This window comes from Sardina pilchardus, chromosome 8, assembly GCF_963854185.1.
Source record: "Sardina pilchardus chromosome 8, fSarPil1.1, whole genome shotgun sequence".
In the NCBI taxonomy this organism is placed as follows: Eukaryota; Metazoa; Chordata; class Actinopteri; order Clupeiformes; family Clupeidae; genus Sardina; species Sardina pilchardus.
The window spans coordinates 30,767,418-30,828,241 of NC_085001.1; the positions used below are offsets into that span (position 1 = coordinate 30,767,418).

General features: G+C 42.0%; 1 protein-coding gene across 2 annotated transcripts; it reads left to right on the plus strand.

The window, feature by feature from the left end:
- Positions 1-40,631: 40,631 nt before the first annotated feature.
- lipg (lipase, endothelial) lies at positions 40,632-44,902 on the plus strand. 2 transcript variants are annotated; one of them, XM_062543558.1, is made up of 10 exons: positions 40,632-40,849; positions 41,555-41,736; positions 41,867-42,046; positions 42,149-42,260; positions 42,372-42,593; positions 42,924-43,166; positions 43,283-43,403; positions 43,511-43,735; positions 43,955-44,059; positions 44,305-44,902. In XM_062543558.1, exons 1-10 carry the CDS (start codon positions 40,759-40,761, stop codon positions 44,318-44,320), a joined length of 1,497 nt encoding a protein of 498 aa, XP_062399542.1. In that variant the 5' UTR covers positions 40,632-40,758; the 3' UTR covers positions 44,321-44,902. The 2 variants fall into 2 exon arrangements, with proteins under 2 accessions (XP_062399542.1, XP_062399543.1); XM_062543559.1 differs by having other exon boundaries at positions 44,308-44,902.
- Positions 44,903-60,824: the final 15,922 nt, after the last annotated feature.

Sequence of the window (60,824 nt, forward strand, 5' to 3'; positions counted from 1 at the left end):
TAAATGTTACCATGGTCACCATGACACCCATAGAACTTCATGCATTGTTGGATTATGACACATAACTGCATCATAATGATTGTAGAACTAATTGCTAGAACTAGCTGCTTAGGAAATGTTTTTTGGTCAACATTGTTTAAAAAATAAATAAAATAATAATAATAATAATAATGATAATCTTTATTTATAGAGCACTTTTCTAAACATAGTTTCAAAGTGCTTTACATATAAATAATAAACAGAACAAAAAATAACATAAAAATAAAATTACTTCACACAATAGCCTACAAATAAGACCATCAACATTGGCAAGATTTTTTTTTTTTAAATAATAATTAAGGTGCTGTGTCCACCAAACGCGTTTTTTGCGCCGACGGCGAAAATTTTCAATGTAAAGTCTATGTAGCTCAGCGCTCACAGCGCTGAGCGCCCTCGGCGGAAAAAAACTGTCGGCGCCGACCTTTTTTGTCGCAGCGCTCAGAGCGCTCAAAGTTGAAATCTGTTCAACTTTTAGAACAGCGCCGGGCTCGTCAATGGCACTTCTCGTTATAAACCGTCTCTGGTTTTGGTAACTTAGCAACAATAAACACTTATCGAAGCGCCGAGAGGAGGAGGTTGTGGGTGCTCTGGCTGTAAAAAACGCGTTTGGTGGACACAGCACCTAAATACTAAATAATAATAGCTAGATGTACCGCAAAGCGGTACAAAATATGACCGCCGCTCGGTCCTGCACATTCTCTCCGCAAAAAATAAATCACGCTTGTCAATTTGTTTCCATCTACTCCATCGTCTACTGCAACTTTTATGTATGTAAATGAGTGTGTGCATGTGTGCGCTTGCTTTTGTGTATGTGTGCTTGTCTTTGTGTTTTCACTTGTGAGTGTCTCTGGTAGGGGTAATGGTGCGTGTGTGTGTGTGTGTGTGTGTGTGTGTGTGTGTGTGTGTGTGTGTCTGCTTGCCTGCATTTGTTTGTGTGTTTTATGTGTCTGTGTATGCTCACTTGTGAGTGGGTGTATGTGGGTAATGGGGTGTGTTTTTGTGAATATATGTTTATGTGTGTGCACGTCTACTGTATGTTTATGTGTGTGTGCGTGCATGTGTATGAGTGTTTGCGTACCTGTGTGTATGTACAGTATGTACTGTATGTTTCGCATGAAAAATCAGTGTGTGCTGCACGCATATAGGCTATCTATGGTCATCTGTCCCATAAAAAAAACTAATTGATGTTGATCTTGTTCATAATTGTTGGTAAATCATGCATGGAGGCACTCTGTCATGGTTTACCTTTTAACCACAGAGCACTTAAACTCACGCCTGTACACAACAGTGCAATTTTCAGTGGACTGCACTTTAAGGTAGAGATGGCCATGATGTGCCATCTCAACAACCGTCATCTGTGTCAGACTAGCAGCCTACGCTACTTCCATTTGCCGTAGGCCCTAACTCTGTGTAATAGCGCAATGCCCGAAATCAGCATTAGGGTGCGCATGTAGTTCAGAAAATAAAAGCAGGAAATTACTCATGCCAGTCATGGTGTTAAGCTCTTCATTGATAGTCTCAAACCATGCCAATATTTTTGTTGCAACAAAAATAGCTTTGTGTTTATCATATGCATATTGTATATACACTAAAAAGAATATGTGCAGTCATTCTCAGGTGTGCTTTGCAGTGATGGCTTGGGATTGGTGACTAGACTGTAACATTATTTCACCTTTTTTTCAACTTATCCACAAGTCATATCAAAAAGTAGGCCTACTGTAAAACATAATCCTGTTTATCGTAAACAATCAACTCTTTTTTCTCATCTACAGTTTGGATTTTTGTTTTCTGCCTTACTTGTTCTTGTTCTGTGAGCTGTCACATTGATTGTGTGCCTAAATGTGTCATGAGCTCAGTTATATCATTAAAGCTGCCGTCGGCAGCATTTTTTTAGTCATATTAGCTTGAACTGTCATGGGATTCCGGAAGTAGACTATTAAATAGGCTGTTTAGGAAAAATCGCGAATTCTCTAGCTCCCTCTCAAGCCTGTAATCGTGCTCGGAAAAATCGAGCGCTCCCGGTTTAGTTTAAGCAATCACATTAGGGGGGAGGAATCGCTACCTGTCAGTCACAGCTTGTGCACGCTGCTATCCAACCGCTGCTACTCTGCTGCTCACGTAAACAACCTTGTCTACAGAGGGGGAGGGGTTTGGGGGGCAGTTTGGAGCTTGGAGAGTTTGGGGGAGGGATCTGAAAGTTGTATCAGTTTGAATTTTCCGACTTTAGGAATATTGAAGGCTTGCCGACGGCAGCTTTACAGTTTTTTTCAATCGCTAACAAGCGTTTGTCCATTCATTTGACACATTTTCAAAACTCTAAACACAGTAATTCACCTACAAAACACAATTGGCCAAATATATAATTTTCCTCTCAAAAGCACATTCCATGTTGTTACAGCACATTTTGTTACATATACACTAACTCGTCATTTCTCTGCACATACTAACTTTACCAAAACACTGGAAACCTGACTCAAAATGAAGTTATTTTGTCAAAGAATGAAGCTTGTTTTCACTTCACAAGATACATGCAGTCAATCAGAGTACACTAGGTTTCAAAATACTGGCTACTGTTGACATTACAAAAACTGCATAGACTTTTATGTCTCAGTTTTACAGGTATTTGCGTGCAAAACATGCAATCCAGCATTTTTACACTAAATTTCTTGGTTGGGAACTGTATGTCCAGATGTAATGTTCACATTCAAATGCATTCCAGTAAAAAGCAAATCTTTTTTTTTCTCTCTTTTTTTTTTACTGTTCACTAGGCCTACAGGAGGTGCAGTATACTGTAAATACTGTTTACAGTAGACTATGATAGAACAGAATTGTTTTTACAGCATTGCAGTGAACAAAATATCCATGAAACACAAGAGCATTCTGAACAAAAAACAACAGCAAAAAGCCCAGATAAAAAGGGGGTGAACGAAAAAAAAGCACAATATTACTTATATCTCTGCACCTGCTCCTCTCAGTGCTGCACCTCTCACTGCATCTCTCACTGGGCCTGCTCTTCTCCCTGGGCCCCTTACTCTTCCTCTTCCTCGTCCAGACATTACAGTATTTGGCTTTTTCTGTTTCTGCTTCCAAAAACATCACCTCCTCTTTTTACTGTGTAAGTGTCAATGTAATAGAGAGAAATAACCCCTGCCACTGAGTCTAAGATAGACTGGAATCAGCTGTGGTTGGCCCAATTTACCCAACATAAATCATCTGTGTGTCAATTATTTGATTATTTGTTTATTTTCAGCTGAGATATATTGCTTTTGAATTGATAACATTGCAGAAGCAGAGGTTTTTATACTGTATCTAAGGTTTGGAATATTGTTTTAACTATGTTGTGTGTTAACATTCGAAAATAATACAAAAACAATCTATTATTTTGTTGGGAGGTATAGTTTGTCTGTTAAGAAAATGTAAGCATTGTGAAAATGTATTCACTGACTGCATACTGTGTGAAAACAACATGAAATGTGTGAATGGTATGGCCACAAAAGACCGATGCTGTGCTAACTGTGTTTAGAGTTTTGAAAATGTGTCAACTGAATGGACAAACGCTTGTTAGCGATTGAAAAAAACTGTAATGTTGCAATAAGAGCAATTCTTATCATGAGGAGTGTGGTAAGAAAAATGCTGACATAAAGCTGACATAAAGCTGGCCTAAAAGCTGGCCGATGCCCATCTTTATGCAAATGAGTCCATTGAACGCGAGGTGTCTGTCCAATAAACGCACAAGGTTGTAGGTTGTGCCTGTGAAACTTGGTTCCGTTTACAAGACAGATTCATGTTTTTAACGATCTCTTCCACGACCAGCTAGTAGTCCATAAAACAAACGAAACGTGGATTTGGATAAATAGCCTACATTGACTCATGTTTTTAACGATCTCTTCCACGACCAGCTAGTCCAGCTAGGTGTTTCTGGTGATGATTTGAGATTGCATTGAATAGTTTAAATAAAACAAGATTTCAAAATGGCTTGCATAGGCTATTAATATTTTTGTATGCTGTTAAATACATGCCTAAAATGGTGGTCCATTTGTGAGAGTTAAAACAAACTGCTTATGAGCTGCAAACTGACCATTCAAATGAAACGGCCACTCACGATGAACGAGGGGAAGACGTGCGATACCTTGCGTGTGTCGGGTCGGATATGTGTGACCATAACGTTAGTCTGGGGCACTTCTTCTCCCTGGGAGGTGAGGAGGCGAGCAGTGACATCACGTCATCACCGAGTCCGAATAGGTCCACTGGCAGCTCACCAGGTAGCCTACAGTAAGTGTGCGGGTGAGGAGTGGGAGGAATCCCTGTTATGAGCAGCTCCACGCACCAAACAGACCGTCTCGGTGGTGATTCCTGCGAGCTGGGGAGGATGAGGTTCACCGACTTGGACTTGCCACCAGGGTTTGGAAGTGCAGCGTCTGGAGTTCCATCTCAGTGCTGTGGGGGCGGAAGCATGGCGGGCAGAGGGCAGGCAGAGGGTGGGCATGGCGTACCTGGGCGTGTTCGGAGGTAAACTGTGCAACATTTTTCAGTTAATCAATTTGTTTCATACTGTTATATGATTAAATGAGTCATTACAGGTCAAACTATTTTTTTTTCGCCCGCCCTAATGGTCTGTAGCGGTAGAACCACGCTTGTCCTAGGGCACGCACCCATGGTCCAGGAAGTCTCATGCAAAGTCTCGATCATGCTCATGAAAAGGCAGACTGACCGATTGCAGACCACGCTAAAGCTGTAGGGGAAGCTCTGCAGAGAAATATGCAAGCATAAAACGAGCGAAAACGAAAAGTGAAACCGGTGATGAAATGGCCAATGCACAGTTTCCCTTTAAGATCAGGGATGGCAGGGATGGCATCCCCATTGGTTAATGAGTGAACTAAAAAAAAGAGTGAACTCAACTGAAAGTTGTATATCAATTCTGATCTGAAAATGAATGAATATCGGGCTTCCGACTGACGTAAGGCTGAGAACACAAGTGTAGTGCAACTCTCCGTCTCAATCTATCTTTAAAAGTATTCCCCTTCTCGAAATCTTTATTCAAAATAGTATTCGAAGACGTAATGAGTGGGGGTAAATCGCAGAAAAGCCTAAAGAGCTCGAAAAAACAGACCATGGACAGAACAACGACGAAAAGAGACCAGTTTAGCACACCGAATGATGATGGCTCCCCAACCAGGCCCAAAGACGCCACCGAATCAGGGGACCATGCAGCTTCTTCTTCAGTTGGCCTCTATCGGGAAAGACCTCCAGGACTTCAAAAAAGACATACACATGGCTATTTCTGAATTAAAAGGGGATTTGAAGTCGGACCTGAAAGAAGGGCTAACGAGCTTCGAAGAGGAGATAAACCAAAGAAAATGTATGAATATCATTCCCTCCTTTGAGTGGTAGGGACACTTTTGAGAAGCTGGTCAAGACAGAAGATAAATCATCAAAGTATTTTTTTAGGCAATAGCCTTGCGCTTACTGTGGTTACATGACGGCAATGGCGAGTCAGGTATAAATCAAACATTCTGCGTTAGTTCTGGCAGGCCACGTAGTGAAGCCCACTGTCAGCTGTCTAGTCAGTTTCTAGATGGCTATGCCAAACCCAGCCCACATCAGCTGTTCCGCTCAGCTGATCGTTCCATTCGCTCGCAAATAGTCTCTCTCATAAGGGCGCCTTATTTAAGCTGTGTCAGTCTGCATTGCTTTCTCTGATCGCTGCTTTGCAACCCACCTCCTCCCCAGCTCCACCTCAAAGTGGTTTAACTTAAAATAATGACACACTGTTGTCATTGTTGCTTGCTCTGTTCGGGGGGAATAGAATTACTCTCCCAGTTGAAACTAGTCCCAAGAGGATGCTGCTGTTCCCTGTCTAGGCTTTCCATAGAGCTCATGGAAAGACAGGGAACTTCCTCTGAACAGAGTCAAACTGCCAAATACAAAATATAATTGGTTTTAAAGATATTTCTCTCTTGTGTATTTTTTACTTAAGTAAGCGGTCTGTTTGTGAGTGTGTGATGGGACACACGAAGCAGAAGTCACTGTTTCAGATCACACACGTGAACTAGAGTTCTCAACGGGCCTGAAAATTACAACCCGACCCGACCAGGCCCGTGGCTTTCAAAGCCCGAGCCCGATGTAACCCGACACATAAATTTGAATTATCTACCCGAACCCGGCCCGCGGCCCGACGCCGGCGGTCGAGTTTTATGTTATCTATGGAGACGGGTGGTGGTTAAGTGCACAATTATGTGCAGTGGCCTACCTAACCCACGTAAAACCTATGAAACGATATTTTCCAAAATAGAAACATGTTATAAATGGGAAAACTTACTGTTCTTGCTATAAAAAAGGCAGAATCATCCACAGAGCATGATATTTCAATAACCGCTTCATACACGCTTCATGATGAGTTGTTAGCTATTCACGAGGATGTATAGCCCAGCAACAATAGGCCACTGCTATTTTATTTTGTTCAAGGAGACAGCTTCTTAGAACTTGCACAGGAACTCATAAATGTTTGTGCAACACATGACAGAGCTGCCGCAAGCTCTGTCCTTCCATCTCCCAACACAGTAGCGTCACGTCTGCCCCCGCTCCATGATTGCATGCACCTTGCATGCAGCAGCCAGACTTCCTTTACGATAGATAGATAGATTGATCCCCATAGAGAAATTCATGATGTTTTGCGGTAAACAGCAGCGATGATTAATAAATGGGGTTTTTTTTGGGAAAATATTTAGCCCGAGGACCGACCCGACCCGAGTCATATGCTTATTATTTTCGACCCGAACCCGGCCCGAACCCGCGGGTCCCGTCGGGTTTGTCGGGCCGACCCGGCCCGTTGAGAACTCTAACGTGAACATCAACTGAAGCGCTCAACTAATGGTTAACGCTAGCCACCAACAGCTTTCCATAACATCTCCCCTTTTTTTAAATAAAAGTTTCTTTTAAACTTTACTTGTACTTAAGTAAACATTTCAACATTACAGAATGGAACTCCTGTATTAAACTTAACCAATAGCGGAGCGAGTGGGGGGGCAGGGGGGGCGGTCGCTCCGGGCCCACGGGTGCAGGCAGAGGGCCCACCTTTGGCCAAATCTATCTTGCTGAATTGTTGTATTTAACGATGCTTATTTGTACTGATTGCTGGATGCTACTAAAGATGCCGCTGGTCCGTAGAGTGCCCTCACAATGGGAGCCCGTCTGTCATGCCCTTATACACTGCATAGCCCACAACAGGCATTTCCCCTCCAACACTGGCGTGTTTTAAAAGCGAAACTGATGCGCGACAGGTGTGAGTTTTCTGAGGTAGCCTAGGCTACAGGTTGCATTTACCGTATTACAGAAAATCAAGTGAATTAGCAAGATCTATATACCTATTTAGAGTCTGGAGCATACGCGTGACAACAGCTGTCATTTCGCATCGTAGTAGGCTGCGCCGATGAACATAACGGTTAAAAAAAGTTCTGATAGCCTGGAAAGCCTCTCTATATCCGCACACGGAACATGTCAATGTCAATGTTGTTGTAAACACACAAAATAGGTAGGCTACAACTTCAATAGAGACAAGAAGATAGGCTAGGTTAGCAGGAGATTGCCTAGGCCTACCTGTAACTCCTCAAATTATGCCCATTTTATTTAGGCTAATTAGGCTCTGCATATGTGCGTTTTATTGTGAGACATGCGTTTCATTTGGAACGGAGCGGCATGCCATCAAAAGCAGAACATTTTTGGTTTGTTTTGGGGTCTAATTAACTCTTATACTGTTGATTATATTGATTAATGTTTGGACTGATGGCCAATGCAATAAGGGGGTATTTGATGGTTCACTAATTATGTTTCATGTAGTTGAAACACTGTCGGGATTTCCACCGCTGTTTACGCACAAGGCAGTCAATTCATTCAATGTGCGCTGTTGGTTAAGTTATTGTGCAGCCAATAAATACAAATCCCGGCCATAACTTGAGATACAGTACGGTATGGCTACCTCTGTCACCAACACTTAGTGTCAGCGGAGTTCCTGCCTCGGTGTATTGCCTAATCTTGTAAAAAAAAATAAGCCTAAACGGGCAAGCGTAGTGAAATTAAATTGTGAGAGTTTTGACCGGTAGTTTAGCCTACACAAACAATCTTGAATCGACATGAAAGAAAAAATGCCCCAGCCAATAAGCACAACATGGAATGGCTTAAATAAAAACATGATGTTGGGATAAACACCGAGTAGCTGGCAGGCGTACCTGCAGGTGTACGGCCGTACGCATTGTGCATAGGCCTATCACCAGGCTCAACAACGAGAGAAAGTGTCCCATGTGCGTGTGTGTGTATTCATACAAAATTGGCCTACCATAACTTCTCAATGCAGCACAGTATACTATTAACTGCATGACATAGGCTACAATTTTCTGCAAAGTTAGTGAACACGTTAGGCTATCAAAGTCAGAAGTAGCCTAGGTCTACCTATGCACATAATTTGTTTGAGCAGCAGAGACAATAGGTTACGCACGCACGCAGGCTCGCAAGACTAGGCCTATTTGTTGTTGCTTTTTACGCGGCGATAGGCCTATTTGCTGTTTTATCGCCATATACTGTTAAGCTAATTTACTAACTCAAGACTCATCATGGATGTTAACAACGAAAACCGAAAGGATGGAGGCAGCAAAGCTATAGAGGCGTTATTTCAGATGGGCAAGAACAAGGTAGGGAATGGGTGTGCTCGTCAGAACGTTCATTACCTGTTTAAAGCTACGTTAGTATAGTAGTTTAGTACTCTAAAGCTGCTTTTTAACGGACCATGCACGAACCTAACCGTGGAAAGGACAAATATTGTCAGCGCTTTGAAAGTCTTGTTGCGCGCGCGCGCGCACGCACGCACGCACGCGGGCGGGCGGGGGCCCACTATAGGTCTTCGCCCCGTCTAGAGTGAACCATTAGCTCCGCCCCTGAACTTAACCTAAATGTTCCCCATTCCACTGATGGGCTACTATGCCCGGCCATCAAAGCAACCATTAACATGTCACTGGTGAATACATTTTGTTTGTCTCTTTTTTTTTTTTTTTTGGAATGTCTGTGTGTGTGTGTGAGTGTAATGTCACAAATTGAGTCTCTGTGGCGGCCTGATGAGTCTGCCACTCTTTGTGTGGCCCACAGGCTGCACAGGCGCCCGTGCTGGGCTGAGACTTGCATGGCCGATAGGTTCCACCCTGTCCTCCAGAGCTGCTTTCGGCAGGTGAGTCAGCGGCAGTGGCATGTTCCGGCTGCACACCGATCTCAGGTGGGGTGGGCTCCACTGGCTGCAAGTCAACCCGGTTGCAGCGATATGTGGATTTGTCCACTTCCACAATGTATGAACGTGGTGCCACGCCGCCATATCCCAGTCCTGTCGCCTGGAAGGGGCTTCATCCTGACCCCCTGTCCTATCCGCAACTCTGGCAGGTCTCTTGCAGATCTGTCATAGTAGTGTTTAGCCACTTGTCTTTTGCACTGTATTTTCTCAGGTACGCCAGCCACAACGAATGGCTCAAGGAGCGAGTCAGACACTGGCAGAGGTGTCTTAAGTCGGCGTGCCATGAGCCGCTGCGCTGGACGGCTAAGCAGGATTGCTCTCCACGGGTCATCACCTGCTCGCCTAGCACGCTTACAGATCTTTTTTGCAATCTTCACTGCCTATTCGGCCTTGCCGTTCGCCTTTGGGTGATGCGGGGAAGAAGTGATGTGCTCAAAACCCCAGTCTCGGGCAAACTGATGGAAAAGGCCACAATCAAACTGTGAGCCACAGTCTGTGATTACGCGGTCAGGTTGTCCATACCTGGCAAATTGGGCCTTGCATCTTCTGATGGTAGTTTCAGCAAACAGGTCAGGAAGGTGTTCTATTTCCCAGAAGTCTGAGTAGTGGTCCACGATGAGTAAGAAATCTTTCCCTGCGAAGTTAAACAGATCCATGCTTACAATCTGCCAGGGGCGCTTTGGGAGGGGATGTGACATCATTGTCTCTTTTTTGCTGGTCATGTGCGTACTCATTGCATATGTGTCGTGGCTCTGCTCAGCGTGTCACTGAGATACATCTCCGGACCTGGTTTGTACACCACACTCAGGCAGTAGCCCTGAAGGGTTAGCAGCATACTTTGAAGTCGCTTTGGGGCACTGAGGAGCGGCTTGTTAAAGATGGCAATGGTTTGTGGTCAGTTTCTACTGTCACATCACATCTTTTGTAGAGGTAGTAATGAAAACGCTGACAGGCAAAGACTATGCTCAGGCACTCCTTTTCAATTTGTGCATAATTGTGCTCTGCTGGTGTTAGTGCCCGGGAAGCGAATGCCACCGGCTGTCCATCTTGCAAGAGACAGCATCCTAAACCATTTTGGCTTGCATCACTTTGCACTGTGACTGGCTTACTGACATCATAATATTTCAGGACTGGTGCTGCTGACACTAAGCGCCTGATTTCTGCAACTGCGGCATCATGTTTCGGAAGCCAGTGCCATGGTACTTCCTTGTCTAGAAGCCTGCGCAAAGGTTCACACACCTCAGACAGCTGCGGCATGAACTTGGAAAGGTACGTGATGAGCCCAATGAACCTTTGGACGCCTTTGGCATCCACTGGCACAGGCATGGCCTGAACTGCCCTGACCTTCTCAGGGTCTGGTCTGAGGCCCTCTGCTGACAGCACATGTCCATCGAAATGCACCTTCTTCACCTTAAATTGCAGCTTCTTCAAACTGAGCCTGAGACGCACTTCTCTGCAGCGCTCCATAAGTGCAAGTAGCTTAGTGTCATGGTCCCTGACAGCCTCGTCTTCTGAGTCGCCACAGCCAACAATCAAGATGTCGTCTGCAATCGGCTCCACTCCACTCAGGCCAGCGAGGAACTCATGCTGTTTCCTTTGATAGACTTCCGGAGCCACTGAAACTCCGAAAGGTAGCTTAAGCCAGCGTTTGCGTCCCCATGGTGTCCAGAATGTTGTTAAAAAGCGGCTTTCGTTGTCAAGCTTAGAGGACGTCGTCTAGCGTAGGCATGAGTGTGATCTCTTGAGTGCTTTATTCAGTGGTTTTGGATCAATGCAAATTCGAATTTTATCAGGTTTCTTAATGATTACCATATTACTAATCCAATCGGTGGGCTCTGACACAGAGGTTAAGTGACCCTTGTGCTCATGTCTCCAGTTCTGCTTTTACAGTTGTTTTGAGAGCTATTGGGACATTGCGTGGTGGGCACTGAACTGGTGTGACTGACTCATTTAAGTCAAAGTGGACTTCACCAGGTAATGACTCAATGGGTGAGGTGAAGACATCTTCATATCTGCTGGTGAGCTGCTGGCTCGTGAGAGATCCTGGAACAATGCATTCCACCTTATGGAGCTCCTCAGGTATGGTGCATCAGACCCAGGCGTTCACATGTTGAGCCTGACAGCAATGGATACTGGTTTCCCTCCACAATCTCAAAGTCTAATGGGTAAGTCTGTCCTTTTATTGAGCAACAGGTTCTGAACAGTCCTAGCGAATTCATGGCCTCACCTGAGTAAAGCTTCAGCCTAGTATGGCTAGGTGCTAGTCTCCCTTTTGGAGCCACTCTCATCTTCTCTTTGAGGCTCATGACATTAGCCTGGTGTGGCTAGGTGCTAGTCTCCCTTTCGGAGCCACTCTTATCTTCTCTTTGAGGCTCATGACATTACAAGTAGCTCCAGAGTCCAACTGGCATTTCAGTCTAACACTGTTCATTCTCAGATTCACACTTCTTTCCTTGCTGCGTATTTGTTGTAGCAGCTGCAGTCATACAGAAACGCTTCTTCCTCACTGCTCTGCAATGTGTCTGCTACAGTGTCCACTACATTTAAGCGAGGCTGTCCAGACTGTTTTTTTAGACACACACTGGCAAAATGGTTAAGTGTTCCACAATGGCGACAGGCCTTTCCAAATGCAGGAAATGCGTCTCTCCCTGCCTTATGCTGGTGACCACAATATTTGCAGCTCACTCCTGTCTCTTTAGCCCTTGGCTTGGTGAACGTGTGCGAGTTGCGCGCAGGCTGCCTAGTGTCTGTAGCATTGATTGTGTCCTCAGGTTTCTGGACTAATGCTCTCATACGTGCGTCTGTAAGCTCAGCAGCCCAGCACATATCAATAGCTGAGACCAGGGTAAGGTTTTCTCTTAAAAGCCTGCGGCGCGTGCCTTCATCTGCCAAGGACTAGCCTGTCCCTATAAGTGCCTCCTTTAATGGACCATAATTGCAGGTAGCAGCCTTTTCTCTCAGCCTAGTCACATATGCATCAATCAGTTCTCCCTCCTCTTGTTTTAGACTTCCAAAAACAAAACGCTCAAATATAAAAAAAAAATTGCAGGTTTAAACTCTTCCAAGGCTTTCAGAATTGCTGCAACATCTTCCTCTTCGCCCTCATTTAACTGCAAGTTGTGTATAGATATTCCTACATTCACTGCCCATTACCCTTCTCAGTGTCGCTGCTTTTACCTCCGCTGTTTTTTCACCGAGTCCAGATGCCAACAACATGTAGTCTTGAAAATCCTCCTTGAACGTGTCCCAGTTAGCGACAACGTCCCCGGAGAGCTTCATCTTAGCCGGAGGTGGAATCGCGTTCAGGTTAGCAGCCATTTTCGCTCCGTTTATCTGTTAACGTCGAACTAGAAAAAACGTGCGTCGAGTTAGGCTATCTCACTAACTTTCCCAAGCTTCTGACACCATGTTTGTGAGTGTGTAATGGGACCATGGAGGTATTATAAGAACTGGAGAAAGTGAACAAGTCCCGCCCCCATTCATTTCAATGGGAATGCTAGGCTAGTGAAAATTACCAAAATTTAACGATTTTTTCAGGCTTCAACATGGCGTTTCAAGGGGCTTGTTTCCAGTGCCGTTTTACTTAGCCAATTAAGTGCCAGGTTATTGTTTGACGTAAGGTACAGAAGGAGAGCTCGTGCCCACACTAAGCTCGTGCATGAGCTGAGAGTGGAACAGCCACCAATCAGCATGAGGAAAACGCAGGGAAAACGGCACCGGACATGATGTATTTCTGGAAAATGGCAACGAGGAAGTGCCTTGCTAATCGGCGAAGCTAATCAGTCAAATCCTGACCCCCTGAATGGGACACATGAAGCAGAAGTCACTGTTTCAGATCAGCACAGGATTTTAATGGCGTGCTGCACATGTGAACATCAACTGAAGTGCTACTAAATGGAACGCGATGTAATTAAGCTGTTCAGATCTTTTCCAGGCGTCTTGGAGACGTATTTGTCTCTATTTGTGCTGACTGGGACGGTTACCCGAGCGACTAGGTGGCGCAATTATATTCCATAACACGGTCCTGATAGAACTAACAAAACATACAGACTTACAGAATATTTTTTATTAACTTCCATGGTACTTTATTAAAAATAACTGTTTTTGAAAACAAACTAAATGGAAATGAAACATTCAAACAAGACTGAGCATGCAAATTGAGATCGAGAATGAGATCCAGGAGAAGTTGTCTGTCTTTAACATCTCACCTTATATTTCAGGAAAAATGTTTTAAGTCAACTACATACTTTCCCACATACTTCTCACTTGTGTACAAAGGGCCTTGAGAAACAAACAGACTTTGGATTGTTCATGGGAATACGGGATATTTAAGGTACACTAAACTTATTTAAAGTTCAATACAGACAGCAGCAGCTATAATTGAACATTTTGGGGTGGAGTTATGGAGTTAATTTCAAGCCCAGGCTTCATTTTACTTTTGCCAGAGGCACTCAGGATTTTCATCACTGCTCAGTGGGTGGTGGAATGTTGATTTGGTGTGATCTTCCGACCTAATAGGGAGTGTTACACAATGTTAGATGTTAATATATAAATATATGTATTTGATATACTTGATATATATATATATATATATATATATATATATATATATATTTATCTCCCTCAACAATGGAATTCTCTTCTCTGATTGGCTGATGGGGTGGCCATTAACTTCGTATAACCTGCTACCTTTGAAGTAGTTCCCGTATCACACTTGAATATTAATTCGCCAAACTCGTTACGAAGTTTAAATGAACTGTCACGTTGCATCCAAGCTGAAATACAGACGTGCAGAACCATAGTAACATTGTAGCATATGACGGAGGTGGATTGTAGCTAGTTGGATGCCATGTAGGCTATAAAAGTAGCGATCTTTCAAAGTTAAAGTTAATCAGAATCCTGGGATATGACCGCTTGACAACGGGAGAGATAGAACTAACGACTGGCTTTTGGCCGTAGCAACCGGCCATTTAGAACTAACGACTGGCTTTTGGCCATAGCAACCATCCATTTAGAACTAGTAACGGCAGTTTTGTCCTGCAAGTAGAAAGTTGATATGTGGCGGAAAGTAGTCCCACAGTCAAGACAGTTTTTGCGATGTTTACGGACGCAACGGTGGAATAAAACTATGTTCTAAATATACAGGTTATGAATACAAACGGGAGATAAGCGGGATAACGGCCTTCGAGGTCGACCGGTTCGATGGAAATAATGGCACGGCGGAGGTAACTCCGTCTCCGTGCTTCGCACGTCGCCGGAGTTCTAGACCTCCACCTAGCCATTATTTCCATCGAACCGGTCACCTCGTCGGCCGTTATCCCTTACATAATATGTACTGTATATTGGTTATATACATACAGTATACCACTTCTGAATATTTTGTTGGGACAGACAAAATGAAGATCATTATGTGACAATAACAAATGTAAAACATAGTTTCCTTCCCCAGAGGGCAGAGGCCTCTTTCTCCTTAACTCTCTCCTCTTATGATATACCAGTACCTACTGTATATAGACATTTATATGATGGTTTATATACAACAAAATTCTATAAATACGTACAGTATGCAAGAAAACAACAGTCAAACAAAGTTGACTGTTTCCCAGAGCTTCCCAAAGCCCTCTTAACTTGATATCACTTGCTCATACACTTTTGTTAGCAGCACACACCTGTGCTTCTCTGACTAAGCATACTAATCTCAAACATGCTCTAACCTACATGCATGACAATAATCTATTCTAGAAACAAGGATTTAGTGTTTTAAGATATGTGTTGGGTGGTCTCTCTTAATGAAGCAGTTAAGATATGTTTGGGGAGAAATCATTAAATGATAATGATCTTTAAAAGGGTGTACTTTTCCAGCGACCCGAGTTCGATTCTCGCCCCGTGGTCCTTTCCGGATCCCACCCCTATTCTCTCTCCCATTCACTTCCTGTCACTCTCCACTGTCTCTTTCATGATGAAAGGCAAAAAAAGCCCCCCAAAAATATACTTTCAAAAAGAAAGGTGTACTTTTGAAGTCATTGCATAACTCTGAGACGCCTTTACTGGGAAACACACCCCTGAAGAGGGCATGGGTATTTCAGCAATAAGCCCAGAGAGGCCGTCATATGCATTGATTTTAGAACAGCTAAGGGGCGTATAGGCACGACGCGCAAGCGAGTGGTTTATGCTTTTATAAAACAGTCTCTATATATCTGGTAAGATCACATGAAACAAAGGCACCACAACGAGAAATGTGATGATTTATTCATAGATAACCATTCTTCCACCAAGAAATATATTTCCTCTTTCTGAGGGACACAGCTATTCACACATTTGTGTAAGTTGCGGTAGCGCATTGCTATAGAACAAAATGAAGTATGATTTTCCACAGGTGTTCCAGTTTAGATGGTGTGCATGTTAACTGATGATATTTGCATAATCAGTGAATATTCAACAAGGCCCTGCGTACTTCTAAAAAGCATTCTGCTCTGCCTCCGCCCCTGGAGTAGCCTAGGGTTCACATTTCCACAAATGCAAGTGTTTGCAAGCGAGAGAAAATAATAGATATTGCTGAAAACTAGGGCTGGGCACGTCAATGCGTTAAAATCATGTTAACTCATCAATCAATAAACACCGATAATTATTTTATCGCGCATTAACACAGTTTTTATTATTTCTTTTATAGCCTAGGCCGTCTGTTGCTCACAGCCTGCCGACTGCTGCCGCGCTTACAGGAACCGGGAGAGGAAAACAATATTGGCAGATTTAAACAAAGGTGGAGCAGGGTAGACCAACGGAACTTTTACATGGCCATTTTTATTTTAAAGTTCTTACAGACGGCACAATCGACCGAAGCAAAGTTATTTGTAATCACTGCAAACTGGAATTTCTTATCACCGGAGTAGGGTGACCAGACATCCCGAAAAAATCGGAACGGTCATGATGACAAACAGTTGTCCCGAATCCCGAATCCCGAATCCTGCCCTAATAGCAATGTCTCATTTCCTGCTTCGTCGTTATGTGACATTAGCCTATTGTCCCGTAAATTATGGTCTACTAGCAGAGTCTTGAGTAGCCTAGTTATTGTCTGATACATTAAAAACTATTCATCCAAGGCTGCTCATTGCCTGTATGTTTAGGGGGGAAATGCATGATGCCTGAAGAAGACCCTGGTGGGTTGAAACGTTGCATGTGGTTTTAAATAAACCTTGTCGGTTTTGGAGTCTCCAGTGTGCGGACATCTTCTTTCTTTTATCACTGGTACAATTATTGTGTCCTGCACCTGGCCCCAGTGAGGTGGGATGTGCATGCACCTACTTAACCTACAGTATGCTCATGTCATGGGCCATCACACTTAACATGGACATCATGATATCAGTATAGTAGGCTGTAGCCTAGCTTACTACCAAGATAGAGGTATAGTAAGAAGATTGTATGTTTACCGTAGTAAAGTGGTAATGATGCTTGACGCAAGGAACATTTTGCCTACGCAAGACTCATGTTCGAAACCCAGCAAAACCTTTGTTGTTTTACTTGGACCACTAACTGTTTCTAAAGCATTTTGTGTGGATAATGCTTAAGCAGACATGCATAGGCTATATGAACCGGTGATGTCTGCATGTTTTCGGCAAGATCTTTATTCATAATTCTGTCACTCACAGGGCTTCGTGACCAGTCATGACCACCCGCCTTTGTTCACGCTAAACCTTGTCAATCAACTGCCCATGTGACCTTCTGATCATTTGTTGATGAAGCCTTTCCTCTTGACACAATCAGGAGGGGGCGAGGCCTTAAATGCAGACAGACAGCATGAGAGGCTCATCGGCAATCGCCTTAAGCAGTGAGCCAATGCTGGGTCTCCAAGCTCGTAGTTTTTAAACTGTTGTTAACCAATAAATATACCGGGGCAATTGCTCTGTCGCTAGTTTGGAGTTTAACACGGTTTTAAACTCGGTGGTGACGCAAGAAGTCACGTGACGACTTAAGCTCCATTGCTGTGTCATATGCACCTGTGGTTTAACTTGCTGCTGCGTTTTACCTTCATCTCAATTGCTGTGTCTTCAAGGAAATTCAAATCACCCACTAGAGGGCGCATTTAATGCGTGTTAGTCTAATCTCGGAAAGGACATGGTTTTGCGGTAGACTAAACCATAGTTTGCAGGATAGCAAGATAGGTGACAGCTTACGCTTCATAAACCGACACATACACACACTGTTGGCTAGTTTGGACTTATTACACAGTAGGCTACAATAAAGGCTACAAGATAGCAGTTGCTTAAGTTGGCAAATGCCTAACTACAAATGTACAAAGAACGAGTAGGCCTATTCGTAAAATAGCCTAACGCACGGTAGATCGTACCATCAACCCTCGATTATGGTCTTTATTTAGGCTACTTAGGCTGCGCGAAGCATTTATTTGAGGCAGACTTCCAGGCAAGAACTTTTGTTACGTGCGTTTTATTGTGAGACCAGAGAGACATGCGTTTTGTTAGCGGCACCGGCAGGCTATTAAAAGCAGTAGTTTTCAGTTTAGTTTGGGGTTTAATTTACTTTTGGACTGTTTGGTGATGTTGCTAAATGTAGAGACTGATGGGCACTGAAATATTATTATATTTGAAGGTTCACTATTACGTTTCATTCGTTGAAAGGGATTTCCACCCGCTGTTTGCGGGAGGCGTTTTCATTCATTCAATGACTGAATAGAATATGTAAGGGATAATCAAAGACGCGCCGTGCGTTTATAGGAAAATAATGCACGTTCGAAGTGGTAATAAGGACCCGACGCCGCAGGCGGAGGGGACTTTACACTTCGATATAAGTGCATCATTTTCCCAGAAACGCACAGGGCGCGTCGTTGATTATCCCTTACATAGAATAGAATAGAATAGAATAGGTACTTGTTTCATCCCGTGAGAGAACCAACCAACCAGCGGCGCTCGGGGAGCAGTATGATTTGAAAACGTCTGCCCCTATCCGACACACTAACATGCATTTCACAGGCATTAAAGACAGTTGTGACATTATGTAGCCTACACCGCACAGATGCATTTTGCCTGGCCATGGTGTAGTCCTGTTTAGGCTGACATACGTAGCCTAGTCCCACATGGATTCGTAAAGGCTGGAATGCGCACGGAGCCATGGAATGTGGGTTTAGTGCCCAGCATAATTTGTCCATAGTTGGGCTGAAGTGTGGCGATTGAAAAGGCTTATTTTTGCTCCTCCGTGTAATGTTCTATTTAATTCGTGACAATTGATTGATTGACTGATTTAATGTTATAAATAGCATAGCCTACTGGATAAGATTTCAGATTCAGATTTCCACAAGAGTAGCCTAGACTATTTCATGATATATTTCAACATTATTTGCGTTTTATTAAAATGTACTTTACATTTCCAAAGTGTTTTGGCACTTAGAGCGCATTTAGCCACAAGAGTCATAAAAAATATCCCGTCAAAATCCTGAAATGCGTTAAAGGGATAATCCGGAGTGAAATGCACTTTAGATCAATTTTTCGGACTATTGGGAGTACATACGTTGAGTTGACACCAAAATCATGTCATTCGGATGTATTTTGAGAAAGTTCGAGTTCACCGTTTTTAGCCGAAACTCGTTAGCCTGGAAGTGACCGGGGCAGGTCCTTTCGCCACTACAAAACGCTATTTTTATACCTCTTCTACTGTTCCAAACAACACTACACTTACGTGGTAGTGAGTAGAGGGTCCCTAAAGCCAAACCGAAGTATCCCCACGTCTTTATGTGGTCGGATAGAGAGTCCAGAATGAATTTAATCGAGTCAGTACCTTCCGGAAATGTCGCTGCGGCAGCTGCGCAACGCTTCAACAACACTTTACTAACATTTCCGGAAAGGTACTGACTCGATTAAATTCATTCTGGACTCTCTATCCGACCACATAAAGACGTGGGGATACTTCGGTTTGGCTTTAGGGACCCTCTACTCACTACCATGTAAGTGTAGTGTTGTTTGGAACAGTAGAAGAGGTATAAAAATAGCGTTTTGTAGTGGCGAAAGGACCTGCCCCGGTCACTTACAGGCTAACGAGTTTTGGCTAAAAACGGTGAACTCGAACTTTCTCAAAACACATCCGAATGACATGATTTTGGTGTCAACTCAACGTATGTACTCCCAATAGTCCGAAAAATTGATCTAAAGTGCATTTCACTCCGGATTATCCCTTTAAGACTGTTGAATTACGACTGCATCTGCTGGGGTAAAACTCAAAACAGCGTACTTCCGGCTTCCAGGCAGTTTAACCCCAGTAACTAGGAATCAGCTGATCCTGTCTCATTTCTGACACAGCAATCACGTTAAACTTCGTGCGCAGCTGCGTGTTAAACTCCAAAACCTCCGTTTTAAGGAGCACGGTTTTAAATCGTAGCACAGCTAGCACAATGCTAACTGACAGAGCAATTGGCCCACCATGTTTTCAGTCTTTAAACCTGCCTCTGTCTGCTTGTGTGACCTACGCAGTCATATGACAAAAGGTCTTGACTCTAGGGTGCTCGACTACGCCACCTGGGGACTCTCACACCAAGATTTACTTAAGCTCGACCTCCAACACCTTAATTTAGACAAGAGGGTTCCCACACACAGATACTGAAGTAATGACAGAGACGTGGTATTTCAATATAAAAATAAACAATATTTATTAACAAGAGTTCAGTAAAAAGCAGTATGGAGTTTTATTTCTCAGTATACGTAGGGATACGCATATTGGGCCTATTAGGCCAGCAAGAGGGAGGTAGTGGCTGCCACCAGAGATATGAAAATACGAACAATCAATGGTTCCAATGAATCAGCTGTTAGGGAGAGGTTACCTGTCCTGGAAGAGGAGTGAGACCGACACACCACCCGTGTTGCTGATGCTGTTGCCTATTCACACAAACATACACACGCACATACTCAAAGGCACAGGTACTACAAAGAGTGATCACTGCAAATAGTGAGGTGCACGTTACCACTACAAATACTGTGTGAAATGCGCGAAGAGGAGGACTCAGAATCAGCGACCTGCCCCACGGAACAGCTTCAACACTCTTTCTCTGGAAGGGAGAAGGAGAGACTTGTGTTGCAGTTAAGCCTAACTGGTTGGATCAAGAATAAGCAAAACTAGATGTTAGCATTAACACCGTACATTACCACAGCAGACTACTGGGGCAGCCAATACCACACCTATTACTGACACACAGAGAAGAGGGCAGATAATATAATCATGAGCCACGCCTATGTTTAGGCCAAATCAAATTTAATGAGCAAGCAAAATAACAAAATAAAGAAAACAAAATGAGGCAAGGGCTACGCATACATTAAATTCACCGGAGGCAAAGCAGCAGTGACAATCTTTCTGAAGATACAAGCAAACACAGTTAAAATCCATTGTTTACATTCTAAACAAGTATCAATGAGGGCATCAGATGCAATAGCTAAGACTTCCTTTTACCTCTCCGAATACAACACTCAACCTAAATGGGAATGGGACTCCCTGGTTACATCCCCGTACGCAAACCTACATGAAATCACACACAAGCATAGTTCACATGCATAGGATTTACAATGTGACATGGTCATATTATAGTAGATTGAATTACTATAAACATACATACACAATACGTTACATTACATTATATATATATTATTACCTTACGAGTCTTCCAAGAGACAGTGAGAGCGTTCGCACAGCGTTCGCACGGCGTCTTTCAGCCAAGACCTATGTTAAAAACATTACAATGAATGTGCGCAAAGACTCTTACAAAAGCACCATGCAAGATCAGCATTTACGGTTTGAGAGAGTGTAAATACCTTCGGTAGATCTACTACCCGGAAGCGTCTGGTACACAGTCAAACACCTGTTGTCAAACAGTTACACTTTACATACAGTCCAGCTAGCTAAAATAACATGTTAGCAGTAGCAAGGGATTGTTGACACATACCTTTCCAAGGCGACCGCGCAGCGAACAGTGTGAGGAGGACGTACGAGCAGAGGGATCACTTACTAGTCCACCCGATGTGCCGGTTTTAAACCAAATGCCCTTGCCGCTAATGAGTGACTAGCCACTGGCAAGCTAACTGGGGGCGTGACTGAGGGAAGGGGAGCTACGGTGGGCACAAGAGGACACAACAGTTACTCTGCCGGTTACATTCGCATTGAATTTTTCTTACTACAATGGCACATCGGAAATATCAGTTTTAGAAATACACGTAAGCATGTAGTAATGTGACAGAGCCTTCACATCCAAGAGTTTGTTGTTTATCTTTGTGTTTTACCTGTGTCTTCTAAGACATATGACGATGGCTCCAATCACAAAGAGCAATACAAATGCAGCTACGACCACTGGAGCCACTACAGATGCAGTATCAACACCTGGCTCAAGATCTACGAATGAAAGGTAATGATCAGATTTTCATATCATCTTAAAGCAAACAAAGGATCATGGGCTTATTATGGTTGATTATTGCCATACGTTTACAAGAGGCACATGATAGCCATTTTGAGTTTACCCAATCCGATGTGTAGTTTAGTGTCAAGGCTGGGGTGTTCAACTGTACAGTTGTAGGCTACTGGTGTTTCTCACGTAGTTCCTCTGGTCTGACCACCAGGCTCTTCCTCATCTGGTAGGTTCCATGAAGATTAGGTAGCAGCTCCCCCCCAGTGATCTGGTGGTCAGACACAGGCTTGCCATTTCTGAGCAAGGTCAGGATGATGTGATGGGGGTAGAAACCAGTGGCCATACAGGTCAACAGAACACCAGCAGAGAGTGTCTTCTGGAGAAACCAGACTCCAGGTGTCACTGCAGGATAAAATGTAGTAAGTCGCTTTGATGTTTGAGAAGAGGACACTCGTATCTAACATACAAGTAGCCCACAAACACAGCTGGATTCTCTTAAAGGGATAGTTTGGGTTTTAAGACACAAAGTTATATGGGTTCCCTGTCAGCAACGTTGTGCATCAGCACTGACTTACCCCCCGACAGCGTCCTGTGAGCCGAGATCCAGCCGGTTTTTGATCGTTTTTGACGCTGAAGAAAGTAGTCCGGCAAGTTGCTGGGGTCACGAAAGTAAAGTGTTTTTCTTCTCAAAACCATATGCGTTCAAAAGAGTGATATATTTGCACCACAAAAACGTTGTCCAGCTGTCAGTAGCGCGCAGTGATAGGAATCGAGAAAAATAGTGCCAAGTGATAACGAGGTTTGAATTTTTCCTGGACAACGTTTTTGTGGTGCAAATATATCACTCTTTTGAACGCAAATGGTTTTGAGAAGAAAAACACTTTACTTTCGTGACCCAGCAACTTGCCGGACTACTTCCTTCAGCATCAAAAAACGGCTGGATCTCGGCTCACAGGACGCTGTCGGGGGGTAAGTCAGTGCTGATGCACAACGTTGCTGACAGGGAACCCATATAACTTCGTGTCTTAAAACCCAAACTATCCCTTTAATGCCACAGTTGTCTTTTCCTTAGTCCTTCTTAACATATTTCCTTGATGTCATTACTGTACATGTTTTGTCAAGGTCAACAAAAAGTGAAAAAGACAACAGAAAATCCAAATCTAATCTGTTACATTTTACCTTTTTTTTTTTTTTTTTTTTTTTTTAATGCGGTTGATGGGTTGGTGTACTTTGGTACTTATGTTTGTTATAATGCACTCTTACCTTTTCTAATCACATCTTTTTTCTTCATGTGAAGGCTGTTCTTTAGGATTTTAATGCAGATCGGACTGTAGTATTCTGCATACAGCAACTTAACAATATTTCTTTCTGTATCACTTCATCCTGATGCCCATACACCGTCATACTGCATAGTGTTGTGCTGCATACTGAAGTTCAGCCCTCCAGTATCTACTCCATCGAAAGCATACCGGGATTGAAGTACACCCGGAATGTTATCAAGTAGATCACAAACAGACAATTTCTGTTGGACATGTATTCCTTTGGGGGAGATAAAGAATATAATGTAGGCAGTATTACCATATGTTTTGTATATAGCCATCTGGTGTCATGCTTTAACCTATTTCAACCCTATGTCTCTGAGCAGAGTTACTTGAGTTGATTAGTGGTGCTGTATTTATGTTCCAAATCTAGAAATTAAGCAAATTGATATAATAAATAAAAGCACAGAGAAAATGACACTTTAAAGGTTGTCACAATTACCATGTGTGTTGCTGTATCGTTGTTGGAAGAAGAATGCTCTTTCTTTCATGTTTTTATGCTGGTCTCTAAATATGGCGCCGGCATCTTCCTGGTCGTCATGTTCATGTTCTGATTCATGTTGTTTGTACATTAATTTCTGTACATCTGAGTCATAATAAAACAGATGGATGTCATCCAGCTTCACTACTGCACTGAACTCTGGGAAAGGCGTGTCTCCGATGATAAATGTTGAGAAAACCCACAGTGAGTGAGAGCCTGAGGAAGAAAATGCATCCAGTGTTGAACATGCCAAATGTATTTTTGTATAATGATAATAATAGTAACTAGAAAATGTAATTTCAAGGGAAACTACCAGTGCATGAAAATATGAAAACATGAAACATATATTAAAGAGACCCTATGCAACTTTCTGCAGGAGACGATCGCTCCTTGTTTACATCTGGAAGTCTGAGACGAAGAACCACGCTTGCAATTTATATATTTAAATATAGCCTATACATGTATAAAATATACACGCTAAAGCTGTCGGGGAAGCTCTGCAGAGAAAATGCAAGCATAAAACAGGCGAAAACTAAAAACGAAACCGAAACCAGAGATGAAATCGCCAATCCTGCATAGTTCCTCTTTAACATAAAATGCGAAAAAAAAAAAAAAGTTTATTTAGGGCCGAGGAAACAATTGGCGGGAGTCATAGTTGATGACAAGTGACAACTGACAGTTGATAGTTGAGTAGTTTAAATACTTAGATTATTTAATAGTGAATTATTGTAGTGATTTTTTATTTTGAAACAGTTGTGGACAGAGAGAGTTGAACAGGATATGTAGTCTTAAGAGAGCCAGATTGTATGCTTAAAGCCTGAGACAGAGATACAGTAGATTAAGTTTAATGTAGATACTGTAATGTAATTAATGTTCATAGGCAGTTAGTTTAAAGGATGTTGATAGGTTGTTTAATGGATGCTGATAGATTAATGGATGTTTGTTTTGTTTGATTTTATTTAGATCCCTATTCCCTTTTGCAAAGCAGCAGATATTCTTCCTAGGGTGTATGATCAAATGTGACAATTACAATATTGAAATACACAGATGACAGACATGACATGACATGACACACATCACATGGATACATAACATAAGAGAACACACAGACAATACATAATTTCATTCCACAAAAGACATGGTCTTACCAACATATATGTCCCCATGCAACAAAAAAAGATCGGCGAGGAGTATCCATATTTTCATGATGGCTGGTTGAAAAGACGGAACCATTGCCGTATTTCTACATTAATCACAGTCCAACTTTCCTGTGTAGTCAATCATATCATTCACCAAACATTTTTGTGTAGACCTGCCAGTCACACCCACAATGATCTTTGTTCCGTGTTGGTCCAGTCGAGCCCTAGTTTGTGTGACTTGCAACTCAGTTGTACATTGCGTTGAAGAGGGAAGCCCCATACAAAAGAGAATAAAGACAGTACACAGCAAAGTCAAAACTTAACCATCTCCAAAATACATACACACACACACACACACACACACATAAACACACACACAGTTGTTCTGTTGTTACCACGTATATATTAGGCTACATGAGCTTCAGCCTGCAGTAATTGTTTGATGATCTGTCCTGAAATTCAAAGAGTAGTGCCACCATGTACTGATAACATTTATAAAGTGGGAGTATCGCTTATGACTATATTTGACTCTTTAAACAAATGACAGAGTTAGGCGTTTACACCACATCAGGACTATTTTGAAGAATTCTGAAATAAAACCTTAAACCTTGGAGGTTATAATAAAGAAGCACACATTTTATTGAGGTCTTTCGCTCTACTGTGTGTTTCTGTTTTATCTTAATGTCTCCTCCGGCTGCTACTGTATACCAATAAATCCACATGGTGAGCTTGCATAAACCAATTTCAAGGCATTTGCTCAAAATTGTACTGCACTACCTACTTCAGTAATCAAATGCCTGACCTCTTTGGAAAGCTGAGACCCTGCAAGTTTTTAGGAATCAATCAGAAATAAAGCTGCAAGTGGCATATTTTGTAATCCAACAATACACTCACATGTGGTGTGTGTGTGTGTGTGTGTGTGTGTGTGTGTGTGTGTGTGTGTGTGTGTGTGTGTGTGTGTGTGTCTTTTTTTCTTGTTTTATACACTGACATATTGCTCCTCATGGTGTACAGTGGACACACACACACACACACACACACACACACACACACACACACACACACAGCAAGAGTGTTCACCACCATGTAAAATCACCATGTACTTTAATAGTGCTTATTTAGTCACTAAACAGAAATCCCTGTGCCAGCCAATTATCAGGTGCTGATAACAGGAACACATAAATGAAAGACCTAACTTGCTCAATAAAAAGGCATTACATGCAGTGTGTGTTTGGCTAGTTTTGATTTACAGCGCTTATTAAACGTTCAGGGAACTAAAGACATCAATTTAGTAAAATTACAAAATGGGGTCACTATACACCGTATACTCCCCAACATACTGTAGTCCACAACAAACCAGACAGGTCAATGTAGCACCAGCACTTACTTGTAATCAGAGTAATGATGACTTGATAGATAGGTCAGTCATGTATGCATATCTGTCAATATACTAGTTTTGTACCAGAAGCCTACCTCATATTTCTCCAGTTTCAAATACTTCTATTGTTTTCCTTAATATTTCCATAATGCAGGCTTGGAAATTCATTTTCACAACATACATGATTCTGGGATATCATTTAATCTCAACTGCTTTATGTTGGATAGTGTCTGTAAGGAACAAACTAAAGCTCTGTCACTGTAATCCACCCTTTTGTCATAGACTACACCTGGGCAAGGGTAGGGGTGAATCAGACCGAGCCAAGTTTACTCAAGTTTACTCTCCATACCACTCTATGATCAAAACAGTCAGCATGTCATGTCCTGTTCAGTATTACCCTTAATTGGTTAACATTTGGCTGTTGGGTTAACACTAAAGTAGTCACTTGGCTCTTGTGCAGTTGTGTCGTTACGTTTTGGCATCAATGGGCTATCTATGGGTCATTGGTCCTAAGAAAAGAAAAAAAAAGAAAAATCGATGTTAGCCTTAATTATATTTAAACCTCCAAGGAGGCACTCTGTCATCTGATCTGTTATCTGTGTCTGACTAGCAGCCTACTTCCTTTTGCCGTAGGCCCTAACTCTGTGTAATAGTAGCGCAATGCCTGACATCATCACTAGGGGGCGCATGTAGTTCAGAAAATGAAGGCAGGAAATGATTCACCTCAGCCATGTTGGTAAGCTCTTATAGTATATATAGCCTATATAAGAGTAACCAAAATGATCACCGTTATCGGCATTATTGCGATACGATGATTGCACTGATTTTTTTCTCTAAACTTACCACCAATGTTGGACAGAACTCATATTTTGGTCTGTCCTCCACAGTAGCAACAAAATTCAAGGTAATCAAGAACCACATTCATGTGCCATTGTCATAAAAGTGGTGTGGCTCCTTTAAGACTCTGCTCACTTGAGTTCTGGAGCATCCTATAATCCAAATATTCAACTTGATCTATACTGTACATCATCTGATTTAAATATTTACAGATATCCAGGCTATATTTAAGACTTTTTACTTTTAGGACTATTTTCTATTTGGCCTGTTGAAATCATGTACATAAATACGCATGCTTAGCATCAATAAAAAATCTGCCTTAGCTGCACTGACAAACTCTTAGCCATGAGCTGTATGTCCTCTGATTTTAATACAGTTATCGAAGCATTATCAGATATACAGTATTAGGCTACTGTGGAATGGCTAATTGTACAGGGGATGAGGAGTATCAAGCAGCTGGCACCCATGGCAACACAGTTCCAGGTCTTGGTGATGTTAAACTCCAGTGAGCTTCTCTTGAACCACAGTGCTGTTGTGTTGACATACTGCTTGTAAGTGGACAGGCAGTCATCATGTGCTGTTGGTCTCCAAGGCCATGTCATTCGCATACTTGAATACTTTGAGTCCGTTGCTGCAATGGGTCCAAGCTTTTGTTGTGGAAAATGTCCACTTTCTGAATCCAGTTAACAATGAACACTTTACTATTACTAATTAGCACTCTGGCATCTGAAGGAGACAATGCAAGTAGGAGATCTCTGAAGACTGTTGATCTTCTTCCCCCATATTGCAGTGATAGGCTACAGTCCAAACAATGTTCAGACCAACTGTCAAGGTTGTGACGTTCCATTGCCAGAAATAATTGCTGTGTCTCCCAGCGCAGTCTCAGGAGCATGGAGGAAATTCCAGAAGACAGGCAGTTGCTCTAGGAGAGCAGGGCAGGGTGGTAGAAGGTCCTTAACCCAGCAGCAGGACTAGTATCGGCTCCTTTGTGCAAGGAGGAATAGGCGCCCTGCTAGAGCCCAACAAAATGACCTCTAGCAGGTCACTGGTGTGAATGTCTCTGACCACACTGTCAGAAACAGACTTCATGAGGGAGGCCTGAGGGCCCAATGGCCTCTAAAGGTCTGCCACTAGTGCCCTGTGCTTTTCACAGATGAGAGCAGGTTCACCCTGAGCACATGTGACAGACATGAAAGGTTCTGGAGATGTCATGGAGAATATGATGCTGCCTGCAATGTTGGGTAAGTTACTAAAAAAAAGTAGCCTAACTGGTTACTTTACTTTAGTTACTGCTTTGAACTGTAATTGGATTACTTTACTCATTCCTTATTTTAAAAAGTAACTCACTACTCATTACTTTACTTCCCCCACTCATACAAATCCTGTATGCAAAAAATGCACACTCAAACAAGACAGCCTATTCTTTAATTTAACTTCATTTTTAAACCTTGTGCACAGCATGAACATGGTTCAAGGTGTAACTTGGCAGTGTGTAAAATGAAAAACATTTACAACACATGTGAAAAGTGGGCAACATACAGTAGGGCTATATAAAGTCTAAGGCATTTGAAACCGCCAATCATTTGAAAACTCAATGAACTACAGTACTAGCCCTGTATTTAAGTTGCAAACAAATGCCTCAAACTAAAAAAACATATTTCCAGTTGTGGAACGTCAAACGATTCAAATTAGTGTCCCCATAGCCTATCTCTTGTAACAACTGACTGAATTGGTTGCATGTCCCTAATTATGCACAGATCCACTCAGGCCAGATTATTGCTCCTCATGGTGTACAGGCCTCTAAATCTGATCTGTGTACATGCTATCAACCAACAATGTTCTTTCTTTGAACTCAGGCAAGTTGAGGTGTTATTTGTCAAAATCAACTCTTACAGTATGTCTCTTAAACCAGTGGACACACACACACGCACGCACGCACGCACGCACGCACGCACGCACACACACACACATACACACACACACACACACACACACACACACACACATACACACAGCATGTCTCTTAAACCAGTGGACACACACACACACACACACACACACACACACACACACACACACACACACACACACACACACACACACATACACACACACACACACACACACACACACACACACACACAGTATGTCTCTTAAACCAGTGGACACACACACACACACACACACACACACACACACACACACACACACACACACACACACACACAGCAAGAGTGTTCACCACCATGTAAAATCACCATGTACTTTAATAGTGCTTATTTAGTCACTAGACAGAAATACCTGTGCCAGCCAATTATCAGGTGCTTATAAGCTTTGCAAACAAATGCCTCAAACTAAAAAACATATTTCCAGTTGCGGAACGTCAGCGTAGCTGTGCTTTCGTCCACCTCCATAGCTTCTCTTCCATTTGCTTTCGCTTTCTCACTCTAACCGATCTCCGCAGCAGTAGGCTATGCATGCACTAGTAGCGTCTCATTTACTGTAACCTAGAACCTAGGAGAAATAATTCATGGAGCCAGCCTACTATTCGTTTTATTAGTCAAAATAATTTGTACACTAGGCTACTCAAAAACGTGGGTAACGCAGTAATGAGCGTTACTGTAGACTAGGAACTGTAATGTAAATGTAAAACTGTCATTTGTTACTTTGTAACTCGTTACCCCCAACACTGAATATCATTCAGCATGACCGGTTTGGTGGTGGGTCAGTGATGGTCTGGGGAGGCATACCCTTGGAGGGATACACAGAACTCTGTGGGCAAGACAACGGCACCCTCACTGCCCTTGGGTTTCTCCAGGTGCACAAGGATGGGCACATGTGGCGAGATTGTTCCTGGAGGATGAGGGAATTGATAGCATTGACTGCCTCCCACACTGCCTGACTTAAATCCAATAGAACACCTCTTGTTACATTATGTTTTGGTCCATCCAACACCCTCCTTTCGTTCCTAACACATTGCCCAGTCTATATCAGCATAGATATCCAGCAAGATGTATCAAAGTGTATCTGATGTGTTTTCAAAGTGTTCCTTTAATTCAGTTTTTTTCTGGTTCTGTCCAATTTGGGTAAAAGGAGGATTCTTCTTATCTTGTTTACTTGTTTACAGCTGATCAGATGCTCTGGAGACGGCTTTGTTAGCATTCTGAAATGCGCTCTGATGCAAGTAAGCGCTCTGATGCAAGTTTGTTCGTCATACTGAATGAAGCGCAATGCTCATTGTTTACAGGCCAGCATAAACATACTTACATGAAGTAATTTGGCAGACAATTTTATCCAAGGCCACAGCAATAGAATAGAATATCATTTAAGATACAGTGCAGAGGAGACCAGTGCTAGGAATTCCCACTACATCTGTCAATACGAGTAGGCTACTAGAGGATAGGAGTGCCTGCATTTGAAGTACTCATCAAAGCATGATAGGAGAAGTAGTAGGATAGGGGGGAGGAGAGGGAAGAGCATGGTAAGCAAAGATTCTAGAACACTAAAATCTTCGACGGTAAGTGCATATCAGGTGTGTGAGGTTGTCAGAAGAAGGGGAGGAGGTATTCTTGTAAGAGTAGTGTCTTCAAGAGTTTTTTGAAGACAATATGGCCCCTGCTTTGGTGGGACTTGGCAGATCATCTCACCATCGGGGACCACAGCTGAAAAAAGTCTGGCTTGCCATGCAAGGGACGTGGGTGTGGGTGTGGTGTGGTGTGGTGTGGTGACGACATTCCTTGGAGGAGCGCAGCGGCCATGGGGTAACTTAAGCCTTTATGAGAGCTCTTAAGTAAGTGGATGTGTGTGCAGACCTAGGAATCATGTATATGCAAGCATTAGTGGCTAGAATTTCATGCGGGCGGCTAAAGGAAGCCAGTGGAGCTCAATGAACAGCAGGTGTAATGGGGTAATGTGTCCTTTTTGATTGATTGAAGACCAGACTGGTCGCAGCGTTCTGGACCATCTGTAACGGTTTTACCACACAAGCTGGAAGGCCTGTGAGGAGGGCAGTGGTCTGTACTAGGAGCTGAGTGATGTGATGGGTTAGGTACAATCTGATTGCCCCTTATATTGAAAACTGTAAAGTGGCACAACCAGGGCGACAGAGGCAACATGGTCAGAGATGGTTCAAACGCCAGCATCCATGATGGACTATCACAGGCAACATGTGCATCTGGATAGGAACAACCAATGTAGAATGATATACAGATTTTGGAGCAACATATGCTGCCATCCAAACAACATCTTTTTCAAGACCTTGAATATTTCAGGAAAACAATGCCAAACTGTATTCTGTACACACTATACACATAGACCTGTCACACTTGAACACACACCTGTCAGTGCCAGTCTTGGCACGGATCTCGGACTGTCTCCCTCAGCTAAACATCTCTAAGACTGAACTATTGGTCTTCCCAGCCAAACAAACCATACATCACAACTGACCTCTCCATTGCACCTACAGTACCAATGTGGCAGGAAACTTAGGTGGCATGACTGATGACCAGCAAACCTTCTCTGACCATGTTGCCTCTGTCACCCTGAAATAATAACAAATATTTTTTTTTTTCATTTTTAAAGAGGAACTATGCAGGATTGGCGATTTCATCTCTGGTTTCGGTTTCGTTTTTCGTTTTCGCTCGTTTTATGCTTGCATATTTCTCTGCAGAGCTTCCCCGAAAGCTTTAGTGTGTATATTTATATATAGACTATATATAAATATATAAATTGCAAGCGTGGTTCTTCTTGTTCCTTACGCGTCTCTGACTTCCAGATGTAGGCTAAACAAGGAGCGATCGTCTACTGCAGAAACTGCAAGGTTGCAATAGCGGATAGGGACACTGGGGGCGGGAGGAAATATTATTTTTCGATGAAACTGGTCAGTCAAGCAAAACAACGATTTCTGAGCGATTTTATGACTATGAAAAAGTTGCATAGGGTCTCTTTAAACCAACTACTAAATAGAACGACTATTTACTGTTCAATTCCTGCAGCATTGCATTAAGCTGGTGCCTCAGCCTCAATAGACCTCTGAAGTTTGCCTACAAAAGGGAGCCAACACCACCATCTTTGCCATTATAAGGAGATCTGAGTGTTAATTGAAGCTACAGTAAGTAACTACCTATGGCAAGTTACATTGTAAGTTAGCTCTGGGGTAGCAAAGATCAAAGTGTGCCATCTTCACATACCGAAGATCAAAGTATCCTCTCGAAGGCAGAGGACAAAACTAATTGACTGAGCTAATTGTCTGCATTTCTGATTTCTTCGTCCCTATGAGAGTTTAACAGGTGTGACAATGAATGTTATTTTCCCATAGAAAAAAAATCTTAAGATACCTGATCTCCTTATTTAGGCAAAGATGTAGGCAAACTTCAGAGGTCTATTAGTGTGCACATGACCCCTGCAGTATATCATGCCCTTTTATGGGGATTGACAGGGTGTTAACCTATGCTATGCTATGCTATGCTAACCTATGCTAGTTATGAACAATTGGCACACCCTGTCAACTTATGGCCTTTAGCATGACAAGAGCAAAACTGCGAACACTTCTGAGGTTTAAGAATACCTTTGTGAATCTTCTTAGAGTTTTTGTAGGACTTTTTAAGAACACAGTTAAGATTTTTTATTATTATTATATCAGATATTGGTAAATAATGCCCAATATCCTTACAGAAACTTTTTTTTATTTCAATGATATTAGGTACTATAGATGATGAATTCTCTTCACAATTTTACATTGCAGAGCCTTAGTCTATTCTTATATTGTTGCATTATATGCCCACATAGTTCTTCACAGAGTACCGACAACTTATCTCTGGATGCTCTTTTTACAGCCAACCATAGTAGTGAAATGTTCCTTCTTGTGTCATTTTACACCTTTTCTAGCATTATGTTGTCCCATCCTAACATTTTTGAAATGTGTTACTGGCAAAATGTTGCAAAATGAGTTATACCTAAAATCAGAGGTGGACATTGAATACATTTATTTGATTACTGTACAAGTATGATTTTTGAGTATCTTTACTTTACTTCAGTATGAATAGTTCTGGAAACTTGTGACTTTTACTCCACTACATTTAAGAAACAAATATTACACTTTTGACTCTACTTCATCTGAAATGAGCAAGTACTTGTTAGCCTTTTAACCACATTTGATTCTTTAAATGTAATAATGCAATATAACATATTGAAGTTGGCTGTTACAATGATGGTGACAACAAATTCTTAATCAGAACATCCTCTACGTTGCCTAGTAGAATCCAGACGAACATGTTAGCGATAAAGATTTGAGAAGTGGTCTGGTGTTAACCCTCCATGGTCATTGCAAAATTGGAATGAAATTAGACAATCACCTAGCCTGACCAGCCAGACCTACATCAACATGTAGGGTCTGGGAACTCCCCGTAGGCAGGGCTCAATTGGAGGGTTGGGATAAACAGTTTGAAACAGTCATTCAAATTCCCTCTCCACACAATTATAGCGCTAAACGAATCATCTTCTTGTTTTCACGTAGCAGGATGCTTAACGGTCGCAACTTCTGGTCGCATTTTAGTCATCATTATGTTAAGCCCGCCCACCGACTCTATACATGATGTGATTGGTTCGGTGGTTTCTGCCTGAGCCCAGCTCCCAAGTTAAACAGAGAGTTGCTAGACTACCCCGGTGTCTAGATTTTTAGGCTATCAAAATGCACATCAGGCACATCAAAATGATAACGTCTTCCTAGTGTATTGTTTACAGGCGACATTTCACAGGACTCATAGCTATCATTCTCATATCATTTGATTTTATGATGTGAGGCTGAGATCCATCTCATAACTTCTTCTTGCGGTAATTGCTACAGTCATTGGAATGTGTTGCAATTAGATTTATCAGAATGAGGACTCTACAACTTGACACCTTTCCGTTGTTTAGCAATAGAATAATACTTACTTCTTACTATTTTATTGTTTACAGACGACATTTCACAGGACGCATCATTCTCAATTTCATTTCATGATGTGGAAATGAGATCCATCTCATTGACTTCCTCTAGGCAAGCTTCCCGTAATTGCTACAGTCATTGAAATGTGTTGGAATTGCTAGATTTAGCAGAATGAGAATTTTCAGAATTTGATAACAACTTAATAATCTCAATCTGTGAATAATGTCATAACTTGCCTCTCTTTTGCTCAGCTCATGAACACTAGTACAGAAAAAATATGGTCATATGACAATGAAGACCCCGGCTGTATTATAGCCAATGTTTGTGACATAGCACATACAGTGGGGAGAATAAGTATTTGACCCAGTGCTAAAGTTGACTAAACGAGGAATATAAAATCATAGAATTGAAGAATATATATTTTTTTGATCCCGTGAGGGAAATTCAGTTCTCTGCATTTAACCCAATTTAACTGAATTAATGAACACACAGCACACAGTGAACACACAGTGAGGTGAATCACACAACCCAGAGCAGTGAGCTGCCTGCCCAACCAGCGGCGCTCGGGGAGCAGTGAGGGGTTAGGTGCCTTGCTCAAGGGCACTTCAGCCGTGGACTGGTCGGGGATCGAACCGGCAACCCTCAGGTTACAAGCCCAAGCCCTAACCAGTAGGCCACGGTTGCCCCTACCAATATTCTTTGTGATTGAATAATGTATCGTAAATAAATAAATGGGGGGATTTCTTTTATATGTTTGTATTTTTAAAGGCCAGCTATTTCAGGGATCCAGGATACTATATGCATCCTGATAAAGGTCTTTGGAATTAAAATAGCCCCACATCATCACATATCCTTCACCATAGCTAGAGATTGGCATGGTGTTTTTTCCAGTTAGCCTGTCTGATGCTCATTGAGCTCAATGCAAATCAAACAGGCTAATAGGCTAACTGTAGTTAGTCAACTTTAGCATGAGTTCAAATACTTATCCCCATGTAGCTAGATCTTTAGCCTACATAAATGATAAATAATCTATTCATAATAGATTATTAAAAACAAGTACTTCTGTACTTCGAAACTTTCACTTGGAGTAATATTTTACATGGTGTACAGTATCTATACTTTCACTTAACTCATTGAATGCCGCATTGTTTTTGGAAGCTATGTCCCAGAGTGCCGGCAAGCTAGATCGTTTTTGACTATTTTTGTAGAGCCACAGCATATTCTATGTTATAGTTATGGACATATACTATGGCTCATTTGAAAGGTAAGACTCTGAGCTCTAAGTGGGTGAAAACCGTTTATCTCTACGTGTCTCCATTCCTGAGAAATCTCAAGCTAAACAGTGGCTAGTTTTCATCAAAATCCCCGTTGTTCCTCTAGAAACGGAGATATAAGCCACTTAAGACAGACGTACATTTCCGGATTGTAGGATTTCATAAGTTTTTAATCGTCATCTACTTCAGTTCTCTTCATGATAGACTTCCAAAAATCACACATAAGGTGAGTTAGAGTGTCTAGTTTAGTAAAAAATTTTTTTTAAAAAAGCGAAAAACGCAATATTGCGTTGTTGGCACTGTACGCATGGGAGCTAAAAACGCAATATTACGTTGTTGGCACTCAATGAGTTAAGTAAAGAAATTGTGTACTTTGTCCGCCTCTGCCTAAAATAGTAGTTGTCAATTTTAACATTTTGTTTGTTGTCTGTTCTTTAAAAAATAAATAAATAAATAAATCAGGCTTCTCGGCCAAGTACAAGAAATTTGGTCTCTTGGTCTCTTAGTGAACACACAGCAACACACAGTGAGGTGAAGCACACACTAACTAAATGGGTTTCTGTGATTTGCAGATTATTACGTTCTGTTTTTATTTACATTTTACACAGTGTCCCAGCTTGTTTGGACATGGGGTTGTAAGATTCCGGAACAAAGTTCTTTAGTTTTTATTAATTTCTGGGGAATTTCTGACAAATTGGCATTGATGGTGAATGTCAATAATTTGACTTTCAACTTATCTCACTTGAATCTTATCACATAAATACACACATACATACACACACAAACGCACACGCACACACACACACACACACACGCACACACACACACACACACACACACACACACACACACACACAGAGCGAGGAAGTGGACATACTGATCATCATTTCACAACACTTATTTGGTCTTATTGAGATTTCTGTACACAAACAGTAATCAGGTACTGACTGATAACTTTAACAAAACTCCTCTTCCTCTCTGTTTGAACTCTGCCCTCTGCCATGCTTGTTGTCCCTCTACTGTATGTGAGCTGCCCACATTGTGGGGCATATTTAAACAACTAGAAATCCAATTCCAAGGAATTACCAGTGCATGAAAATGCAAAGAATATCATAATGCAGAGAGGAAGATGTTGCTATTGTGATGATAGTTTAAAAGTAGACAAAAGTTGTTGATAGACAGCTGGTGCATAGTGGGTGAAAGTCCCTGCCATTCTATTATGGAAAATTAATAGGCAATATGTATTATATCTTTTTTAAACAATAGTGTCTAATAATACTTTTTTTCATTTTCCTGTACCATCTTATGTAGTTGAGGGTTGAACAAATTACAACCATAACTACATCATATGAACATAAATCTGTGCATTGGAAGGAAAATAAGTCCATATATTGTGGTCAAAGTAGCAAATATTCAAAAACTTGGTTGTGCCAATTGGACAGATAGAGGGTGGCATGGGGTGCGGAGCAAAAACTGACTTGTTTTTTGCCTCAGAAATAAAGCACGTCTGTGAATCTAAGGGGTTTATCTGCAGGCCTAGAAGTCATGCAGGTGACTTTTACAGAGGAAACGCATGCTAAAATTAAACTCTGTACGAATTTGATCGTTTTGGTATAAATACACGTGTGATTCCTGCTGTGTAGAAAAGTTATAAGACTGCCATAGAAGCATTGTAAAATAATATGATTAAGAAAGCCACCACTATGGTCACCACCATGGTTAGATTGATTTGTTTAGATCCTGTGAAATTGTTACCTTGACATTATGGCTTTGGTACTCTATATGGGCCTGTGTTCCACCAATCACATTTTTTACGCTGACATCACCCTCAAGCTCATAGCGCCTTTGGTCAAGGTATTATTGTTGCTAGGTTACAAAGTTTTGATTGGTCATTGAGTGAGAAGTGACATTGATGAGCCCATACTGTTCTAAAAGTTGAAAAGATTTCAACTTTCAGCGCTTTGATGGCAAAAACATGATTGGTGGACACAGCTGCTAAATTCCCTAAATAAGGATCTCAAAAGAACCATCACCCGTTAAAGAACCATTTTCTCCAGTGGATGGTTCTTCATGTTGGCCATATGGGTTATATAATAGGGTTTTTTTTTGTTTATGTGGCTGCTATAGGCCCACAACAGACACAGGTGCCAAACATATTGCCTCAGGCTCATTTGTATAGGCTACATTCAAGATTTAAATGCATCACTATGTGCCACACATACCCACGACATAGTCCACTACAAGCCAGGGCTGCCGACAGGTCAATCTTTACACTCTGCTTATACAGTCATGCACTGGTAATCTGAGTTGGCAGAGTTGATGGTGTCCAGCTGGGAAATGATTGCCCTTGAAAAGGGCATTGTCTGGAAGGCAGCATGTGTTTTCCCAAAACTGTGTGTGTCTTTCTGTGTTAATAGATGACTTGATAGACCGTTCAGACATATAGCTTGACACACTTGGCTTTTGGCCCTAATGCTGTTAACAACTTGGATGGTCCTTTCCCTGTTGTTTTTTTACACAAAATGATTTGAAATGTTGATTGGCTGGACCTTTACTGTCCTTCTGAGATTAGATCAAGACACACACTCCTGGAGAGTGTTCTTCACACTATAGCATAACTTGCATCTGCAGTGTATATCTTTGACTGGCAATGGTTTGCTGAAGTATTCCTGTGCCATGATGCCAAGATACTCAAGACAAACACAAGGAAGTGATGTCTTTGGAACCTGAGGTCAGAGAAGTGTTTTGACCAAATTTCTTATTAAATGCATTGTGCCGAACAGAATCTGAATATATTCAGCAGTTTACGTTTCCTTTACTTACTATCATATTATTTTTAAGGCAGTTTGGCTATTCTGAATGGAAAAGCTTGAAGGCAATTGATGTTCATATAATAAGCGTTATTGCTCATTGTTCATAGTTTCATAGTTATTTTTTCATAGTTATTTTAGGAAATAAGTGACGTGTACTGGATTACAGTTGGAGAAAGTAAGACTGGAGGAATCTGAAAGTGGCTACTGATCCACACAAGTCACATGCCCCGAGACCACACTAATCCTGAGCTCCTGTTCAGCCGGATAAGTCCTGGAACTGAAAGGGCACAACGTTTGAGAAAATATGAAATGCTTTTGCTTGCTTATACAACACACTGATCCATGTGTTACAACAGTGTGGCTGGTTAATATAGTCTGAATGAAGGGTCCTCAACTGATATTTTGTATACAGGTACAAGCACATGATGAGGTCTAAAAAGGCATCAATTCAATGATTCAGTTTTCAATTGACTGTGCCTTTTTGCGGTCATTTCGAGTACTCTTATATAAAGTATATGAACAGTGCTGTGTAGGAAAAGGAATGTCAGTGGTGTCAGATGGCTGACATTGGAGCACTAGGGCATAACGCACACACTTTACCACGTTGTCTGTTTCTGTTGTTTGTCTCGTTTGAGTGCTCTTCCAAAATGGTCATCCATTGGACTATGAGGAGCACTTGGTTGCATTATGGCAAAAAGTGTGCTGGATGAGCCCTGTGACTGCATCTTTAAGGAGGCTGCAGTGCTGCCCCAGGAATGTACACCACACCCACCCTTTGTGTAATATAGACACACCCACTCGCTCCTCTAGTAGACCAGCGGCCACATGCTCTTTTGTCTAAAAGTGCATTTTGTTCATGTTTGTAAATGTATCAAGTCATGAGTTTTAACTGAAAAACAGGAAAAAAGGCCGCACTGTGCATAAATAATCACCATTTATTCCACAGCCGCATTTCGGCGTTCTGCCTTAGGAAACGCGTCTGTGGAATAAATGGTGATTATTTATGCACAGTGCAGCCTTTTTTCCTGTTTTTCAATTATAGCTTATACTTTGGTCAGCACTCAAAAAATATTATAACTCTTGAGTGAAGCCTGCTCCTACCCTTATCAAGTCATGCGTTTACCATTAATATCTGCATTATATTCCATTTTAGTGTTGGTAGTAGAGTTGAGCTGGCCATAACACACCCAATTTATGACAGGAAACTGCACATCCACATTGTTGTGAGAGCACCTGCCAATAGACAGAGCGGGAGATAAGTGGTAAAGAGTGGAGGGGTGTGTGTGTGCTCCAGATAGTCTATCTGCACATGCACGTGTGTGCTCATGTTCTCTCTGGTCCAGGAGCTGGCCAGCAGCCGAGGCACAGGGCACTACTGGACAGTGAACTCTCTCACCTTGTCTCTACACAGGAACGCTGACCATTGCCAGTAGGAACATGCTGTGACAACTGCCTACTTCATGATATTTTGGCACTCACAATATTTGCTCTTTCTAGCAAAACAGGTTCAGTTTATGATCTCTCATAACAGTCTCAGCCTAGCAAGCCAAAGCGTGCGCTCGCTAACATGGTGACAAACCACGGACATGGCCTAGCTATGCTGTCTTTGAGCTCACAAATACATTGTGAAATGTATTTGGACTGTGAAAAATAGACTTGAGTACTATCCCACTGAGGCTGCTGCGTCAGCGCTTACGTTTCTCAGATGAGCTACTGTGCATCAACAAAGGTGTGGCGCAGCTACCTGACTGCCACGGGTTGTGCACTATCGGTGTGAACTCAAGAGAGCCCTTAGAACCTGGCCACCCCATTCTCCCGGACATCATCTGGCAAAGCGAGGCTTCAGCTCTGAGTGTGAAGGCGCCTTCACAGTCGGAATTCATTTGCATGTCAGACGAGCAGCATCCTGACTACTCCCACTGATAAACAGAAAAGCGTGCGCTTGCGCGCACACATCCACTCACAATAGCGCACACTGACCCACTTCTAGCCTGGGAATAGAAGAATGCTAAAACATTTAACAGACTAGGCTGCAAGCCTTTAGTGCGATCACACATTTTGTTGGAATTTCTGGAATGCTGATTATGATTCAGGTTCCCCTTAACATTTTAAAGTAGATCAACCGTTAACATGGTTTGGTGTTAAAACACACCTCAATTCTTTGATTACATTCTTGATTTATTTTGTAGTTGTTCTTCAGAAAAAGAGCGCGTGTGGTTGTAATAAAAGTGGGACTCTTAAAATAAATGGAGAATGTGCTTCTACAGGAACTACATAAGTGGAACACATGACTAGATTTCCTTATACCTTCTGCTGACCTGATGGACCTGCTTGCCAAGGATTTTTTTTATACACCAGAGGGGCAGTGTGCCCAATGCTTTGCACCTGTTTCTCAGGGCAGATGTTTGGAACAAGGAACCTGTTTATTGTGTACTTATTTAAGGCAACATAGCACAGAACGTGCATGTGGTCAAAGTGTTGACAAGCTGGCGTTCAGGGTGATGTTAATATTCTTCTCGCGTCAGAGTACTCCCCTACTCGGCACCCACCATGCGCTGCATTGTTTGTTTTCTATTGGGAGTGCGTGAAGAGTTAAGTGACGCAACGTGAGAAAATACTACAATTCATTCAACGTTCCCTTGCCACGCCTTTCAGCGTAAACCCAGGGGCTTGACCAATTAGGAGAGGAAACAGATGGGCCGATGATCAGCTGACAGATGTAGGGTCTCTGGAACTATTTAAAACTAATGGGCAACCTGATTCAGGTTTAAAAACTTTCCTGGCTCTGCTCGCCGGTGTAACAAGATATTTGCTCTGCCTCCGCGTTCATTTCTATATAAAACTATAGGTCCAACTCATCCCCTCACAACCATTTTGGCGCGTAGCAAAGAATGAAAAGTATTATTATTTTACTAAGTTTTTTTATTTATTGTGCGGCATTCGCCCATTCGTCTGGACTTGAAGAGAATGAACTTCTAGAAGGTAATGCATCTATGGTACTTTTTGCTGACTACAGATGGGGTGCAATAATTTTCCTTTTAGCAATGTTTAGTTATTCCATTGAGAAATTACTGAAAAATCTATGTTTTTAAATTACTATTATTATTTTATTTAAATTGCTTTCCGTTGTAGGCTAGCCTATTTGCGGGAGTGGGTTATACTTGCCATTGCTGTGAACGTTTGAATAGATTTTGAAAGACAAAATGTCTGCATGAACAGCTTACTTACTTCTAAATAGATTCCGTATGTTGAATGGAATTCCCCTGTGTTTGAGTTCACCGATTTAAAAATGGACTTTACACAAGTAAATTGCCTTTGTTTGATTGTAATTTTTTATACACTATGCCGCTTCGCAAACCGGTTCCAAATGATATCGATTTCAGTTCTTAAGTGAATCTTGTAGGCTACGTGAAACATGGAAATGCGAGTGTGAGGCGCCATGTAGGCACACGTCTACCGCCAACGTACAGCAGCTTGGTGTTTAAAACCCCAGTCCGCCGGCTACGGCCACACACGCGAGTAGTTTAAAAATGCTAGGGTATGGTATATAATTCAAAACTTTCCAGTTTGTCTTGGCAGTGTCCCGTTTTAATAGTTTAACCATAAGTAAAACAAAATTGTCCTTCCTCATGTTTAAAGTAGAGAATGAACCGTATAACCCATCATTATCCATTCATCTTCAAACAGAACTTGATGGGAAGCTGCTGAGGGACCCAGGTGCACTCCATGACCAGATCAAATATGATTTCCGCAAGTCGTTAGATCTGGACGAGGAGGGATGTATCCTCCACCCTATGAAGAGAGCAGGCCTAAAGGAGTGTGGGTTCAACTCCACAGCCAAGACCATCTTTATCATCCATGGCTGGACGGTAAGCGGGTCATCTCCATCTGGGTGTATGTGGATGTAAGGGGTGTGTGCTGCCACTGACCTAAAGGCTTTTTGATGGCCTGATAAGTGTTGTGTGTGTGTGTGAAGTGACACTGGCCTCTTACCTGTAGATGAGTGGAATATTCGAGAGCTGGATGCACAACCTGGTGGCGGCGGTGCAGCAGCGAGAGCCGGAAGCTAACGTACTCGTCGTGGATTGGTTGAACCTCGCCCATCAGCTCTATCCTGACGCGGTCAATCACACGCGACGTGTGGGGCTCAGCATCGCAGACCTGCTCAACTGGCTCCAGGTGGGTGTGAGAGCAACTGTATGTTCTGTTAGTGATCTTGGGTGAGGATGGATGTGCGTGTAGATAAACATTTGTATTAATGACGTTTTCTGTCCCTTACAGGAAGAGGCATATGTGCCATTGCAGAATGTTCACCTGATAGGTTACAGCCTTGGGGCGCATGTTGCAGGCTATGCAGGCAATTTTGTGAAGGGCACAGTTGGAAGGATAACAGGTATGAGCTCGGTCTTTTTATGTCCAAATATGGTGATGGTTGGTGTGTGAGCATTGTGAATTTAATCTGTCAGATTGGACCGTGTGTGAACCTTTCTGTGTGTGTTTTCAGGCTTAGACCCAGCAGGGCCCATGTTTGAAGGAGTGAAGTCACATCGGCGGCTTTCTCCTGATGACGCTGACTTTGTTGATGTCCTGCACACGTACACACGAGAAGCCCTGGGTGTCAGCATTGGCATCCAGCAGCCAATAGGAGACATCGACATCTATCCCAATGGGGGTGACATCCAACCTGGCTGCTCATTGGGTGATGTGGTGGCATATGCTGGTGGTGGTAAGCAGAAGACTTCACTTTCTAAGCAATCTTTGAAAAATGATTCAGCTCTTGAATCAGTCAAATATGTTGCCATTTTTAGCCAAGTTCAGCTTGAAAACCTCTTTTCTTGAGGAACACTTGCTTTTAAAAGCCCCTCTGCACTGATGGGCTCTGCACCGATCACAAGGCTTGCTCTATTCAGATGGACATCTTTTGTCTTGCAGTACAGCTAGATGACATGTATTGTCTCAGTAAGAGTACATTTTGGGGTTGGGTAAGGAAGTGCCTGTTACCATGTTATGGATTGTGATGTGTTTTTTTTTTTCTTTTTATCTTTCTCCCTGGTAGGTTTTGTAGATGTGTTGAAGTGTGAGCATGAAAGAGCAGTGCACCTGTTTGTGGATTCTCTGATAAGCAAGGAGCATGTCAGTTATGCCTACCAGTGCACCGGGCCGGACCGCTTCAAGAAGGGCATCTGCTTGAGCTGCCGCAAGAATCGCTGCAACAACATGGGCTACAACGCCAAGAAGATGCGCAAGAGGAGCAACAGCAAGATGTATCTGAAGACCCGTGCCGACACGCCCTTCAGAGGTATTTTGCCCTCTGCAAGATGGAAACACTTCAGCTCCGAATTGATGATAACTGTGTGTGCGCGTGACCTTGTGTGTTCAGTGTTAATTGACTTCCCTTTTTCTGTAATCTTTAAGGTTACCATTACCAGATGAAGATGCATGTGTTCAACAGAAAGCACTCCGATGACGCTGATCCTACCTTCAAAATCAAGCTTGTAGGGGAACACAACGATACTCAAGACCTCTTTGTCAACTTGTAAGTGGCGGGCTAAGAAGTTACTTTGGACATTCAACTAAAAAATTTCACCTTTTTATTCATTGGGTAATTTATTGACGAGACTGATTTGTCTTTAATCCATCCAGACCAGACAAGGTGGGCCTGAACTTCACCAACACATTCTTGGTGTTTGTTGAGGAAGACATTGGTGAGCTTCTGAAGATCCAGCTAAGCTGGCAAGACCCTGCAGAATCTCTCTCGTCCTTGTTTAAAAACATCAGGCAGAGCTTCTGGTCCTGGTCTAGTAAGCCATCCAATCAGGTGCTACAAGTTCGCCGGATTCGTGTTAAACATGGAGAGACTCAGAAAAAGTAAGTGTGTAATACGCTGTAAAAATCATAGCATTGTCTTCAGAAATGTAGATATTCTATATAATCAATGTTTTGAATAGAATGAATTAAAACCGTATTAGCTGTTCATTTGTCTTTGTGAGTGGTTAAACTGATGACCCTAAGGCTCTTTGATTGATCTAGTGATCATATTCTTTGTACATTCATTTGGAGACTAATCTTGTGTGTGTCTTCTATCAGATATACGTTCTGTCTCCAAGACCCTTCTGAGAATGACATCACACCAGGCAAGCATCTGACCTTCGTGAAATGTCGCGATGGCTGGGAGGTGAAGTCAAGCAAAAGGTACCCGCCTACTCTATGCCCCACCCCAGATCATATTTCCTGCAGTATGCTCTGCACAGTTATACAGTCAGAAGTCATTAACCCTTTAAGGGCTTCATTTATCTGTTTTTAAAATTGGGTACAGTTGATCAGCTTAGCGTTGTTGTAGGACGCCATGCAACATCAGGTGTCTTGCATGCATTTTGAATTAAATGAAAATGTTCTAAACAGAAGTCTATAAAATGGCTTTTTTTTTTTTTGCGCAGCAGATTCCACATCTGAAAAGAAAGCACTTCATCTGGTCATCTGAAGCCAGGGGGTCTGCCTGGTACTGCTGCTACACCCAGAGCACTTTGTTGGGCTCACAGAGGACTGAGCATTGGGGCTGAGCGTTTGAGGGAAGGGCTTGGGAGCTGGGACAGTCTGGCCACACCACTCCTCTCTGGAGCAAATGGGCACGGTTTTGCCCTGAGGGGTGGATTGGTGATTGGCATCATTTTTTCATACTTGACCGCTCAACCTCTGATCAGAATCTACACGTCTTTGTGTACCAAAAGGTCATACTAGAATGGTCATTATTTTTGTAAGTCTTTTATTTATATAAAAAAAAACAAATGCACTGAAGTCAGGTTAATTTATGAACTTGATGCACAGCCTTTATGCAGGCACACATTCATTCTTTGCTTAAGGAGTGTTCAGTCGCAGGCAGTGGAGCTCAGTATTTTGAAGAAAGAGAATGAAAAGTGTCTCTAATCGGTCAGTCTTTTTGAGAAGTGTCAATTGTTATGTGCCTTTAAAATGTCTGTATGTATTTGTGTATATAATGTACATATGTTTAAAAATAAATTCATTTGTTGTACTTTGGCTCTTGTGTCCTGTTGTCTGTAGCCCAGATGGTCAGTCCTCAAGCTAAATTCCTCAAAGCTGTTTCTTTGTAATGTAATCAAGTTAAACTGCAAAAAGGTTTCTAACCCTGACACCAGATGCTGGAGAAGAAGTTGCAGTAACATTTGTAAGTTGCTAAACAACCAGACACTGTTTATAGCCATGAGATGAAATGAACTGTGAACACCGGTTTGGGTAAGCTGGATGTTCTCCATAAAAGACCAGATTGCAATTATACGAAAGGTCTGCCCCTTCAGTATCCACACACCGAATACCCCACTGCGATTGTGGTTTGGTTCTTGAAGTTGGAACCGTAGCCTGACGTAGTCCTACTCAATTCTGACCTCAAATGTGGTAGGCGGGGCTAAGTTCGGCTGCCTTCCAGGCTATTCGAACTGGGTATTGTCCGTAATGATATGACTAACCATATTCTCCCACATAAAATGCCCCGTTTGCCTCTCAAAGAGTTCCTGTGTAATTGGGCTCAGTCTTGTTGGAAGGCAACTGGAGCACTGATCAACAGCTGTTTTCAGCCCTGCACAATGCAGCCCTTATAATTATCTTTGTTTCAACATTGGCTATTCGGCCTCAGATCCACTTCAGCACACATGCTGGGAGACAACAAAACAGAAACGTAGTTTTATGGCTGCAATGTCAAGGGCAACTAGCGGCATCACTGATAACCCCCCTCTTCAGAAGCAGAGAAGTGTTTTATTGAAGCAAGGAATTTGGCTTTGGCTGTTGATGTCTCTAATATTTGCAAAATACAATAGACAGGGCACAATATGCAATTAGAATCCATGCTGAGTAAGAGACAAACACTGTACTTATGGGCTACAGGATGGTAGTGCACACAAAAGCACATGACCTAGGGCACAAGTGGAGCAGGTGTGCAGTATAAGGCACATGAGTCTATTCAGGTCAGATGTGTATGAGGGTGATGCCATTGGGAAAGATATAGTTTCGATGTATAATGCTCTGTAGTGTCTGTTGAAGGGGAGGAGTTGGAAAAGGTGGTGAGGTGTGAGGAATGTGATTTTTTTTTTACAATGATCTTCTTTACCTCTGATTTCTGCAGTTCACCCTTTGTGGTTCAGTGTATAAACGGGCGATAAAGCACAGACAGATTTACGTGCGGTGGCAAATCATATCTAATCTTGTGCTGATAACATATTAGGGCTGCACAGATTTCAGTGCTTGGATATCCTCTTAGTCATCGATAAGTAATTACATCACTCTGGTTATTCAGCCTGGTTTCAAGATCTGAATGTCTGAAACTGATGCGCTGGTTAACTCGTAACTGTTGGCCAGTACTCTTGTATTCGAATCAGGACTGACTGGAAGGACCAGTGATAGATGGCGAAGACAAAAAGCTTACTGGGAAACAGCCGTTACCAAAGAGAATGAATGCAGTTAACAGGAATCCAGTCAGCACACAACAACATACTACAGCCAAGCTCAGAGAATAGAGCGGCAGAGAGGCCAATGGAAGGCTACGAGTGAAAGTGAGAGCTCTTGGCAGATCGAGCCCTCTGATTTGGATGATGAAATAGACTTCTTCTAGCAGAACATGCCACAACAGACACTCATTTCCGGTGACTAAGAACTAGATACTGCAGGTAAGGTATGTGTGCCACATATTTCAATGCTGAGAGTGGGCAGCCTTGAGACTGTAATGTGGGAGAAAAGGAGAAATAACTGACAGAAAGGAGCAGCAGAGAATCAGTCATCCCTGCTGTGATATGTTGCTGGAATGAAACTGTTGAAAGTGGCAAATTGCATTTTTAAACAACAGAAAAAACTGAATTACAAGAAACATTCCACGTGAAAATCCTATTGGAACTCCAATGACAAACCAACAAGCCAAACACCAAGAAAAAGAAAAGTCCAGTACAACTCACAACATTCAATGACCTACTTTAATTTGCCAGCCCGGCGAATGTTGCGCTTGGGGGAGTACCAGGATTGTCAGACATTCATATGAAATCCCTACAACCAGTCTTATGCCAGCTCATGTGATCTCAATTCAACAAAAGAAGAGAATTCTGCATTTTATAGCCTTTTCTGTCCAGGGTAGGGCTACAAATGTGCAATTGTGCATGCATTTGCATTTGTTTTGATATTCACTAAACTAGGCTATATGTCACGTGACTTCTACCTCCATGAAGTGGCGAAAATGTTTCCTCGGCTGAAAGTGTGACAAGGTTTAATGTACTTTATGCGTGCCATCACTGTTGAGAACACCTGTTCAGGACTCATGCCAAAAGCTTAGGGCCAACTGACTGCCTGAAACAGAAGGCTTGTGTTCTCACGCGATGATATAAAATGTATACGTGTAGCCAACAACATATAAACAAGTTTATAAGTATAATGAATGTATTCCCTGTGATGTGGTCACTGGATATGCTATTATAATCCAAGACAGAGCAAGAGAGGCACGTTATAGATGCAGTCCACAATTCTAGAACACTTTTTTGTGAGATTCATGCAGTTGCTCTTCGCAGTCCCCCAGCTGTTCAGACACGTGTTTAGAACAGCGCTGGTGTTTATACACAGTGCTGTCTCTGTAGCCTGTGTGAGAAGCATACATTGTGGCTTGGACCAAGACAAACAGTCTTCCAACTGATCTGTAGGTTGTAGCTTCTAGACCACAACATAAAGACGGCCACAGATAACTTCACGTTTACGTTTAAACCAAACGATTATTTATTGAGGAAAAGCAAAACAGAGTAGCATTACTAAACAGAAAATGTCTAAGGGGCAAATGAGTGGAAGCGTGTGTGTGTGTGTGTGGATGCAATGAGGGTGTCAGGATGTGAGATAGGCTAAATGAAGGAGAGAGAGATCAAATAGAAAGAAAGTGATAGATAGAGAGAGAGAGAGAGAGAGAGAGAGAGAGAGAGAGAGAGAGAGAGAGGAGAGAGGGAGGGAGAGAGAGGAGAGAGAACGCAAATTAGAAAATAAAGATGTACCTGCAAGAAAGAAGAGAAGTGGCTAATGGTGAAGCGAGGACAGCTCCACACCATCACTTTGGGACAGGTGCACTTCATTGCTTAATTAACCAGCCCATCAATACAACAACAACACATTGAATTTATAAGGCACTCTCCAAGGCACCCAAAGGGACATGGGCACATTATGGCTTCAGGAGCATTTTAATGGCTGCCTGACTGACAACATGATTTGATGCTGTCCATTGGCATATATGTCACAGTAATCCTTTTAATCAGGCTGATGAGAGAACCATATATTTATAGAATTAGTACCACAAACTGTTGATCCTCCCCTAACACACACAGAGAGAGAGAGAGAGAGAGAGAGAGAGAGAGAGACACACACACACACACACATAAGCAGATGCTAATGAATTCTGAGAGCGCAGATGTTCATGGTCAAGAGACCTTGGTACATTATGTGTATTCCTATGTTGGCCAGCCTATAAACAATGGGCAAATATAGACATATACTAGAATACCTTGAAAAATAACATTGTGTGGATGACAAAGATCATTGAATTTTTTTTTTTTTTCAATTTACCAACAATTACACCGCTATTTTTGTAACATTAGTGCAAATGTATGGTTATGGCTCTATAACATAAACATATAGATCAAATCCTGTATTTTAGTGGCGTATTTTAGAACCTTGCTTATTCTGTCATTGTGTGATTGGATTTTCATTTGCATTCAGTCATCTTTATGTCTCCGCGAGGTCCTAAAAGAACCACTTCATGGAACAATGGCCTCGCTGAGATGGATGACCTTAATGAAGGTGGAAAGAGCTGTGCTCAGTGGCGATGCGTGCGCTGCCTGTCTTGTACAGTGAGTCCCATGATCATGTTGTCAGTGGGACACAGGTGCAGTAAATCTCCGTACCCTCTCTTTGGGGCACGTGGTAAATACACTCCAGCGCTGGTGACACCACCACTCAGGGTGTTTGAAAACAAGCATGTGTGACCTCTTGTCTCACAGCAGACAAGCGAGTATGCATTCAGTACATTCACTTCATTTTAAACATAATGTAATGTTAAAGCCTTGTTAATACACAAACTGGTATTTACCCCCGTGGTCATTTGTCGCCATACCAGGTAGGTCTTTAGCATAATTGTTCAACATGCAGGGTCCATGAAGGTCCATCATAGTGCCCTGCATGTTCAAAAAGTTATGCAAAATGAGGCATTGAACGTTTCTTAGTGTTAGAAGCTCCCAATGTTGTCTTCAAGGCAGCACTGCCTGAAAGGCAATTAGGCATAGGCATTGGTTAAGGCTAGGGTTAGGATTATGTAGGTTTAGGATTAGGTGCCTCTAAGTCGACGGTGGCGGCACTGCCTGGAAGACGATGTTGGGGGCTTAAAACATCATCAAGCGCATCACACCTTAGCTATAGGTTCTTTCAAGGAGATAGGCAGCTCAACCCTCCCTTCAGTATTCCCAGAGAAACGCTTTGTTTGTTCGCTGCCCCCACTTTGTTTGCTTCCAGTTTGTGGAGCCTGGGCTGACTACAGAGACCAGGGGGGTCTACAGTATGGGAAGCTATGGGTTGAGAGGTGATGGCAAAAAAAATGTGATGGGCTTGAAAATATCTACGATCACTGACTGCACCTACTGTACGATCCTACGATCACTGACGGCACCTACTGTACGATCCTACGATCACTGACGGCACCTTTAAGGGTACTGTTCCTTAAAGTGTATGTACTGTACTGGCATCTCTGCTCTGTACAGTAATGAGCAGTGGGTAAAACTCTCAGACTCAACACTGCTCTCTCTTTAAGATATTCTATGACTCACTGCACCGCTCACTGAGACAGAGCTGCTCACCTCCAGCTGTAATGACCATCTAGAAACCACAGCGACCATCTCAGCTCTGGAGCTTTAGTCCGTGGCTACAGCTACGAGATGGAATGGAAGAACATTCTGGCAGGAACAGCTCTGGTTTCTTTGGGAACCAAGGCTGACCATTGTGGAATGCCTTGGTAAGGTCTTGCAGTGTAGAAAAAAAGGCTTTGCTTAGGCAGATTTCATTTGGAGGGATTTCAAATCCCTAAAATAGACGTTTTACATGTCTAATACTGTGTTACAGTCCAACCATTCAAAGAAAAGGCCATATGGTCAACAGATGGCCCATTATTACTTCTTCCTGGCTAGGTTTTATGTCCACGTCGTTGTTATAGTTTAAGTTCTTTATTCCAAATTACATTGTAACTATTCATATCAAATGGAATAGAAATATCACTATGTGTAGACCCTGTCCCACATAAATACAGATGTGTGTGTGTGTGTGTGTGTACAATTGTTTTTTTCCTGTTTGTTTTCTCCTACATGTCTACATGTACAGTACATGTGCTCCAGTGTGTGTACTTATGTAAGTACTGATTCCATGCCTTCATAGTCGTGAGTGAGTGAGTGAGTGAGTGAGTGAGTGAGTGAGTGAGTGAGTGAGTGTGTGTGTGTGTGGGTGTGGGTGTGGGTGTGGGTGTGGGTGTGTGTGTGTGTGTGTGTGAGTGAGTGAGTGAGTGAGTGAGTGAGTGAGTGAGTGAGTGAGTGAGTGAGTGTGTGTGTGTGTGTGTGTGTGTGTGTGTGTGTGTGTGTGTGTGTGTGTGTGTGTGTGTGTGAGTGAGTGAGAGTTTGCGCGTGTGTGTGTGTGCGTGAGTGAGTGTGTGTGCGCGCGCACATGTGCATGCCGTTATGTGTGCACACTTGTGTGTGCGTGTGAGTCTCCTGATCTGTGTCCTTGCACGTCTTGACCGCCAGCACAGAGCCGCGACTGTTCTTGCTAAACAATATCAGATTCAGCTCCTCCGCCATCATTCTTGCAGCTTCACGGAGACTCCCCATCGTCTCCACACACGCTCTTCAAAGCGGTAGACTTTCTCATGGGAAACAGCCAGAACAAAAGTGAGAATGTGCAAAGAATGCCAGCCAGGAGCGGATTAATGGAACTCACACAATCTGCCCATTTCAGAGCGTTCACACAGATTAAAGTGCACAGATCAGCTTGAGTTAGGTTGTCTGGCAGGAAACTGGGTCGGTAGGTTCAGTGGCCCACTTGGGCTTTTTCAGTTTGACTCAATCTGTACACTGTTTATCAGTCAGTTATTGTTCGTATGAACTGATGGTCATAAATACAAAGAGAGCCTGTGGACAAGTAATTAACTTCTGCCTTCTAACCCCCCAACTTTAACCTCAGCCAAATAACCAGAGGCACTCTGGTCAGTGCACGAGAACTGATGATTCATCTGTCGTCTCTCTCTTTGGGCGAGCCTTTGGCACATGTGAAAATTCAGACCGTGACAAGTCATTGTTGCTGAGGTCATAAACTGAGGTGTGATCAAAGAATGGAAAATCGGGAGATTTGCAGATGTATGTCAGCCATTGTTGACACTCTCCACACAGCTTTAATGCAAGCACGTGAGGACGTCGGAAAGAATGAGCGCTACTGTTGCATGTTAAACCATAGCCCAGCACATGATCACGCACCAGAGGCAAAATTAGAGGGGTACCTGTTTACCCTGCCAGGGGAAAGCCTCTGGATAAACACACTCTCCCCCACCATCTCTACGCGCACATGTATGTACACAAACACACACACACACACACACACACACACAAACCCAGATGGACAGTGCTGCTCTGTACAGTTCCTCGGAAGGCCCCTCAGACTGTAAGTCACAGGATCTGGGAATCCATTTGGAATGGGAAGCGTCTCTCCCACAAAGATTAGTCATGCCCCACTCCACCGTAGGTCTTCTAAAATATTCATCATATTCACCACAATACCCTGACCCCAACCCCTCTGTCTCTTATCCTCTTACTGTAACCTAAATCCACTTCAGAAACCCTCTGTGGAAAAACTTGTACCCCAACCCCAGTTTGAAACCTTTTGGCCCAGATGTAACCTGCTTACCCAGTCTCATTCCTGAACCTAACCTTACCCCAGGCCCAGATCAGACCAGATCTAAACCAGATCTCTTACCTTCATTTATTTCTAACCCAGCCCTACATCCAAGCATATTACCCTAAACCAGAGTACTCTAAACCCAGTTCAAAACATTCCACTACTTTACCCTGAACCAGGCCCTAAACCCTGAATCACACTAAATATTTACCCTAAAATAGGTCATCTGGAAACCTCACTCTCCCCCAATTGCATTCCTGTATTCTCCATGATCCCTCCTTTGAGTCCTTATTCTCTTCTTTGAGTCATGCAGTTGTCTGGAAGCTGGAGTGAGAAAAACTCCTCAAAGACCCCTCAGCCTCTCAACTTTTGGCCCCGTCGTTCGACCCTCAGACTTCCTGCTTGTGATGTCAGTAGCGTGGAAACTCACTCCAAGGAGGGAGTGACTCACACTAAAGGGTACTTACAATGTGTGTAGCATTGTTTGAGGTGAAACGTAGCATCACAAGATCGCCATGAGGCATTTTGGTTCAGAAAACTAAATATAGTTTATTTTTTAATCTGTGTTACAGTTACAGTTGTCATTCTACAATAACACACTTAGTTGTATGACTGACTGTCATTTTCTGTCTTGTCTGGACTTGTTTGCTGAAATGTACATTACCAGTTAAATTGGAATGTGACAATGTGTTCCTTCATGTTGGCATATTTTAAACTGATCTCACCCCTGAACACTAGCACTTAGTGCATAGCCTGAATATTTGGTGGCTTTTGTCTGTGACCAAAGGACAAGGTTGTGTGTCAAACATGTGTTTTAAGTGTTTGATATTGTACAAGTCTGAGGTTTGTATCTATAACTGTTACGGTAAGGTTTGCAAAAATAAGGTCAATTGTATCAGTAATTCTGGAACAAAAAATAATGCTCTGACTTCCTGCTTTACATTAGTGTGTTTTTTTTTTTGTGAACATGGGCAATTTAGAACTGTGGACACAGTGGATGGGCTTGTACGCTATGTGACAGTCTGTAAAGGTTATGAAAGCAGAAATAATTCTGAGATGCCTTTCTCACCACCTGTTATTGCTATGTTTGAGAGCTGCCGGGGGCTGGAGGCAGTGTGTGCTGACATGAGTGAGAATGGAGGAAACATGTGCAGCAGACACATGGAGAAGCATGGGCTGCCCAGATCAGGCAGCTTTCAGCGTTGTAATGAAAGACTTAGAAAAGCAGGTTTGTAGGAATTCAAAGTCTGAACTTTAGTGACGTTACAGATACTGCTGGTTTAAATGATCATTAAATTGAAGTCACGACTCTCCTCAAAATGTAATCAAGGCTGTTTTGTTCACAATTCTTTTCCTGTGTTTATTTTAAAGACGTATTCTCTGGTGAGTAAGAGGCTAAACAGTGGTAATGCAGGGATGCATCACTTCGGAGGAAGTCTCGGTCACACCACTTTTAAGACTAGTCCGTATGATCCGAGATGAACACAGGTTGTGTCATAGCTTTTTTGGGTGTCTTATCTTGTTCCCTTGGGCTTTGTGTCCCTGTGTAGATAGATACTGTTCATGCCTTACTGCCAATGTTATGTAACTTTGTCAAGAGAGAGAGAGAGAGAGAGAGGAGGGGGGGCTCTCGCATTACAACACACGTCAACATACGTCAACCAAATTCCAGAAGTGTCCCCCAGCGCTCCTGTCCAGTGGTCAGAGGCCACTCTAGGCCATCAGCCAGGACAAAATCTGCCCTCCAGAGAGCTCCTTATTCCCAGGTGGCACTTGTGAGCTGTACACTATGAGTAAGCAGGAGCTTATGGTACTACATACTGATACTACTCAGAACAAAAGCCAGAAAGAACCCCACTGACACTGACACATGTGCGTGTTTCCGTTGGTGTTGAATTACTCAGATGAAATTGAATTTCAGTAAGATAAACTGGAAAAAAAAACTCACCATGTGTTGATTGGCCAAAAAGAGACTGCCTGATGCTTCTGGCCTCTGATTGGCCGAGAGAGGTATGGCCTCACCTTAAAGAGGGTTACTTGAGTTCAGTGATCTTCTCAGAATAATGTGTGCGGTTTTTTTGCGCCACCGTGGGTTGTGTTTGTGTTGGGATTTTCTCCACAGCAGCACGTGTCGGCTGCCACCACAGGCAGGTTGCATTATACCAGTGGCCCCAGTCTGCTCAGCAGCTCAGTGGGCTGTGATGGAATCCAGCTGAACTCAGGCATTCTCTCACACTCGCCAGGGTTCTCATGGACATGGGCAGAGCACCCCCAGTGTCAACAGGTACACACAGATCGGCCCTCACCAGGGGAACATGCCACATGAGAGGTGTTCACTGTACGCCCATGTTGATACTGTACAAAACTCTTTTTTTATCATTGAGTGGAAGCTGGTTCCTCCTGTCTTCTGATTAATCAGCGCAAGGTCAATTTTTATTTTTGATTTTTTAAATGAAACTGGTCCGATTTATATTCTGTCTATTAAAGTATTTTAGCTTCGCTGCACACTTTTCCTGCCTGGACTGTTTAGCTTCCAAGGGTGTTTTAGTGCTGCCCAAACAAAATGAGGCTGGTGGTAGTGTAGTGGCTATGGAACCTGGCTAGCATGCAGTATAGCCACAGAAGTCGTTGGTCCGACTCCTGGTTGTCATCGCTGTGCTCCTGAGCAAGGCACTTAACCCCGACGTGCTCCAGGGAGACCGGCCCTTGTAATTGGTATCTGTGAGTCAGAATCTGTAAGGATTGGTGTTTCTCAAACATCAGACCAAGGACACCTTAACCAATAAAAACAAACCTCACGGACCACTTAACTCCCAAAATATCTCGGAAAAAAACAATAGGCCAACACAAACATTACACAATATAACCACTGAACCATTTTCATGTCTTTGCACCTTGCTTGTTGAGTTTTTTTTCTTAACTAACCCTGCCTTGGCAGTTTCATTATGTTAGAATCATGTTCTGTTGGCTTCTGTTCCGTCATTACTATTGCACATTCAAATAACACTGTTTGGATTTACATCCACAACTCACAAAGACACTCACAACTTTAATACATGCTCATGGACCACTCTTTGAGAAACAATGCTTTGGATAAAAACATTAGCTAAATACATACATCAACACATAAAATGAGGCTAAGCTGGGTTTATCACTCAGAGCAACACAAACATTTTGAAACTAAACAATGTATCATGATAAATTCCGTAACATGCCACTGATGCTCACTTTCAACACACATTTGAGTGTCTGTGATTGTTCCTGTTAAAACAACATTTTGATATTAGTTGGAATAACTCAGAGAGCAGTGTACACCAACAATGCCACAGAGGGTACTGTTAGACCCTCTCAGTGCACATGGGTCTTAAATATCAGAACTGACCAACTGTGTTATTAATTTAAACAACACACCCAAGCAGACACAAAAACATCTGCACACATGATACATGAATAAATAGCAGCCCTTGGATGCAAGCTAAGCAGGACGTCTGGAAATGTGAAGGACCTGCAGACCTCTGGCATCCAGCCAAGTGGAAAAACTCACGTAAACGTGTGAACTTGTGCAAAACTGTGTGAACTTCTGTTGTGGGCAATGCTTCCATCTAACTTGCCAAGAACAAAACCCCTGATGTGGTTAATGCTTCTGAAATAGTTTGGGGAATTCCTCTCAAATGAGAAAGAAAGAAACAAATAAACAGAGACATGTACATTTCCAAGAAGTTACAGAAGTATGCAATAAATACTGAAGTTGGAGGCGTTACTGTAAACTATACATTGAATTTAAGATGAACATACAAGGCACATGTCAAATCTGTTTTGAGTTGCTCTACATCACGATGGGCAGTATTCAAGCAGTAGACTTGAATCAAATGACTTACCATTTATTGGAGATGGGCAAATTACAGTGTACAATTTATTTTATGTGCACACCAGAAACGTATGGAGCCCTTGAGGAGACAAAAAGTTACTGCCACCTTCTTAGGAGGGCCAAACATGTTTCATGTGAAACGTGAAATTGTGACATGTACACATAAAAACCTGGGGCACATCACATGCAACACTTGCTGGTGTTTACAGAAGGTGCACACTACCCACAACTGGCTATGTCCCTTTTGAACTCTTGTGTAGGCAACAAACCAGACAGAGCCACAAATATGATAAATGCCTGCACCTTTTGAAAATTCAACTGCACGTGTCATGGTCTGTGCCGCCAAAGCAAATACAATACCCGTCACCTTTACATCAGTTTTTGTTGCACAACTATTGTCACCTGGGCTATAAGTAGACCTTTACACTTATATTTGTTTTGTATTTGTAAATATATTTATATTTGTTAGAAGTATTTCCCAACAAGCATGTACGGCTCCCAGTAGGTGTCATTGTGTGATTTTTTGTAAGATTGTTTGTATTTTGCTAAATTGTGTGCTTGTTTTACTTAATTGTAGTCTCATATTACTAGATTGTGTGTGCACAATTTAGTATATTGTGCACTCATTTTACTGCATAGTGTGCTCATTTACTCAATTCTGCATTCGTTTTACAAAAATTTAAATGAGAGTACAATTTAGTCAAAACATGCGCACAATTTGGTAAAACACACGATTCCTGCAATGAAACTTCCAGGATTCCATAGACATGCAAACTATAAAAATACAAACTATAAAGAGGAAGAATGGACATAAGAAACACAGCCTTCTGCCTTTACGTAAATGGACCCAACCTGTTATTGTTATTTGAGAGAAACAATGATCCAATCTATGTATTATGTGATTGTCTTTGCTGCCATTGTCCTCACCTTTCTATGGCATGGCATGAATGTCTCTGGCTGATTCAGGAGACTGGTTAATCTAGAACTGCTGATGCTCAGGGTGGAGGCCTTTTTGATATATTTATATACGTGTGACATCCAAGGACTTCATGTAACACTGAATGGCACGATGGCACAAACTGTAACACAAAAGGTTTCCATCTCTAGGCCTCACTACACTTTCAATTCCCATTCCACTGAAATATTTTTGGGAATTTACCCATGTTCATACCAAGCAAAAACATCTCTTTAATTTTGGGGTTTCAGTTCTTGGATTCTGTTCTCTTTTCTGTCTTTTTGGAATTCCTCTTCAGAGAAAAATAGTGCTAGTAGTGGAAGTGCTGCACTGATAAAATAAAATGGGTAATGGGAACTCTAAAAGACAGGATTACATGCAGGAATTGCACATATTTGTTCTAATACAAGTTGAAATATGATAAATTGCTGAAAAATTATGATCATTTTGAAAGATCACTAGATGTCTTGATAATGCAGTGTAATTCTTTATTTAAAAATAGCCATCTTAGCAAATGTGACCTGTTATTTCCAGTGGCAAAAGCACATCAGGGCTTTTGATTGTGATTATTACACTCTTGTTAAGTACCTGCCACAGAAAAACTGGGTAACAATATAAATTGTAATCATTTTCTGAGGGTTTATTTAACTGGGGTCAGATTGACCTCTGTAAGATTTCAGGGTATATAAGGGCATATACGTTTGTGGTAATTGCTACAGTCATTGGAATATGTTGCAATTGCTAGATTTAGCTATCATTCTCAATTTCATTTTATGATGTGGAAACGAGATCTATCTCATGACATCCTCTAGGCAAGCTTCCCCCAATTGCTACAGTCATTGGAATGTGTTGGAATTGCTAGATTCAGAATGAGAATTTTCAGAACTTGATAACAATTTAAGAATCTCAATCTGTGAATAATGTCATAACTTGCCTCTCTTTTGCTCAGCTCATGAACACTGGTACAGAAAAAATATGGTCATATGACAATGAAGACCCCGACTGTATTATAGCCAATGTTTGTGACAGAGCAAATAGCTAGATCTTTAGCCTACAATATTAAATGATGAATAATCTATCCATAATTGAGTTATCTGGTTTTGTATTCGGCAGTGAAATGTTTTAGATTTGACATCCATTTGAAGAGTTGCTAAGTTATGGCAGGTAAGATGTTTTGGTTGGATATAAGAAACTAAAGGCCTCTTCAATTCATATGACCAAAGGATATACAATACTGTACACCCTATATGACCAAATTGGCAAAATACTTGTAATTCTGAATACTTAAGTATTTTTAAAAACACTTCTGTACTTCGACTTAAGTAATAATCTGACTTAAAATCTTTCACTTGTATTGGAGTAGTATTTCACGTGGTGTATCAATACTTTCACTTACAGTAAGTAAAGAAATTGTGTACTTCATCCACCTCTGATTCTGATGAACGTGTCTCTATATGTGTACTTTAGCGCCTCTCTATGGAAGAATTTAATAAGCATCCTATTGTTTTTGTCATTGTGGTTCTGGTTATTCAATGCCTTGGATATTAAATAACCCAGTTAGATATAAATAACCCAGATCAATTCAACACAAAGTTGACAAAATTACACTCTTAAAGTGAATGTGTTGAAAACAACACATCTCTGTGTCCAAATAGGGACAACACAGTTTGGGTTGTTTCCAACACTTTGCTTTTATTTTTTGTTGCAAGGTGTGTTGAAAATAACACAACTTGTGTCCAGATGGGGACAACACAGTTTGTGTTGTTTCAAACACATTCATTTTAAGAGTGTAGATTTTGGTCAGGTCAGCTATCTACTTCTCCAAAAGACTTTACTCAGATCATTCCTTTGGCAGGGATCAGGGGCCTATAGTCTGTAGTGATTTGATGAGCTGTGAGGGACTGCAATAAATATAGCAAAATGTCTTATAGGTCTATAAGATCTACATAAGAGAATCACTATAATCACAACATCGAAGTCAATTAGAAGTAGCCTAATGTTGCAGGAATAATGATATTTACTAAATTAAACAATGATAACTGAATTAATAAAGGTTTTTAAAAAAAAAAAAAAAAAAAAAAGGTTAGTGGCTGCCATATCAGATCTTATAAATAGTTGGTTAGGTCAATAATTTTTGTAGCACCCCAAGTTCCTCTTCTCCTCACTTTAAATCCCATGCAGAAGGATCAGGACCATGGGATATAGACTGAATTTCTGAGTTTCATTTTTCACTTGCTAAGTGGAATATCCCCACCCCAACAGTTCTTTGGGGAACGGCTTCATTTGGCTAGTAACATGACCTCTCAACAGGCTACCCACGCAAGTCAATAGAGTCAGACTGAGTCAGACTGATACAAAGTTAAGCAAATATATTTCAGGTCAGAAGTCAAATCAATACTGCCATTGCTGAAAACATAACCAGTTGACATTGTTGGTGGGTTTGTATGAAGAGGGATGTATGTTACACGCATGTAAGCACTGATCTGAGCACTGTCAGCAGCACTGGAAAAGTCCGATCAATTTCTGCAAACAACAGAAACACTTAAAAGAGACTAGACTAGCACTAGAGATGTCTTCCCACTAATGTTAATAAAGTACAAATATTTGTCAATTCTCTGCACACATATTTACACAAGCACTAAACACTACAGGTCTGAAGACCTGAATGGGGAAGCACATGTCTGGTTGAAAGTTGAAAGTTTTTAGGTCAGCCAGATACACTGAAAAAAATAACCCATTGGATTTGCTTAATTATGATGTGTACAGTATCAGTTGCACATAAATTAAATGTCTTGGATGTGCAACTGATTGGGGATGGGGGATGGGGGATGGGGGATGTTTGCAATGTTGCAATGGATGGTGGGAAGATGTATTGAAACGTGTGTACAGTTTGCATGTGTGTGTGTGTGTGTGTGTGTGTGTGTGTGTGGAGGAGTGGGTAAATTTGCAATGAATGTTTTGTAAAAGTGTAAGTGCATATGTTTTGACACACTTTACTGGAGTGGCTCTAATCTCCTTGTACTTAAATGCAATGACAATAAAGGCATTCATTCATTCATTCATTTTTCAGCTAACAAAGTTGATTCATGCCGTGATGACCGACACATTATGCTCTGGACACAATCTTGAATAAAAATGTAATGGTGAACATCAAGACCAGCAAATACTACTTACAACACCAGTGATGCTACAATAACAATAGTACCTACATAATATGTACTGTAAAGAAGAAGAAATGAGAAGAAAGTAAGAAGAAGAGAGATTGAAAATAAAAATTGAAATAGCTGTCAGGAAGAGCTGTAAGAGTCAGAAAACAATACATAGCTGAAAGCATATGGATGATGTTAGTATAGCCTCCCCACATATGGATAATGCCGTGTACCCATATAAAGAGGAATGTAGACTAACTTGGTAGAGAGATTATACAAACGCATGTGAGCGCTGTTGCAGTGCACAGATCAAATCACCGTCTGAGAACCATAAAAACACTTGAAAGAGATACCACTAGAGATACCTTCCCACTAATGTCAATAAAAGCACAAATATTTGTTAATATTTACTCACATATCGCACACGTCGCACGTATTTACTCAAGCTAACACTAACATAAATGTTTCCCGAAACGGCCCTTAAGAGTTCCCCTTAGACACATCCTCATACAGAAACCTTGCGGCATGACCAACAAAAAAACATCAACAAGAAATCGCATGCGAGTTCACATAATTATAATAATAATAATAATAATAATAATAATAACAATAATAAAACTCCTAAATAAGGATGGCCATAGGCCATAGAGCTACTCATACATTGTATCCTCAAGTTACAAAAAAATAATGCCTAATTAATTAATATATATTTTTTATAGTTTTTTTTCATCTAATGAAGAAGCAAATCTAATGCAACACATATCTTGGTCTCCCATCAGAGTCAGTGCGTATAAGTCAGCAGGTTACAGAGGGTTGACAGCTTAGGCCTACTCAGTTAAATCACCCGAGTGTGTCACTGAACACCGTGCCTAGAATACACCCCTGGTCAAAAGAGGGAAACTTCTCTCACGTGTCCTGCTGACATTGGTGTGAGTTCTGACACAGACTTCAGTTTTGTGCTGTATAGGAAGGGTACTCTATGAATGTTTAATGGAGGTGCTATGCTCCTCTGTTTCCATTTGTGCGCGTCAA

Bases quoted from the DNA above. Each gene is read 5' to 3' on its own strand.
- lipg (XM_062543558.1), top strand. From the start codon at position 40,759: ATGAAAAGTATTATTATTTTACTAAGTTTTTTTATTTATTGTGCGGCA. The intron at 42,047-42,148 runs GTGGGTGTGAGA...TGTCCCTTACAG, and splicing joins ACCTGCTCAACTGGCTCCAG to GAAGAGGCATATGTGCCATT. The intron at 42,261-42,371 runs GTATGAGCTCGG...GTGTGTTTTCAG, and splicing joins CACAGTTGGAAGGATAACAG to GCTTAGACCCAGCAGGGCCC.